This window comes from Chiloscyllium plagiosum, unplaced genomic scaffold, assembly GCF_037043375.1.
Source record: "Chiloscyllium plagiosum isolate Xiang-an unplaced genomic scaffold, Cpla_swu_hap1 HiC_scaffold_11, whole genome shotgun sequence".
NCBI classification, from domain to species: Eukaryota; Metazoa; Chordata; class Chondrichthyes; order Orectolobiformes; family Hemiscylliidae; genus Chiloscyllium; species Chiloscyllium plagiosum.
In genome coordinates this window covers 30446600-30514185 of record NW_028270149.1, presented here as the reverse complement: position 1 = coordinate 30514185, position 67586 = coordinate 30446600, and the positions used below count along the sequence as shown (strand labels likewise).

General features: G+C 41.2%; 1 protein-coding gene across 1 annotated transcript; it reads left to right on the top strand.

Moving 5' to 3' along the window:
• The first annotated feature begins 13812 nt into the window (after positions 1–13812).
• LOC122557331 (uncharacterized) lies at positions 13813–54484 on the top strand. Its single transcript, XM_043704925.2, has 10 exons — positions 13813–14841; positions 27272–27403; positions 29938–30070; positions 30857–31832; positions 39069–39205; positions 41340–41479; positions 42458–42612; positions 46320–46387; positions 47670–47762; positions 50458–54484. Exons 1-9 carry the CDS (start codon positions 14791–14793, stop codon positions 47756–47758), a joined length of 1881 nt encoding a protein of 626 aa, XP_043560860.1. The 5' UTR covers positions 13813–14790; the 3' UTR covers positions 47759–47762; positions 50458–54484.
• The last annotated feature ends 13102 nt before the right edge of the window (positions 54485–67586 follow it).

Sequence of the window (67586 nt, the reverse complement as noted above, 5' to 3'; positions counted from 1 at the left end):
AGTACTAAAAAATAGGTGCAGAGGGAAGTACATATCCACCGTTCACTGAATGGTCAATGAAGTTGGACAGGTCAAAATGATATTACCAACTTTACATTTTCTGTTTTAGCAATTAGCAATTGAGGTGTAAGGTTTTACATATTAAGGTTGTGATTTAGACCACATTCTCTACATGAATTTATTAAACTGGTCAAATAGGGTATTTTAAATCAAGGGTACCAATATTTTGTGCTTTTAGCACGCCTTTAAACGTTTTAGTCATGACATCGTACTAAGAAATTAAAACAAACACTTGTAACAGTATTATAAAAGAAAACGATTGTCAGATCGATAAGAGAAGGAAAATGGCACATGAACTTTAATTATGACGAGAGTTTGATCATACTTTTGCTTTTTGTGTGATTTCAGGGAAAAAAATTATTGTAATAGTATTTTTTGCATTTAGGTGTAGCCCATCAGGGTTTTCCACTATAAGCAGTTAAGCATAGATACACCACCCCCAGGCTTCACGCCGGGAATTGCCACGTCGGCAGTTAAGAAATATCCGTCAGTTTTCACATCTGCACTTAGTTATTTTACACTGACTCTTTAACTTCCAAAATGTAGATGTTCTTTACCTCGACCACGTGCCCTCTCAATCAACACAATACAATTCTAGATTACGTTTTAAGCGTATAATAGCATACTTTATTAAAATGAATGTACTGTTGGAAGTATGGACATCACAACAAAGAAAATTATGGCATTTCATTTAAAATAAATAACTTATCTGCAAAGGACTGAGGACTTCGAGCTTTCGAAATGTCAATGTGTGAATGTTCTATCTGGTTAAATTCTAGTGTAGTTTTGTGCCCACCAAAGTTACCACAGACATCAATACTCACCTCTGCACATGGCTCTTTTTTAACCTCACCCGAAAAATCCTTTGTCGCCTTCACGGATTATCTTCCTCAAATTTGACTGCTCACTCCATAGTGCCATATACCTGTCTGTAATCCTCACCTACAGCCAAGCTAGTCCTTAACGCAATGAAAGCTGGTGTCAAACAGGGTTGTATCATCGCACAAACCCTCTCCTCTATCTTTCTCAAAGCATCACCACACCTCATCTCCAGCAAATTACTTGTAGTCGTGCAGATAATTTACAAGACAGGAAACAGTTCCACCTAAACTGCCATCAATCCAGATCAAAATGACTTCAGTCATGAAGCTTGTGTGGGCATCCACTCAGAAACTAAGCTCCAACTATTTTTGACTCCTTCTCTGAAGATTACAAAATAGAACTTTTAACAAACCAGAAAACTGATTCTCTCCAAAACAGTTACAAAAAACTCCCCATCCACAAAGATCAATAGTGAGATCCAGAATTAGATAGGATGGTGAAGGCAGCATTTGGAATGCTTTCCTTTACTGGTCAGAGCTCTGAGTATAGGAGTTGGAAGGTCATGTTGCAGCTGTGTAGGACATTGGTTAGGCCACTTTTGGAATAATGTGAGCAATTCTGGTCTCCCTCCTATTGACAGGAAGTTGTGAAACTTGAAATGGTTCAGAAAAGATTTACAACAATGTTGCCAAGGTTGGAGAATTTGAGCTATAGGGAGAGGCTGATTAGGCTTGGGCTGTTTTTCCTGGAGCGTCAGAGACTGAGGGGAAACTTTATAGAGGTTTATAAAATCATGAGGGGTAAGGATAGGGTAAATAAACAAGGTGGGTGAGTCCAGAACTGGAGGGCATAGGTTTTGGGTGAGAGAGGAAAAGTTTTAAATGGACCTAAAGGGCAACTTTTTCATGCAGAGGGTGATGCTTGTATGGAATAAGCTGCCAGAGGAAGTGGTGGAGGCTGGTACAATTACAACATTTACAAGGCATCTGGATGGGTATATGAATAGGAAGGGTTGAGAGAGATATGGGCCAAGTGCTGACAAATGGGACTAGATTAGGTTGGGATATCTGGTCTGCATGGACGAGTTGGACCGAAGGATCTGTTTCCGTGTTGTACATCTCTATGACTTTGGATTATTTACCAGATCTTGGGAGCTTTCTTCTCTCAGTGAAGTCATACACAATTAAAATTATCATCATATCCAATAAGCTCACACAGCCTTTAACTGACTGAGGAAAAGAGTTTTTGAGGACCATAATCCTCAAACTCAAGGCTAAGGTCATGGGTAGCAATGATCCCTGTTCACTGGTATGCTTTTGAGGCATGCACAATTTATTTCTGCCACTCTAAAGGACTGGAGCATAACACTCATGCTATTTAAGAACAATGAACAATAAGCACAGGAACAGGCCCTTCGGCCCTCTCAGTCTGCACTGACACATATTGCCCTTCATACTAAAACTGTCTTCACTTACAGAATCCACGTCCTTCTATTCCCTTCCTATTCATGTATTCGTCCAGGTGCTTCTTGAATGCTGCTATTGTGTCTGCTTCCACCAACTCCTCTGGCAGTGTATTCCAGACACTCACCACTGTTCATGTGAAAAACTTTCCTTGCACATCTCTTTTAAACTTCCCTCCTCCCCCCACTCCACCTCCGCACCTTGAACCTGTGTCCTCTAATAATTGACCCCTCCAGTCTGGGAAAAAGCCTCATACCTTCCACTCTATCCATGCCATTCACAATCTTATAAACTCCTATCAGGTCAACCCTCAACCTCCTGCATTCCAGTGAAAACAAATCCAGCCCATCCAACCTTTCTTCATTGCTAAAGTTCCCTATACCAGGCAACATCCTGGTAAACCTTTTTCTGTACCCTATCCAAAGCATCCACATATTTCTGGTAATGTGGTGACCAGAACTGTATGTAATATTCTAAGTGTGGCCTAACTAAAGTTCTATAAAGCTGCAGCATAACATATCTATCCTTTTGGTCAATGCCCCTTCCAATGAAGGCAAGCATGCCATAGGCCTTTTTTACTACCTTATCTACCTGCACTGTTACCTTCAATGATATGTGGACCTGCACATCCTGATCTCTCTGCATATCATTACTCCTAAAGGTTCTGCCATTCACTGTAGAATTTCCATTTTACTTGCCCTTGCAAAATGTGTCACCTCACATTTGTCTGGATTAAACTCCATCTGCCATTTCTTAGCCCATGCTTCCAAGTGATTTATATCCTGCCGTATTTTCGGACAATCCTCCTCACTATCCGCAACACCACCATTTGTATTGTCTGCAAATTTACGAATTAGGCCAGCTACATTTTTCTCCAAATCATTTACGTAGGTCATGAAGAGCAGAGATACCAGCACTGATTCTGTGGAACACCACTATCCCAACCCTCCATTCTGAAAAGCATCCTTCCACTGCTACCCTCTGTCTTCTATGAATTCTGAATTCATCTTGCCAGCTCATCCCTGATACATGTTTCTTCAACTTTTGTACCAGTCTGCCATGAGGACCTAGTCAGGGGCTTTACTGAAGTGCATGTAGGCAACATCAATTGTTTTTTTCTCATCACCTCCTCAAAATACTCAATCATGTTAGTGAGGTATGACCACCTCCATGCAAAACTATGCAGTCTACCATTAAATCCATTTGCTTCTAAACATGTATAGATCTTGTCCACAAGAATCTTTTTCAATAATTTCCCTATCGCATGTGATTTTCAGGATTATTCCATTTATCTATCTAAAACAAAGAGAATAACCACTGGCTATTCTGCAGTCCCTTGGGACCTCACTTGTGGTCAAAGGGGACACAAAGATATCTGTCAATTTCATAGAATTGCATAGAATCCCTACAGTGTGGAAACAGGCCCTTTGGCCCAACAAGTCCACATTGACCCTCCGAAGAGTATCCCACCCACACGCATTCCCTATTACTCTACATTTCCCCCTGACTAATGCACCTAAACTATACATCGTTGAACACTATGAGCACTTCAGCATGACTAATCCACCCTAACCTGCATATCTTTGGACATGGTAGGAAACCAGAACATCTGGAGGAAAGCCACACAGATATGGGGAGAATGAGCAAATTCCACACAAGGAGTCACCAGAGGCTGGAACCGAACCCAGGTCCCTGGCTCTATGATGCAGCAGTGTTAACCACTGAGCCATTGTGCTCAGAAATTTGTTCTCTTCCCTCTGTGATGAAGCTGCTCCTTTAACAAGGTTATGCTGTCCTTGCCTTTTTTTCAGAGAGATCGTAAACAACTCAGTCTCTGAAAAGCCTGGGGTTGAAGGGTTTTAGGATCAATTTGATAATAGCTAATAGATACTGCCTCAGACAGAAGGCTTTCAAATTTTTCAAAAAGAACACTTGTACAATGAAAGGTGAGTGGCCAATTCTCCCAGCTCAGGTTTTCTCTGGCTTGATTTGGTATTAGCAGTGGTGTGGAAAAAAACTGCTGAACCCAAAGAGGCAGGTCATAGAGTCACAGAGTCATAGAGATGTACAGCACGGAAACAGACCCTTCAGTGCAACTCGTCCATGCTGACCAGATATCTCAACCCAATCTAGTCCCACCTGCCAGCACCTGGCCCATATCCCTCCAAACCCTTCCTATTAATATACCCATCCAGAGACCTTTTAAATGTCGCAATTGTATTAGCCTCCACCACTCCCTCTGGCAGCCCATTCCATACATGCACCACCCTCTGCATGAAAACATTGCCCCTTAGGGTCTCTTTTATATCTTTCCCTTCTCATCCTAAACCTATGTCCTCTAGTTCTGGGCTCACCCACCCCAGGAAAAAGATCTTATCCATGCCCCTTATGATTTTACAAACCTCAATGAAGTTATAAGGTTCATAACCTCAGCCTCCAACATTCCAGGGAAAACAGTCCTGGCATATTCAACCTTTCTCTAGAGCTCAAATCCTCCAATCCTGGCAACATCCTTGTAAATCTTTTCTGAACCCTTTCAAGTTTCACAACATCCTTCCGATAGGAAGGAGACTTGAATTGCACACAATATTTCCAAAAGTGGCCTAACCAATGTCCTGTACAGCCACAACATGACCTCTCAACTCCCATACTCAATACTCTGACCAATAAAGGAAAGCATACTAAACACCTTCTTCACTATCCTATCTACTGGCAACTCTACTTTCAAGGAGCTACCAACCTGCAGTCCAAGGTCTCTTTGTTTAGCAACACTCCCTAGGACCTTACCATTAAGTGTATAATTTCTGTTAAGATTTGCTTTCCCAAAATGCAGCATTTCGCACTTATCTAAATTAAACTCCACCTGCCACTCCTCAGTCCATTGGCTCATCTGATCAAGATCCTGTTGTAATCTGAGGTAACCTTCTTCGCTGTCCATTACACCTCCTCTGACTTCTCTCCTGTAAGTACCTATGTTAATTTTACCTTTTGTGCCAAGGTGTTTGTTGGGATTTTTGCAAGCATTTGGAACAGCATAATTAAATTGGGATGATTTGTTGGGTTTTCAGAGAGGTTGTTATTCAGTATTCGGTTTTCTGTTGGTTGCGTTTCATTCAGTAATCTTGTAAATAAATTGTTTTTTAAAAAACTAAATGGTTTGACCTGTGGCATTTCTCCTGGAATATCCACTTTACACCTGCTAAAACCAACCAGCAAAGTTAGGGTCTGGGCTAACTTCCTGAAATGTTTTGAGGGGTCTGGCCTGGTCCAGAACACCTCCCTCAATATTCTGGTATAGATCCCAACACGACCCAGGGACTTAGTTAGCTTAATATTTTTTAAGACACACCTCTACCTTTTTAATAGCAACTTGGCTTAGAGATTCAACACTCCCTTCCCTGAGATCATCCTTCATCAAATCCTTCTCTTTGGTGAATACCAATAGAAAGCATTTGTTTAGGACCTCACCTACTTCTTCTGGCTCCACACATTGATTCCTTCCTTTGTCCTTGAGTGGGCCAAGCCTTTCCCTGGCTACCTGTTTGCTTTTTAATATATGTATAAAAAGCCTTGGGATTCTCCTTAAAGCCATTTGCTAATGATTTTTCATGATCCCCATTAGCTCTTCTAATTTGTTGTTTAAGTTCTTTCCTACTTTCCTTACATACTTCAAGGGCTTCTTCAGTTCCCATCCTCTTGGACTTTACATATGCTTTCCTTTTCTTATTGACTAAGGTCCTGACATCCATAGTCATCCAAGACTCACATAATTTGCCATACCTATCCTTCATTCTCGCAGGAACATGCCACACCTCAACTCTTATCAACTGTTGTGTGAAGTACTCCCACATGTCCAGTGTGGATTTACCCTCAAACAGCTGCTCCAATCAAACCTCTCCAGTTCCTGCTTAATATTGTTGTAGTTCTCCTTCCTCCAATTTAACACCTTCACCCAAGGACTACTGTTATTCCTATCCATGGAGTATCTTAAAACTCACGGTATTATGATCACTACTCCCAAAATGCTTCCCCACTGAAACTTCACTCACCTGGCTGGGCTCATTTCCCAAAACCAGGTCCAATATAACCCCTTCCCTGGTTGAACTGTTATACTGTGTCAAGAAACTTCACGAATGGTCCTTACAAATTTTGCCCCTTCTAAGCCCCGAGCACAAAGTAAGTCCCAGTCAATGTGGGGAAGTTAAAATCACTCACAACAACCCTGCTGTTTTCATATATTTCAAAAAATCTGTCTATGCATTCTCTCCTCTATCTCCCGCTGGCTGTTGGGAGGCCTGTAGTATACTGCCAGCATCGTAATTTCACCTTTTCTATTCCTGATTTCTACCGATGTTGCCTCGCTGCACGAGTTTTCTGGTGTATCCTCCCATAGTACAGCTGAGAGATACTCCTTTACCAGTAATGTAACTCACCCAACCATTTTATACCCCTTTCTATCACATGTGAAACTGCTAGATCCTGGGACATTCAGCTGCCAGTCCTGTCCCTCTTTCAGCCAAGTGTCCGGAATCGCAATGATCTATAGCTCCAAGTACAGGTCGTTCTGCTATAACACGCATTTTGTCAATGTGAATGTACTGTAACACAACTGAGGAATTGGGAAGGCTGTTTCTAAAGCACAAACCTTTAAAATATGTGCTTGCTGTAACGCGATTATATCACCAACACTTTAAGTGCTGTTTCTAAAAGGCATTTTTTCTATAACACAGGGTTACACAAGAATGCAACTATGATATAGAAGAACTGACTGTACTAATCAACGCACTGAGTTCACTTACCTTGCCAATTATAGTTCTCGCATTGCAACACTTGCATTGCAGACCACCTCCCCACTCTTTTCAGCACTATTTCCATGCCTGTTCTTGTTCTTAGTCATGTTTGCCTTGACTTCTATTTCTCCCTCAATTTCGGCATCCACTGTCCTACTCCTTTGGTTCCCCTCCCCAACCACTCTACTACCAATAACCACATCAGTCCCAGTCCTGCTCAGGTGTAACCCTTCCAGTTTGTACAGCTCCCACCTTGCCAGAACTGGTCCCAGGCCCCCACAAATCGAAACCCTCCCCTTCACACCATTCTTTCAGCCACGTGGTCATTCCACATTCATCCTACTGTTTCCATCCACTACACTTTGGTAGTAGATGCAAAGTATCCAGCCTGGAGCTCGGTAACCAGTGGTGTTCCGCAGGGATCTGTTCAGGGACCTCTGCTCCTTGAGATTTTTAGAAATGACTTGGATGAGGAAGTGGAAAGGTGGGTTAGTGAGTTTGCCAATGACACGAAGGTTGGTGGAGTTATGGATAGTATGGAGGGCTCTTGTGGGTTGGAACGGGACATTGACAGGATGCAGGAAACGGGACATTGACAGGATGCAGAACTGGGCTGATAAGTGGCAGATGAATTTCAACCTGGAAAAGTGTGAAGTGATTCATTTTGGAAGGTCAAATTTAAATGCAGAATACAGGGTTAAAGGCAGGATTCTTGGTAGTATGGATGAATGTCCCACGTCCCATAGATCCCTCAAGGTGCCACCCAAGTTGAGAGGGTTGTCAAGAAGGCATATGGCTTGTTGGCTTTCATTAGCGGGAATTTGAGCATAAGAGCCGCAAGGTTATGCTGCAGCTCTATAGAGCCCTGGTTAGGCCACACTTGGAATATTGTGTTCAGTTCTGGTCGCCTCATTACAGGAAGGATGTGGAAGCTTTAGAGAGAGTGCAGAGGAGATTTGCCAGGATGCTGCCTTTACTAGAGGGAACATCATATGAAGAAAGGTTGAGGGAGCTGGGGCTTTTCTCATTGCAGCGAAGAAGGATGAGAAGTGACTTAATAGAAGTGTACAAGATGATGAGAGGTATAGAGAGTGGATAGTCAGAGACTTTTTCCCAGACAGAAATGGCTATCACGAGGGGGCATAATTTTAAAGTGATTGGAGGAAAATTTAGGGGAGATGTCAGAGGTAGGTTCTTTAAACAGAGTGGTGGGTATGTGGAATGCACTGCCAGTGATCGTAGTAGAGTCAGATACATTATGGACATTTAAGCTACTCTTGGATAGGCACATGGAAGATTGTACAATGAAAGGTATGTAGGTTAGTTTGATCTTAGAGTAGGATAAAAGGTTGGCACAACATCGAGGGCCGAAGGGCTTGTACTGTTCTATGTTCTATATTCTGACTAGCTCATGGCACTGCTAGTAATCCTGAGATAACTACCTTTGAGGTCTTACATTTCAACTTTCTTCCCAGTTCTCTATATTCTGCAATTTGTGATGCTTTCTGAAGAAAGCAAATCCAAATTCAATGGCAAAAACCATTCAAAAACAGCATCCTTGTCAATTCAACATGCCATCAAGTTAATCACTCAAATATGGCCAGGACACATCACTCCTAAGCCAGACACCAGATTTCTAAAGCAATTAATTTATTTGGAATTCAGTTGGGCAGGGAAATTCCAGAATAGTGGAATTGCTTTAGCAATGGTCACCAAGTATTGCTACAGAAGTCAAACATTCCTGTTGACTGATGGGAGATCCTGATTTGTGACAAACCAAAATGGAGAAAGTTCATTCAAGAAGGGACCATGAGACTTTGTTGAGGAATCTTGGAGAACATACGAAAATCCAAAGAATTCATCTGTGTGTGGTAGAATCTACAGGTTGCATACTGGACTTATCAGCCACTTCAGAACCTATTGAACTGAGAGAAAGCAAGTCATCCTCAAACCTGTGGGTCTGCTGAAGGATAAATGGTTAAGGAAGTTAGTTTCAGTGGAATAGGTTTTGGTAGCAGTTCCCTACACTTACATTTTAATGGCGGATTGTGCTTCCGCATTGCAAAGGACTTCATAAACTAGACATTAACTCAGGAGTCAGCAATGCAGAAGATGGTAATGGCACTTCCCAAACTAGGATATTTCCTGGTCTAATTTGGGGTTTTTTTTTTGGTGTTTGTGTAACACAATAAAAGACAGAATAGCAAGACATACACAAGCTTCAGTCTTGTTGCATTAAGTAGGCAGCAAGTTATCAACTAAAATTCAATTCTTCACTACTGATCAGTGTCTCCTGCTACAAAGTGCACACGTGTGGAGGAAATATGACTTAGCCATAATACTCTTTACCCAAGGTCTGCTTACACTTATTGTCCATGCTCAAATCTGAAAAAATGGCCACTTAATTGATGTTTTAAAAAATAACTGATGCCTGTAAGAAATGATGTGTTTGATTTTGGCCACTACTACTGAATGCCATAGTAGGAATGAAATATCGGCCAAGTTGTGCCTTCTGGCAATCACACCTGCTGGGGTCAAGAATAGAAGATGAAATGAAACGTCACTGGCTTCCAGTCTTCTGCTGCTGGGCAACCAATTCCTCTTTCAGTTACTTTCAGCTTAGGTGTGTGGCCCATATGCTACCTGAATGATTCTAATTAGCATCTGATGAACGTTCTCAGCAAGCACCTATAATCGGTCTAAATGACCATTTGTCTCTGACTGGAAGGGTGAACTTTCTGGCACACTCATCTTCGAAAGTCCATGGGGAAAGCTTTCCACTGGTGTCCTGCACATTGGAGGTTGGCTAATGAAATGCCATTATTCAAAAAGGACAGTAGAGAGAAAACAGAGAATTATATTGGCCATAGGATATGGAATAGGGATATGGGCCAAATGCTGTCAAATGGGTCTAAATTAACTTAGGATATCTGGTCAGCATGAACAACTAGGATCGAAGGGTGTGTTTCCATGCTGTACGATTCTATGACTCTATAGATCAGTGAATCTTACATCGGTAATGGGGAAGATACTAGAGCGCATTATCAAAGATTTTCTAGAAGAGGACTAGAAAACAGTGGTAGAATCAGATACAGCATGGATTTACTAAAGGGAAATCATACTTGACACATCTACTAGAAGTTTTCATCAATGTAAGTCATAGAGCTGTTCAGAGAGAGCCGGTGGATGTAGTTTATTTGGACTTTCAGAAGGTTTTTGACAAAGTCCCACAGAAGAGATTAATGTGTAAATTTAAAGCATGTGATGGAGAAGTAGTTTATTGAGATGGTCAGCAGACAAGAAACAAATAGTAGGAATAAATCGGTTATTTTCTGAATGGCAGGTAGCGAATAGTGGATACCACAGGGATCAGTACAAGACCCCAGCTGTTCCCAATATATGTTAATTATTTAGATGAGGGAACTAAATGTAATATCTCAAAATTTGCAAATAACATAAAGCTGGGAGGAAAATGCATTCTGATTTGGACAGGCTGAGTGAATGGGAAAACGCATGGTAGATGCAGTATAAATGGATAAGTATGAGATTATCCACCTTGGTAGCAAAAATAGGAATGCAGATTATTGCTAAATGGCTATAAATTGAGAGTTGGAATGTTTAATGAGACCTGGGTGACCTCATACATCAGTTGCTGAAAGTAAGTGTGCAGGTGCAACAGGCAGTGAAACTCAGCAAACCTGGCAATATCTGTGGAGAAAAAGCAGAGTTAATGTTTCAGATCTCCAGTTCTTTATTTTACTTTAGTATAAAAAGTCACACTGTATGTTGGCCTTCATAACAATAAGATTTGAGTACGAGAACAAGGATGTCTTGCTGCAGTTATACGGGGCTTGATGAGGTGGCATCTGGAATATTGAGAACAGTTTTGGTCTCCTATCTGAGGAAGGGTGTCCTTGCCATTCAGGGACTACAACAAGGGTTTACCAAATTGAATCCTAGCAAAGCAGGACGAACAGATGAGGAGAGATTGAGTTGGTTAAGATAGTATTCACTGGAGTTTAGAAAAATGGGGGGGGGGGGGATTTCACATAAACCTATAAAATTTCAACAGATCTAGACAGGTTAGATACAGGAAGGATGTTCCTGATCATGGGAAAGCCTGGAGTCAAAGGTCATATTTAAGGATAAGGGGTAAGCCTTTTGGAACTGTGATGAGGAGAGATTTCTGCACCCAGTGTGGTTAGCCTGTGGAATTCACTACCACAGGAAGGGTTTGAGGCCAAAACATTGTGTGTTCAAGAAGGAGGTCATGTGATTAAAGGAATCAAGGGGAGGAAGGCAGGATTAGGGTACTGAGCTCGATGATCAGCCATGATAATATTGAATGACACACCATGCTTAAGAGGTTGAATGGCCTAATCCTGTTCCTATCTTTTATGTTTCTAATAAATCAGAGGAAAAAAGACCATCAACAATTCTGGGGATAAAATGTATTCTAAACAGGGAGGACAGAATAATCTCCAACAGTGTTGATGGTGCGGAGGAGCATGTGGAGCCTGATAAAGGCACAATGCCCGAAACGTCGATTTTCCTGCTCCTTGGACGCAGCCTGACCTGCTGTTATTTTCCAGTGCCATACCTTTCGACTGGAGTCATGTGTAGGCCAGACCAGGTGAGGATGACAGTTTCCTTCCCGAAAAGACATTAGTGAACCAGGTAGTTCTTCTGACATTCAACAATGGATTTGTAGTCATTAGACGGTCAATTCCAGATTTTTATTGAATTCAAATTTCACCATCTGCCATAGCAGGATTTGAACCTGGGTCCCTAGAACATTATCTGGGGCTCTGAATTAACAGTCCAGAAATAATACCAATATTAGGGTTGAGGTGCTTTCTGCAAGGAAAGGAAAAAACTCCTTTTTCAGAGGTCTGATAGTTTTTCCCCCAATCATTCACACCCACAAGCTGTTCCGCTACCTGGAAGCCAATCACATAGTTGTCAGTAAGCAAAAGCCCTTTATTATCAAAAACCAATCACCATTCCACAGACCAATCAGCTAATAATGTTAGCTGAATTTCCATTTATATACACCACTTGACTGAAGTGGGAAGAGGACTATTTTAAAACACAACAATTGTACAAATGATTACTGCACTTTTTAAAAGCAAGTTACCTGACACTCATTGTTTACACTGCAGCTTGTTCAAGGAGTGGACATGCATACTTCAGTGATCCATTCTGCACTGGATTAGAAAAAATCCATCCTCTATCTGCAAAAAAAACCCAACTTGCTGGATATTTTCTGTTCAGAGATGCTATTACATACTTCTGTAAAAGGACTTGAACATAGGCCTCCTGGTTCAGAGGTAGAGATACTACCACTGTGCTACAAGAGCCCCAGTGATCCAGAGTCTTTTTAAAATTAACCTATTTTCTTAATCAACGTGTTCAGAAATATTACTATACCCCTCTGGAGCAGGTGGGACTTAAACCAGGCCTCCTGGCCCAGATAGGGACACTATCACACATGCCACAACAGCCCCAGTGATCCATTATGTTACAAACCTCCAGTAGCTGTGGGAAATGATCAGTTTGCTGACTGATGATCCACTGTGCACTGGGTTCCCAACCTCCAGCAGCTGTGGGAAATGATCAGTTTGCTGACAGATAACCCACTGTGCACTGGGTTCCCAACCTCCAGCAGCTGTGGGAAAAGATCAGTTTGCTGACTGATGATCCACTGTGCACTGGGTTACCACCCTCCAGCAGCTGTGGGAAAAGATCAGTTTGCTGACTGATGATCCACTGTGCACTGGGTTACCACCCTCCAGCAGCTGTGGGAAATGATCGGTTTGCTGACTGATGATCCAATGTGCACTGGGTTATCACCCGTCCAGCAGCTGTCTGCAGCCCGAGAACCCTCTTGTCAATCATTATTCCAGGGTCTGACGGTTGGAGGAAGGGGCGGTGCTTGCAGATGGCGGGAATGATGGAGGTAAAGTAGATGTTGTCGAAGTACGGGTGAGATCCACGAAGGGTGAAAGGGCGCCACAACTGCTCCGATTTAAATTAATAGAAACTGAGAGGTTGTAAGAAGCGCGATTCCCCTCAGAGGGTGGGGGATGATGAGTGTCTGCCATTTTTGAGCTGACGGTCCAGGAGGGAGGGAAGGCTCCCTAACTCCGAGGTGACGGCGACACTCGACATCTGTTGGCGGTGCTCATGCCTTGCCCTGCCTCCCATTGAGCTATCCTGACGGTTTGTGTAGCCCGCGTTTTGCCCGATAAGTCGGGAAGGGCCGAACGGCCTGCTGCTGCTGCTGTTGTTACTTGTTTTTTTTTGGTGTTTTCTCTCGGCGGCAGCTGTTCATCGAGAGGCGAAAAGCCACGCGTTTGGCCCAGAACCGTTAATTTTCAAAATGGTGCGCGCATGCCCTCCTGGTGAGAGTGTCTTTACCTAGCATGGACTGGACCAGGAGCTGCATTTACCTTCCACCATCTGCCATGGTGAGACTTGAACATTTTCTGGGGTTTCTGGATAATAGTCGAGCAGAAATATCATTATTCTGGATTAGTGGTGCTGGAAGAGCACAGCAGTTCAGGCAGCATCCGAGGAGCAGTTTCGGGCAAAAGCCCTTCATCAGGAATACAGTAATATCATTAGTCTACCATCTCTCGGAGCTACTTCCTGCAGCTTAAAAAGTCTGGCCAACCTGTACAGACTTGTTATACAACAGTTACACCCCTCACAGGGCGGGTGAGACATGATCCCTGACCTTCTGGGCCATAGATTATAAATCAAACTGCTCAGTCAAGTTATCGTACACTTCCTAGGGCAGGAGAGACCTGAACCCAGAGCTTCAAACTCCAAGATAGCAATGTTATCACTGTGCCACAAGACTCTTGGTTGTCAATGTTTTGGAACTCCAGACTCTCCCTTCAACACGTACAACTGAACTGTGTTCAACAGTAGGAAGGACACTCTTCTTCCCCCACCTGTTATTTAGATGGATCACCAACCGCTTGGAGATTAGTGGGTCATTGATTTCTAATGGCTAACACCCTGATTTTAGATGCTGGCTGAGTTCTTTAATGTTGCTAAAAACTACATGCATTTTGCCCAGACTTCAACAATTCTGCACACATGACTTGCTACCTAATGTGGGTGCAACAATCTACATCCACGTGGACTACATTACAAGGGTGAAAAGCAATGGTGACACAGGGCAAGAGAAGATGCGTGAAGGGTTGGGGGGTGGGTGAGAAGAATGCCTGTCAGAAGAGACAATATCCACGTAGCGTTCAGAAAGTCGTTGTCCCATTCAAAGCTTACAGAGAATCTTTGTGCCAGATTGTACTTCAGAAGGGACATTCTCATTGAAACCTGCCAACTGCTGCTGCTCAGTGTAGGGCTGTTAATAGTATTGTCAAGGGCTGGTGAGGATAGTTACGGCAATATTTACAACACCTTGCAGTTTTCAAATGTTGATTTGATTTATTACTGTCACGTACTGAGGTACAATGAAAAGTGTTGTCTTACGTGCATCACAAGTAGATCGTACTATGCATGTGCATCAGAGTAACAACACAATGCAGGATACAATGTTACAGTTGCCAAGAAGGTGCAGAAAGAGATTAACATTTGAGATCCATTCAAAAGCCTGATAACAGCAGGAAAGAAGCTGTTCGTATATGGGTATATTTTCTGCCCAAAGAAAGAAGGTGGAAGAGAGTATAACCAAGGTAAGAGGGCCCTTAGGTTATGTTGGCTGCTTTCCCAAAGCAGTGGGAAGTATAGTGGATGGGAGGCTGGTTTGCATAATGGACTCAACTCTATAATTTATTGCAGCCTTGGGAAGAGCAGTTGCCATACCACACCATGATGCATTCAGATAGGATGCTTTCTATGGTGCATTTATAAACATTTGTAAATCTTTATGGACATGCCAAATTTCCTTAAGTCTCTGAGGAAGTAGAGACATTGTTGTGCTTTCTTGACAATAATTTCAGTGTTGGTGGACAAATTGATTGTGACGATCATCTCCACCTCGGCACCGTTGATGCAGACAGGGGCATGCCCTCCATACCGCTTCCTGAAGTCAATGTCCAGCTCCTTCATTTTGCTGACTAAGCACTCTTATCTCCTTCCTGTACTGTTTCATTGTTGTTTGAAGTCTAATTTACGGTGTTGGTGTTGTCAGCAAACTTGTAAATGGAGTTGGTATGGAATTTGATCCCACAGTCTTGAATATATAAGGAGTGCAGTAGGGGGCTGAGGGCGTAGCCTTTTGGGGCACCGGTATTGAGGATTATCATCGAGGAGGCATTGTTGCCTATTCTTACTGGCTGGTCTGTTGGTCAGGAAGCCACAAATGCAATTACAGAGAAGGGGAGCAAAGAAATAGGTCCTGGAGTTTATGGAAGAGTTTGGTTGGAATTATGGTGTTGCAGATGAAGCTCTCATTAATAAATATGAGCCTGGTGTAGGTATTCTTGTTATCCAGATATTCTAGGGATGAGTGTAGGGCCAGGGAGATGTCTGCTGTGAACAGATTGCGCCAGGAGGTGAATTGCAAGGGATCAAGGCAGTCTGGAAGGCTGGACTTGATGTGAGCCAAGACCAACCTCTTGAAGCACTTCATAATTATGGATGTCAGAGCCACTGACCACCAGTCATTGAGGCATGCTGCATGATCTTTCTTTGGCACTGGGGTGTTGGTGGTCTTTTTCAAGCAGGTGGAAACTTCAGGTCACAGTAAGGAGAGGTTGAAGATGTCTGCATATAATCTCGTCAGCTGGTCTGTGTAGGATCTGAATGCACAGCCAGGGACTCCATTTGGGCTGGTTGCTTTCAGTGGTTTCACTCTTAAGGCTGATCTGTGGTGATGACCAAGGTTACAGTACATCTGAGGCTGTTGGGACAAGTGACCTCACTGTTTAAAGTGAGCATAGAATGCATTGAGCTCATCAGTTAGGGACGCACTTGCACATGATTCTGTTTGACTTCGCTCTGTATCATAAGCCTTGCTACAACATCACTAAAGTACCATATTTTGAGAGAGCAGATGGCAGAAGCACATGAATTCATGAAATTTGCAGGCTTCTCTTGTTTTTTTAGGGAATTATTGACTATTTTATGCATCATTTTATACAGGTGTTGTGTGTCAGTTCAGAAACTTACTGCAGCTGAAAGGGACTGTACTAGATACACGACTGACCATACACAGTCTTGGAGGTGAATGCCTGCCAACTGTCGTAATGTCTTCTGTGGGAGTCTATCGTGCCATCTACAATTTAAACTACCACTGCAAAGCAGATTGTGCCTCCTTAGCAGTAATGACAATATAGCTCACGAATCCAGTTCACCCTTCGACTTAATGCCAGCTTGCATGCAATTAAACTATTTCAGTGCAATAGAGCAGACTTTTGTGGTGTTAAGACAAACTTTCTGTTGCATGGCCTTGCATGATTTCAGCCTGAACTGTTGCTTGTGGTACAATGGTAGCTGTGACATTGACCAGCGGATGCTCAGTTTTGACTGGGTCTCGTGTTATTGAAATTGGTCACAAGTTCTCCATAGCCTCCAAACTTTGTGCATAGACCCATGCTAAATCAGGGCTGAACTCCTCCACACTCCTAAATGTTGTACATAAACCAAATGCACAAAATATTTATTTGTGCTTATCCATAAGTTTTCTTACGTAACTTGTCCTCATCTGAGTTCTCTGCAGGAGTACTCTCCCTTTAGCAGGATGGCTATCCTTTTCCCTGAGCTGTGGTTGTAAACTGTGCTTACACCCTGATGTCTCGCCACATAAACTCTTGCCTATAAGGTATTGTCATACAAAGCATGCACTGTCAAAGGGGTCAAAACATCCAAACCCACTGCCTCCATACACCATCCACCCACCTACCTTCACAGCCCCTCCCTACATTTTCATTTTCACTATTTTATTGGTATATGCTGTGTCTAGGAGAAAGTGAGGACTGCAGATGCTGGAGATCAGAGCTTAAAAATGTGTTGCTGGAAAAGCGCAGCAGGTCAGGCAGCATCCAAGGAGAAGGAGAATCGACATTTCGGGCATAAGCCCTTCAGGAATTGTAACCACATCCACCATGTCCTCTGGAAGTTCATTCCACACATGCACCATTCTGTTTATAAAAAGAAATTGCTCCTCATGTCTTTTTTAAATCTTTCTACTCTCCCCTTAAAAATATGCTCCCTAGTTCTGAAATCCCCCACGCTAGGGGAAAGACACCTGTCATTCACCTTATCTATACCCCTCATTATTTTATAAACCTCTAAGTTCTCCTGTCAACCTGTTACGTTCCAGTGGAAAAAAAATCAGCCTATCCAGCCTTTCCTTTATAACTCCAACCCTCCATTCCTAGCAACATCCTGGTAAATCTCTTCTGAACCTTCTCCAGCTTAATAATATCCTTCCTAAAATAGGATGACCAGAATGGGACACACTACTCCAGAAGAGGCCTCACCAACATCCTGTACAACCTCAACATGGCATCCCAACTCCTATAGTCAAAGGTCTGAATGATGAAGGCATGTGTGCTAAATGCATTCTTAACCACCTATGTGATGCAAACTTCAAAGAATTATGTACCTGAATCCCTAGGTTTCTCTGTTCTACAACACTACCCAGGGCCCAACTGTTATTAAGTCCTGCCTTTGTTCATCTTAACAAAATGCAATACCTTGCATTTATCTAAGTTAAACTCCATCTGTCAGTCTTCAGCCTATTGACCCAATTGATCAAGATCTGTTTGTAATCTTAAATATCCTCAATTATCCACTATACTGCCAATCTTGGTGTCATCTGCAAGCTTATTAACTATAGCTTCTATACTCTCATCTAAATTGCTTATATAAATGACTAAAAAATGTGGACCCAGCACCGATCCCTGTGGAGCACTGCTGGTCAAAGACCTCCAGTCTGAAAAACAATCCCTCCGCCATCACTTGTCTCCAGTTAAGCCAATTTTATATCCAATTGGCAACCTCACCCTGAATCCTATGTGGTCTAACTTAACTAATTAGTTTACCATGCGGAACCTTGTCAAAGGCTTTACTAAAGTTGGGAAATATTTCTGGCTGTAACAGCTGCTCTTTGAGGTATTTTAGGTGCTGGAGGTGATTTCCTCGAATTGCAGGAGCAGCAATTACTGTTTCACATGCTGTTGCATTGTTTTGGAACTTTTGGGAAAAAAAGTCAAAACAACAGTAGTTTTAAAAGGGAGAAGAATAGGTAAAGGAAGCACATGGTGAGGTCATTGCAGGAGAGAGAGACAACCTGCATAGTTACTGCCTTTGGTGTTTGAATTCGTGTATCGCTGGACATCAGAGTGCATCTGGGAAAATTATCAAACAGTGAAATTCACAACTCATCTTGGAGGAACTGTTGGGTGAAGTTCACAGCACAGAATCAGATAAGTTAATTGTTGTTTTAAGTGTGGTCTACAGAGAATCTGCAGGAGTGAGTAGAGTAGGTTCTTTCTTGATTATATGTTTTTGGAGATATATTTTAAGTTTAATCAAGAGACATAAGCCATAACTCAGTTTAACCTGGGGCAGTGTTTGTAGAGGAGTAAGACGGTGTTATTTTCTGGGTCTGTAGATTGTGAAGGAGCAAAAATGGACTTTAATAGAGTGATATGTACTTCTTGTCAGATGTGTGAGTTTAAAGAGAGTTTTAAGGGTTACTGTGGATTATATCTGCCATAAATACAGCTGGCTGCAAATCTTATCAGATCGAATGGATCAGTTGGAGAGATGGTTGAAAGCAATGAGGAATTTGCAACAGTATGTGATGGATGGCAGTTATAGGAAGGTGGGGGTGGGGGACAGTCTCAGATGCAGTCACATCGATGGGTTAACTCCAGGAAGCGTAAGAGAGGTAGGCAGCTAGTGCAGGAGTCTTTTGTGGATATACCCATTTCAAACAGGTATGCTGTTGTGGAAAACGTAGGGGGTGATGGATCCTCAGGGGAACGTAGCATGAACAGCCAAGTTTCTGGTATTGAGACTGGCTCTAATGCAACGAGGGGTATGTTGGGTTCCAAGAGATCAATTGTGTTAGGGGATTCTCTAGTTCGAGGTACAGACAGACGTTTCTGTGGCCAGCAGCAAAAAAGCAGAATGGTGTGTTGTTTCCCTGGTGCCAGGATCAAGGATGTCTCGGAGAGGATGCAGAATGTTCTCTCGGGGGAAGAGGGGGCAGCAAGCGGTCATTGTCCACATTGGAACCAATGACATAGGAAGGGAAAAGGTTGAGATTCTGAAGGGGGATTAGAGAGTTAAGCAATTTAAAAAGGAGGTCCTCGAGAGTAGTAATATCTGGATTACTCCTGGTGCTACGAACTGTTGAAGGCAGGAATAGAGCAGATGAATGCATGGCTGAGATGCTGGTGTATGGGGAAAGGATTCATATTTTTGGATCATTGGAATCTCTCTTGGGGTAGAAGTGACCTGTACAAGAAGGATGGATTGCACCTAAATTGGAAGGGGACTAATATACTGGCAGGGAGATTTGCTAGAGCTGCTCGGGAGGATTTAAACTAGTAAGGTGGCGGGGTGGGTAGGACCCAGGGAGATAGTGAGGAAAGAGATCAATCTGAGACTGGTATAGTTGAGAACAGAAGCGAGTCAAACAGTCAGGGCAGGCAGGGACAAGGTAGGACTAATAAATTAAACTGCATTTATTTCAATGCAGGGGGCCTAACAGGGAAGGTAGATGAACTCCGGGCATGGTTAGGAACATGGGACTGGGATATCACAGCAATTACAGAAACATGGCTCAGGGATGGGCAGGACTGGCAGCTTAATGTTCCAGGATACAAATGTTACAGGAAGGATAGAAAGGGAGGCAAAGGAGGGGTGGAATTTTTGATAAGGGATAACATTACATCTGTGCTGAGGGAGGATATTCCCGGAAATACATCCAGGGAAGTTACTTTGGTAGAACTGAGAAATAAGAAAGGGATGATAACCTTATTGGGATTGTGTTATAGAACCCCTAATAGTCGGAGGGAAATTGAGAAACAAGCTTGTAAGGAGATTTCCGTTATCTGTAAGAATAATAGGGTGGTTACGGTAGGGGCTTTTAACTTTCCAAACATAGTCTGGGACTGTCATAGTGTTAAGGGTTTAGATGGAGAGGAATTTAAGTGTGTACAAGACAATTTTCTGATTCAGTATGTGGATGTACCTATGAGAAAGGGTGAAAAACTTGACCTACTCATGGGAAATAAGGCAGGGCAGGTGACTGAGGTGTCAATGGGAGAGCACTTTGGGCCAGCGACCATAATTTTATTAGATTTAAAATAGTGATGGAAAAGGATAGACCAGATCTAAAAGTTGAAGTTCTATATTGGAGAAAGGCTAATTTTGATGGTATTAGGCAAGAACTTTCGAAAGCTGTTTGGGGGCAGATGTTTGCAGGTAAAGGGACGGCTGGAAAGTGGGAAGCCTTCAGAAATGAGGTAACGAGAATCCAGACAAAATATATTCCTGTTAAGGTGAAAGGAAAGGCTGGTAGGTAAAGGGAATGCTGGATGACTAAAGAAATTGAGGGTTTGGTTAAGAAAAAGAAGGAAGCATATGTAAGGTATAGACAGGATAGATTGAGTGAATCCTTAGAGTATAAAGCAAGTAGGAGTATACTTAAGAGGGAAATCAGGAGGGCAAAAAGGACACAAGATAGTTTTGGCAAATAGAATTAAGGAGAATCCAAAGAGTTTTTACAAATACATTAAGGACAAAAGGGTAACTAGGTAGAAAATAGGGCTCCTCAAAGATCAGCAAGGCGGCCTTTGTGTGGAGCCACAGAAAATGGGGGAGATACTGAGTATTTTGCATCAGTATTTACTGTGGAAAAGGATATGGAAGATATAGTCTGTGGGGAAATAGATGTTGACATCTTGCAAAATGTCCATATTACAGAGGAGGAAGTGCTGGATGTCTTGAAATGCATAAAAGTGGATAAATCCCCAGGACCTGATCAGGTGTACCCTAGAACTCTGTGGGAAGCTAGAGAAGTGATTGCTGGGCCTTTTGCTGAGATTTGTATCATCACTAGCCACATGTGAGATACCGGAACACTGAAGGTTGGCAAACGTGGTGCCACTGTTTAAGAAGGGTGGTGAGGACAAGCCAGGGAACTATAGACCAGTGAGCCTGACATCGGTGGTGGGCAAGTTGTTGGAGGGAATCCAGAGGGAGAGGATGTACATGTATTTGGAAAGGCAAGGATTGATTAGGGATAGTCAACATGGCTTTGTGCGTGGGAAATCATGTCTCACAAACTTGATTGAGTTTTTTGAGGAAGTAACAGAGGATTGATGAGGCAGAGAGGTAGATGTGATCTATATGGACTTCAGTAAGGCGTTCGACAAGGTTCCCATGGGAGACTGATTAGCAAGGTTAGATCTCATGGAATACAGGGAGAAGTAGCCACTTGGATACAGAACTGGCTCAAAGGTAAAAGACAGAGGGTGGTGGTGGAGGGTTGTTTTTCAGACTGGAGGCCTGTGACCAGTGGAGTGCCACAAGGATTGGTGCTGGGTCCTCTACTTTTTGTCATTTACATAAATGATTTTGATGTGAGCATAAGAGGTACAGTTAGTAAGTTTGCAGATGACACCAAAATTGGAGGTGTAGTGGATAGCGAAGAAGGATACCTCAGATTACAAAAGGATCTTGATCAGATGGGCCAACAACTGAGAAGTGGCAGGTGGAGTTTAATTCAGATAAATGCGAGGTGCTGCATTTTGGGAAAACAAATCTTAGCAGGACTTATACACTTAATGGTAAGGTCCTAAGGAGTGTTGCTGAACAAAGAGACCTTTGGGGTGCAGGTTCATAGCTCCTTGAAAGTGGAGTTGCAGGTAGATAAGATAGTGAAGAAGGTGTTTGGTGTGCTTTCTTTCATTGGTCAGAGTACTGAGTACAGGAGTTGGGAGGTCATGTTGCAGCTGTACAGGACATTAGTTAGCCCACTGTTGGAATATTGCATGCAATTCTGGTCTCCTTCCTATTGGAAAGGTGTTGTGAAACTTGAAAGGGTTCATAAAAGATTTACAAGGATGTTGCCAGGGTTGGAGGATTTGAGCTATAGGGAGAGGTTGAACAGGCTGGGTTGTTTTCCCTGGAGCATCGGTGCCTGAGGGGTGACTTTATAGAGGTTTACAAAACTATGTGGGGCATGGATAGGGTAAATAGGCAAAGTCTTTTCCCTGGGATTGGGGAGTCCAGAACTAGAAGGCATAGGTTTAGGGTGAGAGGGGAAAGATATAAAAGAGACGTAAGGGGCAACGTTTTCTCACAGATGGTGGTACGTATATGGAATAAGCTGCCAGAGGAAGTGGTGGAGTCTGGCACAATTGCAACATTTGAGGCATTTGGATGGGTATATGAATTGGAAGGGTTGGAGGGATATGGGCCGGGTGCTGGCAGGTGGGACTAAATTGGGTTGGGATATCCGGTCGGCATGGACGAGTTGGATGGCGGGTCTGTTTCTATGCTGTACATCTCTCTGACTCTCAGTCCATGTAAGCAATATCTACCACTCTTCCCTCTTCACCCTTCCTGGTAGCTTCCTCAAAAAACTCGCTAACACATGTTTTCTCTTGCACAAAACCATACTGACCATCCATAGTCATTCCTCGCCTCTCCAAATGCATATGAATCTTTCAAGATAACCTCCTATAACGTACCTGCCGTCAAAGTCAGATTCTCAGGTCTTTACTTTCTAGGCTTCTCCTCTTAAACAGTGGCACAACGTTACCCACTCTTTTGTCCTCCAGAACCTCACCTGTAATTATAGATGATACAGATATTTTTGCAAGAGGCCCTGCAATTACCTCCCTAATTTCTTACAATGTCCGGGGATACATTAGATCAAATCCCAGAGATTTACCCACATTTATATTTTCTAAGACCTCCAGCACTTTCTCTTCTAAAATGTGAACTGTTTTCAAAACATCAATATTTCCCTGAGTTCTCAAGTCTCCATATTTTTCTCCACCGTAAAACATGCAAAATATTCATCTATTATCTCTCCCATCTCCTGAGGTTCAACACAAAGATGACTTCTTTGATCTTTAAAGGTTTCTACTTTCCCTTGTTCTTTTGCTCTTAATGTACTTGTAGAATCTCTGGATTATCCTTAACTTTATTTGCTAAAGCTATCTCGCATCCTATCTTTGCCTTCCTGATCTCCCTCTTAAAAATTCTCGTCCACTCTTTATACTGTTCCAGAGATTCATTTGAACACCGTTGTATATAACTAACATGATTCTTGACTAAAATCTTTAATCATTCATTGTTCTCTAATCGTACAAGTCTCGCCTTTCTCTATAACAGGAACATAATGACTCTGGAATCTCGTTATCACACTTTTGAATGCCTCCAGTCCCTTTACATGTAATACTTTACTCCAGTCAATTTTTGAAAGTTCTTGTCTTATGCCATTAAAATTTGTCTTACTCCAATTAAAAGCTTCAATTTTATGGAAGGCTTATCCTTTCTCATAACTATTTTAAAACAAATAAAATTATGATCACTGGATCCAAAGTGTTTTGCTAGCTCTTTCTCTCCAGTAGGAATGTTTATGTCGAGTCATAGAGATGTACAGTGGCCTAACCAATGTCCTGTACAGCCGCAGCATGACCTCCCAACTTCTGTACACAATACTCTGACCAATAAAAGAAAGCATACCAAATGCCGCCTTCACTATCTTATCTTCCTGCAACTCCACTTTCAAGGAGCTACAAACCTGCACTGCAAGGTCTCTTTGTTCAGCAACACTCCCGAGGACCTTACCATTAAGTGTATAAGTCCTGCTAAGATTTACTTTCCCAAAATGCAGCACCTCGCATATATCTGAATTAAACTCCATGTGCCACTTCTCAGCCATTGGCCCATCTGGTCAAGATCCTTTTGTAATCTGAGGTATCGCTCTTCGTCACCTCCAATTCTGGTGTCATCTGCAAACTTACTAACTGTACCTCTTATGCTCGCATCCAAATCATTTATGTAAATGACAAAAGGTAGAGGACCCAGCACTGATCTTTGTGGCATTCCACTGGTCATAGGCCTCCAGTCTGATAAAAAACCCTCCATCACCACCCTCTGTCTTCTACATTTGAGCCAGTTCTGTATCCAAGTGGCTAGTTCTCCCTGTATTCCGTGAGATCTAACCTTGCTAATCAGTCTCCCATGGGGAACCTTGTCGAACGCCTTACTGAAGTCCAAATAGATCACATCTACTGCTCTGCCCTCATCAATCCTCTTTGTTACTTCCTCAGAAAACTCAATTAAGTTTGTGAGACATGATTTCCCCCGCACAAAGCCATGTTGACTCTCCCTAATCAGTCCTTGCCTTTCCAAATACATGTACATCCTGTCCCTCAGGATTCCCTCCAACAACTTGCCCACCACCGACATCAGTCTCACTGGTCTGTAGTTCCTTGGCTTATCCTTACCACCCTTCTTAAGCAGTGGCACCTCATTAGCCAACATCCAGTGTTCCGGAACCTCATCCGTGAATATCGATGATACAAATATCTCAGCAAGAGGCCCAGCAATCACTTCTCTAGCTTCCCACAGAGTTCTAGGGTACTCCTGATCAGATATATTGATAATGAAAATTTTCTTGAACACATTTTAACAAATTCTTCACCGTCCAAACTTTTAATACTGTTGTAGTCCCAGTCGACATTTGGAAAATTAAAATCACCTACTATTAGAACCTTCTTATTTTTACGTATATATGAGATCTTTCTACTTATTTGTTCCTCGATTTCCCTCTGATTAATGGGGCAAATGGGGGGCGGGGGGGGGGGTGCAGTCTATGGAACAATCCCATTAAGGTGATCATTCCTTTTTTATTAATAATTTCAACCCATATATTTTCCCTAGATGACATTTCAGAAATATCATCTTCAGTTGCAGTTTATTGAAGATTAAAAGAAGGCAATTTTGCCTTCTGCAACCCCTTTTAATTCATTGCTGCCACAGGTTCTTTTTCCAATGTATTACAGCTTGAGACCATTACATTCCTGTGAAAGGTCTTGCAGGACGACTTGAACTATGAAAACACTCTCAACTACCTCAGGTATGCTTGAATTGTGTCTCTGGAAAAAAGGAGGGAGATAAGAAAGTTTCTGCGAAACATCCATATTAGGTGGAAAGTGAAGTACCTCCTCTCCATTGCTTATCAGTGTTTGTTACCTATGATCAAGCTAATGAGTCCCCGAGTACCCTCTACCCATGTTGATCTGAAGATGGTTTCATTTCGCAAGCCAGCCATTTTTGCAGTGTTTCCTAAGACTGTTCTGTAGAATGATGCATATGAGGTTAAGAAGCCCTCCCCTCTTTGGTCAAGTGGATGTCTCGTACACATCTTTGGCAGGTAATTTCTTACCACAATGCCATACAGGATGACTTTCGTGCTAACAGCAGAACATGACCTTGCTGGAATATGTATACCATAAGACCATAAGACATAGGAGTGGAAGTAAGGCCATTCGGCCCATCAAGTCCACTCCGCCATTCAATCATGGCTGATGCGCATTTCAGCTCCACTTACCAGCGTTCTCCCCGTAGCCCTTAATTCCTCGAGACAACAAGAATCTATCAATCTCGGCCTTGAAGACATTTAGCGTCCCAGCTTCCACTGCACTCCGTGGCAATGAATTCCACAGGCCCACCACTCTCTGGCTGAAGAAATGCCTCCGCATTTCTGTTCTGAAATGACCCCCTCTAATTCTAAGGCTGTGTCCACGGGTCCTAGTCTCCTCGTTTAACTGAAACAATTTCCTAGCTTCCACCTTTTCCAAGCCATGTATTATTTTGTACGTCTCTATTAAGTCTCCCCTTAATCTTCTAAACTCCAACGAATACAATCCCAGTATCCTCAGCCGTTCCTCATATGTTAGACCTGTCATTCCAGGGATCATCCGTGTGAATCTCCGCTGGACACGTTCCAGTGCCAGTATGTCCTTCCTGAGGTGTGGGGACCAAAACTGGATACAGTACTCCAAATGGGGCCTAACCAGAGCTTTATAAAGTCACCATGCTTCAGTGAATGAAGATAAAATTTCACCACCAAGATAAAGTTGTCTGTCCTGCCATCTGAAAAGTCTTTGTTCATTTTTTAAACCGCAGTTCCAAATTTAAAATAAGAAACTAGGATCAAATTATTCAATCTTTGTAATGAAACATTAGGCACAAATATTTTGAATAATAGGCCAAATTTAAAGCACATGGTTATTGTAGTTTCTCATTGCTTCTCCATTCCCTTTCCTTTCCTACTTACGTTACATAACTTCTCTTGTGTTTGCCCTTCCTTAGCTCATTGGTTACTGAAACCCTCGTCCCCTCTAAAATTGACAGACAAAATGCTGTCCTGACCAACTTCCAATCCTCCATAAACTTAAGTTTCTGCCACAGCCTCATTTACCCATCATCCTTGTACTTGCTCGCCTACGTTGACTTTAGATTGGCAATACCTTGATTATAAAAGCCTCTGCTTTTGTTCAAATTTTAATAGCCTGATCTTTCCCTAATGTTGTAGGACTGCAGGAGGTTACAACATTTGGGGTTCTTTTGGCTTCCACCAATTCTGGATACTTTGATATTTCTGATTTTTGTTCCCTCTAACATGATTGTGCCTTCAACTGCCTGAAAAATGTGTTGCTGGAAAAGCGCAGCAGGTCAGGCAGCATCAAAGGAGCAGGAGAATCGACGTTTCGGGCATAAGCCCTTCTTCAGGAAGAAGGGCTTATGCCCGAAACATCGATTCTCCTGTTCCTTTGCCTGACCTGCTGCGCTTTTCCAGCAACACATTTTTCAGCTCTGATCTCCAGCATCTGCAGTCCTCACTTTCTCCTCCTTCAACTGCCTGGACCTACAGCACTGAAATTCCTTTGCTAGGCCTCTCTGCCTCTTTAAATCTTACCTCTGACCACGCTGTTGGTCATTTGGTGTAATGTTTCTTTGTGAAGTTCAATGTCTAATTTAGTCAGCATTCCTGTGAAACTTGGGATGTTATGCTACATGGAAGGTGGTATGTGCAGGCAGGTTTTTAGATTTTTGAATGTGTGCACAGTTTTAAAAGTATGCATAATGCCATGTATTTTCAACACTTTATTTTACTAGCAAAATGTGCATATGGAACAGAAGCATGCTCCTACAATAGAAAAAATGAAACGGTATCTGTACTACCAGCTGATGATAATTGAAAATTACCAGAAGGCCATTAGCAAAGAGCTGAGGCCACTCGTTGAATGGGTATGTTACTGTAATGTTTAATCAAGCATGTATTCCCAAGGAATGGAATGTTTTGATTTTTTACAGCAGTAAATCTTTTTATTTGTTTGTAACATTAATATTCTTTATATTTTCAAGATACCGCATTGCAGTAATTCCTTTACATTCAAATGAAAATGGACAAACATGATTTTGAGTTTGTTTTGCATCAGGTTTATGTTCCCAGTTAATAGGTTCCAAGTCTTCCCATTTAAAGACAGGCACAATCATCAGTAAAGATAATTTACTTTTCTTCATAGTGGTTTTAAATCTCAACACAAAGTAGCACAAATAAATTCTCACTGTCTATTTGCATGACTTATATTATTTGATTAATGAAAATAGAAAAATGTAAACTTGCACACTTAGCCTGGTTCGTAAGCTTGTTTTATTTGCCCTGCAAATTCTATTTATGTGCTTGATGCTCAACTCTTCTAAAAACAGATAAACTGTAATATCAGGAGCTTGCTGATAATTTCTCTTGATATTATGTAGTTTAGTTGACATCTGCACCATGATCTTCTCTGTTAGGATGTTGTCAAGGCTTACCACTTATTGGTTTCATGGTAGATCTCTCCCCTGTCCTGTATCTACAATGATATTTTTGTGTAAGTACTCCCAGAGTATCAAAGAAACCTTTCTTTGTAATCCACTACATGTCATAGAGAAAAAGCGCAGATAGGAACATACTGTCTTTACTACTTAGTCCTAGATTCTTGTAGTCTTTAATCGGTGCCTGACGAAGATTAATAGTGCATAGATTTTATATAGTTTGAGTGCAGTTTTGGCATACTTCCACAGACTCAATCAAGTTAATGCCCTGGTAATAATATGGTCAATATGCTGTGTATAAGCCATACTCCTCTTAATTGTTATATGCAAAATCTTCCATTCTCTGCTGGTTTTGTTTTATTTTGAAAGCAGCTCCGTCTTACCATCCCAGTAGTTCAGAATATTATAGGATAGAAATAGTTACATGTTCCCTAGGATACAAATATAATTCTCTGCTAGGGAAGATATTTGAGGCCACAAGTGGCACAGTGGTTAGCACTGCTGCCTCGCAGCACCAGGGTCCCAGGTTCAATTCCAGCCTTGGGCAACTGTCTATGTGGAGTTTGCACATTCTCCCCATGTCTGCTCCTCGTGCTCTGGTTTCGTCCCACAATCCAAAGATGTGCAGGTCAGGTGAATTGGTCATGCTAAATTGCCCATAATATTAGGTGCATTAGTCAGAGGGAAATGGGTCTGGGTGGGTTACTCTTTGGAGGGTCGGTGTGGACTTGTTGGGCCGAAGGGCCTGTTTCCACACTGTAGGTAATCTAATCAATACTGTTTTCAAAGAGTTAGATATTCTGGTTTTGGGGGCTAAATGAATCAAAGGGTATGAGGAGAAAGTGGGAACAGAGTATTGAGTAGAATGATCAATCATGATCGTATTGAACAGTGGAGCAGATTTGAAAGATTGAATAAGAAATATTCCTTTTTTCTAGGTCTACATATTTGTGATTTTAGCAGTTGTGCAGCGTATCCAGTCAAAGTTAAACACTGATGTAGATGCTTAATTGTACTTAATTATCTTTTGAAACTTAAAATGTGAATACATAGAAATGGCTGTAAACAGGTGACATGGAGTTTATGATCAGGCATTAGAATATAATGAAAACATAAGCATAATGAGAAGGAAGCTATTATGCTCATTCCATGTTTCTTTGACTTTAGGGAATTGCAAAATATATTTTTACTTTCCAGATTATACAGTGATCTTCACAGGGAACATTTCCTAAGAACTACAATAGCTTATCTAATGAAGGATCTGCGTACCGTAGAGAGGGAGGGCAGTGTCAGTGCACTAGAATAAATGATGGGACTGAGCTCTGAGGAGAGATTGAGAAGATTTGTCCTTAATTTCTACAATTTTTAGGTGAAATAGATTCAGAGAAAACAATCTCAGAATAAAGGACAATAGTTCTATATAACAAAAAAATTGTTTAGTCTACAGGCAGTGAATCTTTGGAATTTTCTCCTCCAGAGTACTGAGGAAGGTCAGACATAAAATATGTTCTGAAAGAAATCAATAAACCGAGAATTATGAGATAGTGTAGGAAAATGTTAAGCTAAATGATCAATCATGATCTCTAAAATGGTGGAAGAGGCTTGAGAGATTGAATGGGGTCAAGATTGGCCTACTCCTGCTGCAATGTTTTAGCAACATTCTGCAAGCTTGGCATTTTGTGCATCTTTGATTCCTTTACCACCTCGGTGATCATGCTTTCAACTGTCCAGACCCTAAGTCCTGAAATTCTTAAACCTGTCTGAGTCTCTACATATATCATGCTTAAGATTTCTAATGGTTAAAACTAACCTCTTTGGCTTGTTCTCTTATCTCCTTATGTGACTCTCTATCACTTTTGTTTGACAGTGTTGCCAAGAAGCACCTTAGGATGCTTTATATGTAGAAGTACAATGGGAATGTGAATTGTTGGTAAAAATTGACTGGTAAAAATATATTTTCACAGGTCAGATTGAATATTCAGAACATTACTTTTAAAGAAGATCTCTGCAAAATTTATGAAGTTGTCTTTGGTCAACTAAGTCAACTATACAATTTAAGTAAAGAATTATACAAAATGTTTCAAGAAACTAAAGCAGGTAAATCCTCATCTGGAACTAAATCTGTAAAATCTCAAATAGTAATCTGCATCAAAAAAAATCTTGCTTTTTCCTAAACTTGTAGGAGGTACACACGAGAAATGTGAATATAAAATCTAGAGACTAGTAATTGATTTTTCATACATTTAAACAAAATAAATAAATTTTATGTTGCATATTGTATTTCTAACTGAGCAAAGATAAAATCTGTACTTGAAAAAAGTTGTTCATTGGTTTGTCAACATTAGCTTTGAAAATTCTTTAACTGTCTGCTTCTTTTTCACTGTCTCACCTTTTTAGTGCTTTCCGATTTAGTTGTTAATGATTTAACAAATTGGTTATTATTTGGTTACTCTTAACTTGCCTTAATGTGTTGTACCTCTAAAATCTTTGAGAGGTGTGACACTACAGAAAGTTTTCAAATTAAGACATTCATTTATCTGATATACTAAAATTGGAAATTCAACTTCAAAGCACATTCTAGTCTAATTATTCTTCATACTTGATTACTGGTTTTGGTTGATAGCTGTAGGTTGTCATTTCACATTCTGCAGGGTAATTAGAAGAGTTTAAGTTTGAGATCAGTTATACCAAGTTACTATGTAAACAATTTTTTTCAGAAGCCCTCATAGAAAATTAAAGGAAATTACTTTCCAGTACTTTAAATTGTCAAAGCATATTGATGTGGCATAAATATTTAAAGATCATGCCTGAATTTAACAAAGATTAGATGTTTCTTTGAAGTTACTTTTCTGCTCCTCACTAAGGCCTTATCTACCATCACAGGCATCTTGTTTCAAGTAGGAATTGTGGCAACTGGACAACAGACTGCAACAGAGAAACCTCTTCCTTTTGGAGTTCCTGCTTTTGGTTCTACAAATTATGTTAACGGTTTAGCTCCAGAAGATTTTCCAACAGGTGTTAAACAAAATGTATGTGTACATATTCATGAAGGACCTGGCATCTGTAGTCCAAAGCTTGACATTTCCAAAACAAATACTTCCCGAGTAGTTGGTGCATTTTGTGAGGACATAATATCAGAATCTGAATTGCAAAAATTGCAAAAGAAAGAGCAATCACTAAGGCATTCTAGTGATTGTTCCCCTTTTCTCAACAGTCAGTTTTCAGAAGTGGACCAACCTCCAGAAGAAATTGAATCATCAAATCTATGCAATGAACTCATTGTGGAAACAGTAGCGGACATATTAACTACTGAAAACTCAAGTTGCACAAGCCTGCACTCGAAACGAGAAGGTCCACATATCCTTTCCAACAAAAGCAAGTCTCTGAATGTTAATCAAACATACATTGTTAGATCGGAATGGGAAGTTTGGGACACTTTTGAATTCCCTACATCGGACAGTGATACTAATTGCTGGGTTAGCCCTGAAAAAGAAAAGACATGTAATGGAAAAGTGCTGATCTCAACTCTTGATGCCATTTCACCTCAAGAACCCTTGAATCCGCATGATATTTTCTGCCTCCCAAATGCAATTGAACAAGTGGCAACCTCAAGAAATTGTGTAGTTTCGCCAGAACAATATGAGAGTTCAAACTGTATGTTGGAACCATTAAATCGGAGTCATTTTTCAAATTCACCATTTGGAAGGGCTATGGAACCACCTGTAGCCAGTGAGATCTCAGAATTCCAGTTTTGTCGGTGGCAGGAGATGGAGATAAGGGTCAGTTATGCAATCGATCCACACTGTTTCTACATTCAGCACGTTGGTAAGGATCTACCAGAACTGATGAGAAAATTCAAGTAAGTACATGAAAGGATTTTCCTACTTTGTGCCGTAAAAGAATCATCCCTTTCGAAAGGGGAGCAAAGTACCACAAGAACAAATTGCCAAGATGCTGAGAGATTAATGAGGCAACAGCAACTCTTAGTTGGTAACACAACACATACGTGGGGTATAGACATAATAGTATTGTTTTTTCTTGCCTCTGACATCAAGGACTGCATCTTGGACTGTCTTTTGATTTAAAATTTACTATATCTCTAAATCCTCTAATATTGCACAAATGGAGTCAACACTGAGTGTTGGATGAAGACAGCAAGAGGCAGGAAATTAATTGGGTCAGGGGACCAGGCATAATTCAGTCCCCATTTTAAAATTATACTTCTGTCCTTTTGATATTATTATAAATACAACCATCTGAATTTATAATAAAAGCTACTAATAAGAGTTTAGCATAATGACATCCTTTTCCATGATACGTCAATGCTTCAATTGGTAAAATAGTGTAATTGCAACATGACAGGGTTTTATGAAAGGGATGTTCATTATAAATTTGGGCAATAAAATTTGTTATATGTAAAGTTGATAAGGAATATGTACAGATTTTATATCTGATTGGTTGATGTGGTAAGTCCAGACCAAACCTATTCAAAGAGCATTCAAGGTGTGGTCTGACCAGTGCCTTGTATAGTTTTAGCAAGATTACTCTAACATTCCATTCCCTTTGATATAAAGGCCAGTAACCTATTTGCCTTTCTTGTTATTTGCTGAACTGTTATGCACTTATTGACAGATAACACTCAGGCTTTGTTAATTTTAAACTTGGTCGTTTTTTTTAAATTATTCATTCATGGGATGTGGGCATTGCTGGCTGGGTCAGCATTCCTAATTGCCCAGAGGGCAGTTAAGAGTCAACCACGTTGCAATGAGTCTAGAGTCATATGTAGGCCAAACCTGGATTTCTGTCCCTAAAAAGACATCAGTGAGCTAGATGGTTCTTTATAGCAGATGATAATGGTTACGTGATCATCTTCAGACTAGATTTTTAAAAATTGAGTTTATATCTTAAAATCTGCATGGTGCGATTTGAACATATGTTTTCAGAACATTCTGGATTACTACACTAGTGACGTTGCCATTACACCACTGCCTCCCCATCGCGAGGAAAAGTTGACTAATCCAGGCATTGTTGAAAAATGAACAACTGAATGGCTGTCACTTACTATGTTGAGTTGAAATAGACACCATGCATGTACATGTTCTTTTCATCTGCAAAGAACTGAGCCCTTTGTATATGTGGCTTCCAATACACACAAGTGCATTACATTGTAAGCCCAACTAATAATCTTAGTTTGATTTTTAGAATACTCCATAGCAACTTGAAGATTAGTCTACAGATAGAGCCACAGTCATACAGCAGGGAAACAAACCCTTTTGCCCAACTTATCTGCATCAACCAAACATCCCTCTCATGATTTTATAAACTTCAATACAGTCACCCTTCAGCATCTGACCCTCTGGGGCATAAAAACCCACCTTCTCCCTATAACTCAAAACCTCCAGTCCCAGCACATTCTTGTAAATCTTTTCTCCATCCTCTCAGTTAAACAACATCCTTCCTATAGAAGGGTGACCAGAATTGTATGCCGTATTCTAAAAGGACCCTGACCAGTGTCCTGTACAGCCACAATATGACATCCCAACTCTTATACTCAATGCACTGAATGATAAAGGCTCACGTGTCAAAAGCTGCTTTCACCCTGCCAGAACCTTACCATTAAGTGTATAAGTCCTACTCTGCTTTGGCTAACCAAAATGCAACACCTCACATTTATCTAAGTTAAACTCCATCTGTCACTCCTCGGCCCATGGCCCAACTAATCAAGATCCAATTGTACTCTGAGGTAACCACCTTCACTGTCCACTACACCTCCTATTTTACTGTCATCTGGAAACTTCCTAACCATACGTCCTGTGTTCACTCCAAATCATTTATCCAAAGGAAAAATGGCAGCGTACCTAGCACTGATCCTTGTGGTACGCTGCTGGTCACAGGCCTCAAGTCTGAAAAGCAACCCTCTACCACCATCCTTTGTCTTCTACCTTTGAGCTAGTTCTATATCCAAATAGCCAGTTCTCCACGTATTCTTTGTGATCTAATCTTGCTAAGCAGTCTTTAATGTGGAACCTTGTCAAACGCCTTACTGGAGTCCACATGGATCACACCCACCACTCTGCCCTCATCAATCCTCTGTTATTTCTTCAAAAAACTCAACCAAGTTAGTAAGACACAATTTCCCAAGCACAACACTATGTTGACTGTTCCTAATCAGTCCTTGCCTTTCCAAATACATGTAAATCCTGATCCTCAAGATTCCCTCCAACAACTTGCCCACCACCGATGTCAGGCTCACTGGTTTATAGTTCCCTGGGGTTTCCTCAATACCTTTCGTAAATTTCCTTATAATTGCTTCTCAATTTCCCACTTACAATTGGGGGGCCTGTAATATATATAATATGACCATCCCTCTTTTATTCTTGAATTCCACCCATATATCTTCCAGGAGTATTCTCCCTAAGTACAACTGTAATGTTATCCCTTACCAGAAACGTCACTAGCCCTCCTCTCTTGCCTCCCTTTCTATCCTTCCTTTAGCATCTGTACCCTGGAGCATTAATGTGCCAGTCCTGTCCATCCCTGAGTCATGTTTCTGTAATAGTTATTGTATCCCAATCCCTTGTTCGCAAAGTTCATATGCCTTACTTCAATGCAAGAGGCCTGACAGGTAAGTTCAGTTTAATTTATCAGATTTACCTTGTTCTCTGCCAAGACCATGTCTGTTTTTACTATTCGACTTGCTCCTCTTATGTACTGCACTAGTCTCCAGCCTTTTCTCTTTTCTCTCTATTGCTTTTGTTTCTCTCCTCCTCCCCTGCCCCAACACCGCAAAAGTAGTTTAAAGGCTCCTGAGTAGCACTGGCAAATCTCCCTGCAAGGATATTGGTCCCTTCCAATTCAGGTGGAACCCATTCCTCATATCCAAGTCATTTCTATCCCTGAGGTGATCCCAATAGTTCAAAAATGTGTATCCTTTCCCCTTGCACCAGCTTCTCTAGCCATGCATTCATTTGCTGTATCATCTTATTCCTACTCTCACTCGCATATGGCATCGCTAGTAGTCCAGATATTACTACCCTCGAGGACCTCTCTTTAATCTCCTGCCTAGTTTCCTATGTTCTCTCTCTCATCTCTTTTCCTATCTATGTTGTTGGTACAAGCATGCACAACGTCCTGCTGGTCACTCTTCTCATTCAGAATATTTTGCACCCTTTCGGACATTTTTGACCCTGGCTGGTACCAGGGAGGCAACACACCATCCTGATGTCTCGCTGACGGCCGCAGCAACATCTGTCTGTGATCCAGCCTAGAGAGTCCCTATTACAATTGATCACGTGGAACCTGTCATAGCCTTATTACAGTAGAGGCCCAGTACTGGCAGGCCTCAGTTTTGTATCTGGACCCATTTTGCTTACAGTAAGTCTATTCTTCAGAAAGATTTTTAAACTTCATCAAACTGCCACTTATTCTGAAATTTGAAAAATTCTGAATTCTGAAAACCAGCTGGTCCCGAGCATTTCAGGTAAAGGATTGTGCTCCTGTAACAGCATCTGTTGCTCAAAACTTGCAAATACGGCATAATGACATGGTGATCTAGATTTGCCAATATTGTGTGAATCAGTATTTGTTGAACTTATGAAGTCAGCAACTCACATAGTTGAATTCAGTTTCCAACATGTATGCCCAAATAGATAGTGTTTTTGTGGGATCCCCACTAGACCCAGTGATCTAAAAAAAATCCATGTTGGGTTCCATGAGAGATGTGATGTGACCTTCTATCTCTTGCACATTTCTGATAAATTGAATTTGCAATTGCCTGTAAGAATTTATTTGTCTTAATGGGCTCCATCATGCACTTAAGTTCACATTTGAAATGAGCTCTCTTACCCAGACATTGTTGTTGAACAGTTGTTTAGGGAATTCTGTAATAGTGTCTACCACAAATGTACCTTCACGAGTAAGTATACATGTTAGGATTCCAAAGACCTATGCACTGTAGGGCTGACCTTATCAGTAACCTCATAGGGCTTAAGCTGTTTGTTCATGCTGCTGAAATGGGGTACTTCAAAGCTATCCTTAGAGATAATGGCTATCCTCATCAGATAATTTCTCATTATATATCAAAAAAGCTCATGGAATCTCAGGGTTGGTCTTGAAAAGTGTTCAATCTAGATTAGATTAGAATAGATTACTTAGTGTGGAAACATGCCCTTCGGCCCAACAAGTCAATACCGACCCGCCGAAGAGCAACCCACCCATACCCCTACACCTAATACTATGGGCAATTTAGCATGGCCAATTCACCTGAACTGCACATCTTTGGACTGTGGGAGGAAACCGGAGCACCCTGAGAAAACCCACGGGGAGAATGTGCAAACTCCACACAGTCAGTTGCCTGAGGTGGGAATTGAACCCAGGTCTCTGACACTGTGAGGCAGCACAGTGGAATACCTTGGAATACCCTGGTGGGGTAATCTCCACAGTTTGAGCAAAGGTGAATCTAGTTGTTTCACGCTACTACGATGCAGGTGCCATACAGATGGAGGGTTGCTTTTCAGATTGGAGGCCTGTGACCACTGGAGTGCCAAAGGATGGGTGCTAGGTCCACTACTTTTCGTCACTTATATGGATGATTTGGATGTGAGCTTAAGAGGTATAGTTAGTAAGTTTGCAGATGACACCAAAATTGGAGGTGTAGTGGACAGCAAAGAAAGTTACCTCGGATTACAACGGGATCTTGATCAGATGAGCCAATGGGCTGAGAAGTGGCAGATGGAGTTTAATTTAGGTAAATGCGAGGTGCTGCATTTTGGGAAAGCAAATCTTAGCAGGACTTATACACTGAATGGTAAGGTCCTAGGGAGCATTGCTGAACAAAGAGATCTTGGAATGCAAGTTCATAGCTCCTTGAAAGTGGAGAAGGCGTTTGGTATGCTTTCCTTTATTGGTCAGAGTATTGAGTACAGGAGTTGGGAGGTCATGTTGTGGATGTACAGGACCCAACTAGTCCTTGTTTGCAAAACATGCAACATAGTGCCTAAATTAAATGTGATTCTGACTTGAACAAAATTTACAAGATAATCCTGAATATGCCAGGACGTATGATGGCAAACAAATTATGATTGTTAATCAGGCTCTCAATATAACACACTTGTCTGTAATGGTAGCTATATATTAAATCACAATACCCTGTTATTTGCTGACAGAACATGTCCACACACTGCACCTGTAACAAAACAGGTGACAGCCACTCACTGTTCCATTTTTACAGGTCACTGCCCGAACTAATCAAAGTCAACCTGTCTGCTTTAAAATCTAACAAGTCTAACTGTTATCTGTCAATCAGCATCAATGGGTACATTGTCCATGAAAACTCATCTACCTATCAAAGGTCCACTTGCCAACTAATCAGCATTCTCCTCTTACAGTATAAATGCTTGTTTTCTCCTTTAATTTATATTGTTGCAAAATGTCCAGCTGAGTGCAAGAATAGATGCTTTGATACAATGTATTTTTTTTCAACAATACTGAAGTTCAGTTAGAACCAAATAACCATGGACAAAAAAGCTAAACTCAAGAAGTGAGGGTGACTGCCCTTGAGGTCAAAACAGCAATTGACCACATAATACATCAAGGAGACCCCAGCAAAACTGATTTTGACAGCAAATTTGGCAAAATACTCCACTGGTTGCAGTCATAGCTAGTGGAAGATCGTTGTGGTTGTTGAAAGTCAGCCATAAGACATTTCCCCAAGTAGCCTATAGTAGTGTCAGCTGCTTCTGTATCCCTTTCCTCCATCATAAGTTCAGAGCTTGGGATACTAGCTTTTGATTACATAATGTTTTGTACCAGTTGAGACTCCTTAGTTACTGATGCAGTCAATATCCAAATACAAGATGTAGAGGACTTTCGGGTTTGGGCTGATGAGTTTCAAATAGCATTCAGGACACACAAGTGCCAGGCAATGGCAGTCTCTAATAAGAGAATCTAACTGTTACTCTTTGACATTCAGTGGCTGAATCATTGCTGAGTCGCCCACTATCAACTTCCTGGTGGTTACCATTGACAAGAAACTGATCTGGGCCAGCCATGTACAAATGGTAGTAACAAGAGCAGATAAGAGGCTGGTAATTTTGCAATGAGTAATCCACCTGACTCCTCAAAGCTTGTCCATCATCTACAAGATGCAAGTCAGGAGTGTGATGGAATGATTCCTACTTGTCTAGATGAGTGCAGCTCCAACAGCATTCAAAGAAGCTTAGTACTATCCAGGATAAAATAGCCTGCTTAATTGGCACTATAGCCATCACATTCAACAGTCACTCTCTATCATCAACACTGCAGTGTCAGTACCATGTACAACTTGCATCACATCAACTCCCCAAAGCTTGTCGACAGCATTTTGCAAACTTGTGACCTGTGCCACCTAGAAATATAAGCTGATATGTGAGGACATCACAGCTGCAGGTTCTCTCCAAACCACACACCATCCTGACTTGGAACCATATTGCTCATCCCTTCACTGTTATTGAATCAATCCTGGAACTCCTTAATATCACACACAGTATGCCAATAGCCCAAGGACTACAGTGTTTTAAGGAGGCTGCTCTACACCATCATCTCAAGCAGTTAGGGATGGACAATAAATACTGGCTTAGCCAGTGATGCCCACATCTTTTTTAAATTAATTTTAAAGAAAATTATTGGCTCCCAACCCAAATGAAATTTTGTATATGTTTGCAAGCAAATGTGCTAAGTTAGAGGTTGCATGGTCTGCAGGAAAACACAAATGAGTCTTTGGTTTGGATTTCAGGCCATGGATATGACCAGAATTCCTGAGGTTTTTAGTAGACTTATTATACTGGATGAAAAAATAGGTAAATAAGTTATTTCTCCAGCATGGACTAAGCCACCTGCCTCAATTCAAAGATAGCATTTTACCATCCAACAAAGTGAGAATGAAAAATGCTGAAGTATGCTTAGATTCTGTCACTTGCAAAATCCCAATATCTATAACTATGGCTTTTTTTGAGACCACAATTATTCTGTTCTGTGGATTCACCATGCTATCCATTTCCTCCTCACCAGCTGAGCCAATTACCAAAACTAACATTTGGGTTGTATTTTTTTATTGCAGCATTGAGTGCTCAAGGAATTCTGCTACATTGAGTTCCATCCCTATGATCAACTCCTACGTGTGTGCTTGGCTCCCTGAAAACAAGCAGTGGTATCGGTCTCGTGTGATCAGAATTGTGGGGGATGTAGCAACACATGGTATGCACATAGGCTGTATGCCAATTGAGCTAGAAAACGTATTACAAATTGGAATGAAATAAGTGGACATTGAAGACAAGAAAGTACAAATCTTATGGTTTCAAGTAATTTTTTTGTCAACGTGCAATTCATACTTTTTGATGGGGTAAAAGGATAGCATAAGTGGTCTTTCTTTCAAAAACAAAAAGAGAAATTGCTGGTAAACTGAGCAGGCAATATCTGTGGAGAGTAGGTAGAGGTAACATCTTGGGTCTGCTAGCCCCTCAGGACAGTCTTTCTTCATGTGAGAATCTAACTGGCCAGTCATTAACATTTATATATATTCACTTTTCAGAGGTCCTAACCCATGCAATTATAGCATAAAACAATCCCAGCTGAAATTGGCCAAATCGTTCAATGTGTTGTTACATAGTTTCATAGTAATAGAATATGAGCAGGCCAGTTGGTCCGTCAAGCCTGCTCCGCCACTCCTTAAGATCATGGCTGAACAATCCATCATCTCAGCTCCTCCTACCTGCATTATCCCCATAACCCTTAATTTCCCTACCATGCAACTGTGTCTTGAATATTTTTAATGAAGCTGCCTGCTTCCTTGGACAGAGAATTCCATAGATTCAGCACTCTCTGGGAAAAGCAGTTCCTCCTCATCTCTGTCCTAAATGTACTCTCCCTAATCTTGAGGCCATGTCCCCTAGTCCTAGTCTGACCCACCAGTGGAAACAACTTGCCTATCCATTTCATAATTTTATATGTTTCTATAAGATCCCTTCTCATTCTTCTGAATTCTAGCGAGTACAGTCCCGAGGGCTCAACCTCTCCTTATAGGGTAACTCCCTCATCTCTGGAATCAACCTGGTGAGCCTTCTCTGCACCGCATCCAAGCCAGTATATCTTCCCTCAAGTAAGGAGACCAGAACTGTGTACAGTACTCCAGTTGCAACCTCACTAATACCTTGGTGAAAGTGGGTACTACACATGCTGGAGATTAGAGTCAAGAGATGAGAGATATTGACTCACCAATACCTTGCACAATTGCAGCAGAACCTCCCTGCTATTAAATTCAATTCCTCTAGCAATGAAAGCCAATATTCCATTTGCCCTCCTGATTACCTGTTACGCCTGCAAGTCAACTTCTAGCAATTAATGTATGAGCACTCATACGTCCTTCTGCACAACAGCATTCTGCAATCTTGTACCATTTAAATAATACTCTGACTTAATACTTCTACTTCCAAAATGGATAACCTCACATTTACAGCATTGTACTCCATCTGCCAGACCCTTGCCCACTCACTTAACCTATCTAAATCTCTCTGCAGATCCTCCACATCCTCTGCACAGTTTGCCTTAGCACTCAGTTTGGTCCTCATCAGCAAACCTGGATATGTTACACTCTGTCTCCTCTACCAAATCATTTATATGTATCATGAACAGCTGTGGGCCCAATATCGACCCCTGTGGTGCCCCGCTCACCATTGGTCTCCAACTAGAGAAACACCTATTTATCCCAACTCTCTGCGTTCTATTGGTTAACAATTCCTCTATCCATGCTAGTACATTCCCCACAACTCCATGCATTCTTATCTTATGGATGATTCTTTTATGCGGCACCTTATCCAACGCTGTCTGGAAATTCAAGTATACAACATCTACCTGTTCCCCACCATCAACCGTGCTTGTTACATCCTCAAAGAGCACCCATAAGTTTGTCACCCATAACACTTCCCTCCTTGAATCCATGCTGCATCTGCCTGATGGAACCCTTTCCATCCAGAAGTCTCACTATTTCTTCTTTAATGATCACCTCCCACATTACATGCTGAGTCAGTAGCAGGTAGTAAAGTTTTAGTAAAGTTTTAGGAATGTGAAACATTGGGTTAGCTTGACATACCAATTGTGTTCCTGAAGCTCTAATACAACCTATTAAAAGCTTTGATTATCCACTTGGGTAAAATTTACATAAATCGTAAATGAGCTTAGTCATTTACGATACACCAACTTTAAGACCAATATATTTTCAGCAACTTATTGAAAAGCTGTTTCCCTCTGAATCGAGCAGTCTGTTTGCATTCATTTTTTGAAAGATAGATTCACATCAAAGAGATCAATTCTTAACTTTGACATTGTTTTGCAGGTGATCATCAACACCTTCTACTGGAAGTGTTATGTGTAGATTATGGATTTTCTGCTTGCCTTTCATTAAGTTATTTAAAACCTCTTCCTCCAGCATATTGTGTCCTTCCCCAGCAAGCATTGTGTGTGTCTTTAGCAAACGTAAGTATATAGGGATGTGAAGTTTACTAAAATTCTTAACATAGAGGGTTTTATTATACCTAATAAAACCAAGACCAATGATGCTGTTTAAGCCCTTTTTTAGCTTTAATGTATACCAGATGAACTAAAACTTATTAAATGCTAAATTTAGAAGCTTGGGTGTTGCAAGTGTGCTGCACCAGTGCTCAGTGCCTTGGGCATGATAGAATATAACTTGATTGATATTGACTGCTGCTTCTTCCCACAAACAAGTTCTCCCTACTCATTATCTTTGAGACACTTATTCTCAGTAACAAAAAGAGCATTTTAAAAATTGAAACAGAACATGGCATAAATAGTGTAGTTTCTATAATGAAATAAGTTTTCATAATTAGACCATGAGAAGATCTTGTGGTGCAATGGTAAAAGCCCTCCATTAAAATCCTACTTCTGTACTGGAAGGAAGGTATATTCATGATGTAGCTAAACAGGTTGATTATTAGCCTGCAAATCCTTCCAATATATATGATGGCATTAAGGGCATAGATGGCAAAGACGAAGCACTACAGTATTTTGCCAAACATAATCATAAACCATTCTGATGGGAGTCTGTGGTCACCTGTGTCCTTTTATGACATGGTACCTGAAGAGAGGGACTATGGCAGTCCATAGACATCCATAATGTGTAGTGCTTTTTTAACTCAACTGTTAAGCTTATCAGGTGCTGACAATGATATACCAATTTGTCCACATTGCACTGTAAAATATAAGTTTAACAATGAGCATATGTTAGATTTAAAAGATGAAACAGACACATTTTTGGTCTCTCAAGGGATGTGTGAAATTGGAGTTGAGGAAGAAGACCAGCAATTATTGTTCTGAATGGTTTGGTGTGCTTCGGAGACCACAGGAGTTCCTATGGTCTTATGTTGAGCTTAGTTGGGAATTGAGGTGGTGGGTACAGAATGCAAACAAAACAATATCTTCTCAAATTTGCAGGTTTCTCCAATGCATGGTGTGACCTGGTCCAGATCAGAGATAAACTGGTTCAAGAAGTCTGTGAAAAACAAAACATTTTTTGCAAGACTTTATCAAAAAGCGAACATTATGACGGTGGCACTTTTCAGTGAAAGAGGGAAAATAGGGATCATGAGGTATGCTGGCAAGGCATCCATATATGCTTTTTGACTTGTGATGTTCTTATCTTAATTAAATATATGTTTTATTTTAAGTCGTACTAATGAGACCAGGTAAAAGTGTGTTTCTTTATGCATGAACCACTTATGCCCAATGTGTCTCTTTATCCAGACTAACTGAACCTGCATGATAATCTTAAAACAAATCTGAATTAGGACTTCCAAGTCCCTTTGTCCTTCAGATTTCTGAAACCTTTCCATGTTTAGAAAATAGTTAGCACCTCTATTCTTCCTACCAAAGTACATAACCTCACACTTACCCACACTGTATCCCATCACTTTGTATACTTGTTCTTGAAACTTAAACTGAAAGCTCTCCCCATGCTTAAGCTTTTCCATACTTTTCCATGCAATTGAATCCCCCCTATCTTCACTAATCAGTTTTAAACTCTATCCACAACCTGAGTTATGCGATTGGCAACCTATTCAACCTCTCCTCAATCTGAAGACAATCCTTCCATAACTGGAATCAACTTAGTGCATCTTCTCTGGACTGCCTCCAGTTCTGCTATTACCTTTGATAAGGGGATCAAAATTGCTCACAGTATTATTGGTGTGCTCTAATTTTAGTAGATCCTTTCTATGTTTGTATTCCACTTCTTTTGAAATAAAAGCCATCATTCTATTTGCCTTGCTTATTACCTGCTGCCTTGTATGCTACCTTTTTGTGAATTTTGCATGAGGACTCCAAAGTCCTCCTTTCACTCACGTCAACTCAGCTTTTCACGCATACTAATATACTGCCCCCAAAATTCTGTCTAATCTCTTATTTTATTAAGTAGCCTAATGTGTAACACCTTATCAAACGACTTCTGGAAATCCAAATATATTATATCCAATTTATCAATCATGTTTGTTGCTTCCTCAATTGTAATAAACGTAACTTCCCCTTCATGAAACCAGATGATGTCACTTGATATTACTACCTATGTTTTAAATGCTCTGCTTTTGCATCCTTTATAATAGACTCTAACATTTTCCCAGTAACAGATGTTAAGCTAACTGGGCTATAGTTACCTGTTTTTAGTCTCCTTCCCAGTTTGAATGAGGATATTACATTGACAGTTTTCCAATCCTTCAATATCTTTCAAGAACCTCTTGATTCTTGAAAGATTCTTAACCAGCGCATCCACTATCTCTGTAGCTACTTCTTTTGGTGTCCTAGGATGCATACCATTGGTCATGACGACTCATCAACCCTCAACCCATGAGTTTCCTTAACATACTTTCTCTAGTGATAGGACATAAATCCAACAACTTTCTCCTTTTACCCTTTGATTATTGAATATTTCTGGAATACTGTTACTGTCTTCTACCACGAATACAGGTGCAAAAGTATTTATTCAGCTTCTCTACCATTTCCTTATTCTGTGATTTCACTGCCTCATTCTATTAGGAGTTATCGTTATCGTTGACCTCTCCTTTTTACAGATTCAAATAAGCTCTTACTATCTGTCTAATTATTACTTGCAAGCTTACCCCAAAGTTTATTTTCTCCCTCTTTATTATGTTAGTCATTTTTTATTAGTTTTTAAAACTTTCCCAGTTCTCTAGCGTAGCACTAATCTTTGCCACATTGTATGATTTTCTTTCTTAAAACTTGATGCTATTCTTCTCTTCCAAGGTTAACCATTGTTGTTTTTTCCCCTTCCTAGAATTCTTCTCACTGGTACATATCTTTGTTTTGAGCAATAACCTATTTTCTCAAAAGTCTGCCATTGTTCTTTGACCATCTTTGCTGGTAATCTCCTTTTCCTATCCATGCCAACTTGTTCTCCTTTAACACAGTTAGTTCTGACTGAACTTTCTTACACTCAAACTGCATGCTATATTCTATAATGTTATGGACACTGTTTTATAGATGATCTTTTAGTCTAAAGTAATTTATTGAAGTTCATTTCACATTACCAGGTCTAAAATATTTTCATCCCTGGTTGGATCCAAAACACATTATTCCAAAAAACTGTTCTGAATATACCAAGAATTCCTACTCATGGCTACTGTCAATTTTATTTTCCCAGTCTACATAAGTGTTAAAATCACCCTTGATTGCCTGTTCTACATGTATTCTCTGTCCTATAGTATAGCTGTCACTAGGGGGGCTATAGACTACTTTCACCATTGTTTTCACCCCTTGTTATTTCTTATCTCGATCCATATGGATTATACATATTTTAATTCTTGCTCTTGTAACCTATCCTATATTAACAAAGCTACCCCTTCAGACTTTCCTTCCTGCCTGTCCTTTCAAAAAGTCACATACCCCTGGATATTTTGTTCCCAACTTTGATCAGCTTGTAACCCTGTCTATAAGATCATACCCTTTAGCCTCATTTGCGCCTTTAGCTTCTTTATTTATTTTGCTCCACATCCTACATGTATTGAAATAAAGAGCCAATAAAATGTTGTCCATTAACTGCTGTTTTTGTGTGTATATATACTCAATCCCCTCCTGTCCCATTCAGAGTATCATTATCCAAATAGCTCCCAAACTAATATATCCTTTTGATTTGTAAACTGACATTTCTACTTTGCACACATCTCCATTCCAGCCCCTCTAATTATTTTAAAGCCCTTGCTATGGCTATAGTTATTCGATTTGTCAGGACACTGGTCTCAGTAGGTGCAGTGATTGTAACAAGGTCGTAGAGCCGTAAGCAATGAAACAGGCCCTTCGGTCCAACTTGTCTATGCCATCCAGATATCCTAACCGAATCTAGTCCCATTTGCCAGCACTTGGCCCATATCCCTCTAAACCCCTTCTATTCATATACCTATCCAGATGCTTTTTAAATGCTGTAGTTGTACCAGCTCCCACCACTTCCGCTGGCAGCTCATTCCATACATGCACAACCCTTTGTGTAAAAAAGTTGCCTCTTGGGTCCTTTTTATATCTTACCCCTCCTCACCCTGAAACTCAAGTTCTGGACTTACCCACCCGAGGGAAAAGACCTTGTCTATTTATCCTATCCATGCCCTCATGACTTTATAAACCTTTATAAAGTCACTCCTCAGCCTCTGACACTCCAGGGAAAACAGCCCCTGCCTATTCAGCCCCTCCCTCTGGTTTCACACTCTAACCTTAGCAAGATCCTTTTAAATCTTTTCTGAACCCTTTCAGTTGAAACTCATGGGATATGAGTTTCCTGATTGGGGCTGTTAATCTTGTCCAATTAGGGAACCCTGACTGATATGTGAAAAGGATAAGTGTCAGATACTGACACTCTGATGTCTGACACTATGAGGCAGTACCATAGTCACAGATTGTTTGTGAATAAATAAACGGTGACTTGACGATGAGATAGTGGCCTCTTTGGAGTTACTTCAGTATGGGTCAAGTGAAACCCTTTGGAACCGCTCTTTTCTACCCCAATAACAATGCCATTATCCCATGAACTGAAACATTCTATCCACATCAATCTTTGAGCTACACATTTAACTCATTGATTTTTAACCCTATGCCAGTTTACCTGAAGAACGGAGTATGTGGTGAATAAAGAGCCATTATCTCAGGTATAATCTCTCTCTTTTTCACAGTGCTGTATAATTTTAGTCCAGTTTCATTTAACAGTCAAAAGTTACAAAGCCTATACAGCATAAGTTCTCTTTCTTTAACTTTGTTAGTTTAGTTTGTTGTTCTTGTTTAAACATTTTATTTCCTGTAGGAGAGGATCTAAGCTTTCCCAAAGGATGGTAGCGGCTGGGCTTGCAAGATATTCAGAAGGTAATTGTGGTAAGTGTTACAGCCCGTGGGTTAAATAACGTCAAAAATGCTTCCTGTATGAAATTTCAAAAGAATAACAATTCCATTTGCGGAAGTGAACTTTAACTTCGACAGTTTTCGCTTTTGTAAAAAATGCCACGTGTATTCTTGCCTCACCATCACATGCTGTAAATCAGTATTGGTTACCCATATAACATTTTTAGTGTATAATACCATTATTCATCTGACCACCCATTTTTGCTCCTTTCACAAAGGCCACTGTTAATGTAGGTAAAGTGCACTTCCCATCAGAGGTTTTTATAAAGTGGCAGCATTTTACTATTCCTAATTACAAGAGTACTAATATACATTGGCGCACATCTGCTATTGCTCCAGCTAAGATCAGCTAACTGCAAAGATTATGGTTTGAACAAGAGATCTTATTGTTCAGTATGGCCTTATTATTTTCTGTATCAACAACAATTTGGATTTATACAAATATATACTATATAAATTAGTAAAACATCCCTGATGCTTCACACAGATTTATTAAATAGTATTTGACACAGAGCAAAGTAAAGGGGTGGTTAAAGGACAGTTGAGCAGTAGCTTGCTGAGAGGTGTGTTTAAGGAGTATAATAAAGAAGGAAAAGGAAGGAAAGATATGAAAGAAAATTCTAGTCCTTAGAAGTTGTTGGTTGAAAGAATGGAGCAATTAAAATTAGGGGAAACACATGATGCCATAATTGCAAAGGTTCAGATATCTTGGAGGCTAGTGGAGCTGGCGCAGGGAAGATCTTGGCCATGGATGGATTTGAAAACAAGATTAAAAATTGCAGAATTGAGGCAGTGTCAGACTACGTCAACAAGCAAAGGGGTAATAAGTGAACAAGAGATGTGACTTTGGATATAGATAGCAATATTTTAGTGAGTTCAGTTTTGTGGAGTTTGGAATTTGTGGGTCTAATTAGAAGAGCATAGATAACCTACAGATAACAAAGATATTGATGCAAATTTCAACAGCAGATGAGCAAAGTCAGGTGATGTTACAAGGGTAAAATAAGGCAGTCTTGTTTATAGAGTGGACTGTGTGGTTGCAAGATTATCTCTGGTCAACTTCAACATTAAGGTGTGAATGTACTGGTTCAGCAATCAACCACTCGGATACAAGGGTAAACTGTTATTCAAATCTACACTACATTGCATTAATTTTTTTTTCCTGAATATTAATACTATTATTGTTTTCATGGTTCCATAGCATAGTGGAAAAACAACTTAAGGGTGACTTTTTTGTTTTTGATTTGTCTTAAAGCTTCACCCAAAACTGGAGCAAGTATTCCGCTGTACTGGAAACAACGTCTCGTACAGTTACTGTCACAACCAACTAACTTGAGAAAATGACTAGGTATGTTCCAATGTGCAGTGATTGTATAGATAATCAGAAGCTGGAGATGTTACTGCTAGTAAAATGTCAGGTAGTTCAGATAGTGTTCTAGGACAACATTTGTCCCTAATGAGTGGCACTAGAATCCAGTGCCCTAATTTTAGCTTTCAGTGCACTCTTCAAAATTTTACCTATAAATGAAATATGAAATGTATTTTTTAAAAAGATGCAGCAACAAATTCTGGGATTATAAACCTCATGAATGATTATTCTCAGTGTAAGAGTATTGTACTAAATTTACGGTGGAAGATAATTTGAACTTGCCATTAGTATTAAGACTAAGGAATACAGAGAAAGAATTAATTACCATCAACATCCCTAGAGAAGTGATATTAAACAAACTAATGCAGCTAAAATAAATCCCCTGGCCCTAATGGTTTACATCCAAGAATCCTAAAAGAAGTAGCTATAGAGTTGGTGGATGCATTGGTTGTAGTTTTCCAAAATTCCTTGGATTCTGGCAAAGTGCCAGAAGATTGAAAACCTACCATTGTGGTATCTCTATTCAAAACAGGAGGGAGGCAAAACTATTTAAACCAATTCGCCTAACGTCTATTGTTGGAAAAGTATTGGAATCAGTCATTAAGGAAGTAATAGCAGAGCATTTGGAAAATCAAATCTAATCAAGCACAGTCAACATGGTTCCTGAAAGGGAAATCATGCCTGACCAATTTATTAAAATTTTTTGAGGAACTCAACCAGAGAAAATCGAGGGGAACCAGTAGGTGTGTTGTATTTGGACTTCCAGAAGGTGTTCTACAAGGTTTTTAGAGGTAGTCTATTGGCATGGATAGTGAATTCACTAGTGAATAGGAAATAGCGAGTGCAAATAAGGGGTTCTTTTTCAAGTTAGTGAGGTGTGACCAGTGCAGTTCCACAGGGATCAGTAACAAAAATAGTGATTTATGGAAAAGCTCAGCAGATCTAGCAGCATCTGAGGAGATAAATCAGGGTTGACGTTTCAGGTTGATTGACCCTTCCTCTGAACGGAAGTGATAGTACTGATACCATAGTTGTTTACTATATATATATATAATGACTTGGAGGAAGTGTAGCACAGTGGTGCCAGGGACCCAAATTCGATTCCAACCTCTGGTGACTGGCTATGTGGAGGTTGCATGTCTGCGTGGTTTCTGGCGTGTGCTCAGGTTTCCTCCCACAGTCCAAAGATGTGCAAGTTAGATGGCTCGGCTATAATAAATTGCCCATAGTGGTCAGGAATGTGTAGGTTAGGTGCATTAGCCACAAGGAAATGCAAGGATGGGCATGGGTTTGGGTGGAATGCTTTTCCAAGGGTTGGTGTGGACTTGTTGGGCCCAATAGCTTGTTTTCACATTGTGGGAATTCTATGAATGTATTGTCACCAGATTTGTACAGGTCACAAAAATAGGTGGAAAGGTAGGTTGTGAGAGGGATGTAAACAGTTTACAAGAGATATTGTTAGGTTGAGTAAGTGGGTAAAATATTGACAAACTGAGTATTTGGGAAAATATGAAGCTGTTTATTTGGAAGGAGCAATAAAAGAACAAAATATTATTTAATGGAGAAAAACTGCAACACAAAGTGACTTGAGGGTACTTGTGCACAAAACACAAAGCTAGGGTACAGCAGGTAATTGGGAAAGTTAATGGAACGTTGGCCTTGAATTCAAGGGGTTCGGGGCATGAGAGTGAGGAAGTGTTACTGTAACTGTACAAAGTATTGCCGATGCTATACCTCAACTACTTTGAGCAGTTCTGGTCAGTTTTTAAGGAAAAACATTATTTCATTGGAGGCAGTTCAGAGAATATCCACTAGGATTGATGATCCCTGGTATGGAGGGATTGTCTTGTGAGCAAAGGCTAAACAGGTTGGGACTCTACTCACTGGAGTTCAGAAGAATGTAAGGTGATCGCATTGAAATATACAGGATTAATAAGGGCCTTTACAGGGTAAATGTAGAGTATGTTTCCCCTCATAACAGAATCTAGTACCAGAGGGCATGGTATCAAAATTAAGGAATGGCAATTAAAGATTGAGATGGGGAAGAATTTTTTCTGAGATGTGAGTCTTTGGAATTTCTAACAAAATTATGAGGGGCATGGATAGGATAAATAGACAAAGTCTTTTCCCTGGGGTGGGGGAGTCCAGAAATAGAGGGCATAGCTTTAGAGTGACAGGGAAAAGATATAAAAGAGAACTAAGGGGCCACGTTTTCACACAGAGGGTGGTACGTGTATGGAATGAGCTGCCAAAGGAAGTGGTGGAGGCTGGTACAATTGCAACATTTGAAAGGTAGTTGGATGGGTAAATGAATAGGAAGGGTTTGGAGGGATATGGGCTGTGTGCTGGCATGTGGGACTAGATTGGGTTGGGATATCTGGTCGACATGGACAGGTTGGACCAAAGGGTCTGTTTCCATATCGTACATCTCGATGACTCTGTGACTCTACATATGTAAGGCTGAGAGATTCTTGATGCAGTAAGGGAATCAAAGGTTTTGGGGAAAGAGCAGGAAAGTTGATGTGAGGAATGTCATAATGGCCTACTCCTGCTTCAATTTCGAGCAGTCTTAAATAACAGTTGTAATATAAAACTGTACAACTAAATATTTAATGTATTAGTAGAGAAATTTGAACTTTTTAAAAAATTATCTTTTTTCCTTTGCATGGTCTAGACATTGTTGAATTTGAGTTTGGCATCAAGAAAGGCTCAAGAAGAGAACCTGAATTGCTCGGCATTTCTTCATTTCCAGCTTGGAATTTGGATTCAGTTGGCAGTATACCAGTCAATGGATTGCCATAAGATTCTTTTGAGTATTACATGAACACATTATACAATCTATTTATTGGCAAAACTTGATCAAAATTTTAGAATAGAATGCAGAGATGGAAAACACATTGAACTGTAACTGTTTTCTCAAAGACAGTTAGAAATGAGCAACAAATGGCTCACATGATAAAAGTAAAAAATGTTACTGAAGAATAATAGTTAGATTTATGCTTTAGAGTACTTGATGCCATCGACTATTTCACTGTCAATACAAATATTGATTTGGTGTAGTTATGATGATTGGTTTGATGTTACCTTAATTTTTTAATGCCAGTTGGGTCATTTTTGGTAGCAGCAGCTTGTTCTTGAACACATTAATGTGTTAATTTTGTGCTGCAAAGTCACATAGAATTATGCAGCAACTCAACTATGACATGACTTTGTTGGTATTTATCCTCCAGACATTAGTCTTTCCAGATACTCTGCTTGCTCTGTTCTTCTAGCTATTTTATTTTTCAGCTTCACAACACTGACTTTAAAAAAAAAACTTTCCCTGTGAATTTACTCATTTATCAACTGAAACCATTTGTTTCTGTCTACTCTGTCCTATCAAACTGTCCTCTTGTTTTCTTTTAAAACAAAAAGGCCTGAATTTTTAAGTCTTAAGAATTATATTCCTTGTAATAGGCAGAATCCTAGTAATAACAATGCACGTTTTATTTGTCCCATGTTTACCATAATCTGGAGTTCAATACTACTCTTGAATACAAAATTCTAGAATCCCTACAGTGTGGAGTAGGCCATTTGGCCCATCGAGTCCACACCGACCCTCCGAAGAGCATACCATACCACCCCCACCCCACTTACCCTATCACTCTGCAATTCTCATGGCTAATCCAGCTAGCTTACACATCTCTGGACACTATGGGCAATTCAGCATGACCAATCTAGCTAACCTGCATATTTTTGGATGGTCTTACTATTGAGGTGCACAGGTACATCTCAATTTTAACATTCTGTATCTCTCAGTATAAAACTCAGTATTCCATTAACTTTATTATGGCCTTGAGCTGTTTTCTTTGTTGCTGTAAGTACTCAAATCTTCCTAATTGATCCCAATTTTTAACATTCTCCCAATAACCAACCAGTGCTGTAAAGAATCAAACAGGCCCTTTAGCCCACCATGATTTTACCAACCAACAAACACAACAATACACTCATCCCATTTACCTGCACTTGGTCCATAGCCTACAGTGCAATGACATTTTAAGTACTCATCCAGATGCTTAAATGTTGCTAGAATATTTGTCTCCAGTTCCCTTTCAGACACCAGGTTCCATACATCTACCAACCTCTGGGTGAAAAAGCTTTATCCTCAGACATCCTCTAAACCACTTGCTCTTCCCCTTAAACTTCTGCCCACTGGTCTTACATGTTTGCCATGGGGAAATTCCATTGATCTGTTTACTATACCTGTCGTAATTCTATATACCTCAATCAGATAACTGTTCAGCCTTCTCTGCTCCTAGGAAAACAAACACAGCCTATTCAGTCTTTCCTCATGCCAGGTAACAACCTGATGAACCTTCTGTGCACCCTCGCCAATGCAATCATGTCCTTCCAAGAGGAAATACACACAGTATTCCATGTGTGACCTAACCAATGTTTTAAAAAGCTGAAACAAGACTTCCTTGCTCCTATATTCTGTACCCATCTAATGAAGGCAAGTATCCCTTTTGCCTCCTTCACAATCCTGACTCTGTGCTGACACCTTCAAGGATCTATGGACTTCTATGCCACTTTTGCTCCTCAGTGCTCCATAGGGACCTACCATTTATTGGTGTATATCCTTCCCTCATTAGACCTCACAAAATGCATCAGCTTGCACTTATCAGGATAAAGTTCCATCTACCATTGCGTTTCCCAATTTACCAGCTGAGCAATATCAAGCTAGCCTGGCACCGAGGTCTTCACTATCAACAATACCCTCAATTTTCATGCTAGTTGCAACCTTACTAATTAACTTGGATGTGAATGCAGAGGTTTATTAATGTACGTAACAAGCTGCGAGGGTCCCAGCACCAATTCCTGTGGTATGCTGATGATCACAGGCTTGCAATTACACAAACAACTCTACATCATCACCCTCTGCCTCATATTTATAAGCCAATTTTAGATCCAGTTTTCCAGTTTGCCGTGATACCATGGGCTGTTGCCTTTTGGACCAGCCTTCCATGTGGGATTTTGTCAAAGGCCTTGCTGAAGTCCATGTAAACCACACCAACGGAATACCCTCACCAATGTGTTTAGTCAACCTTTCAAAAAACTCAATTAAATTAGTCAGACAGGATCTCGCTCTACAAAGATTCATGCTGACTATCCTTGAACAATCCTTGTCTTCCTAAATATTGTTTAATCTTGTCCTTTCAGAATTTTTTTCCAGTAATTTCCATACCAATGATGTCAAACTAACAGGTCTGTAATTACCTGGCCTATCATTGCTGCCCTTAGTAAACAAAAGAAGTATATTAACTATCCTCCAGTCATCTGGTACTCACCTGTGTCCAGCAAAGTATTAAATATATCTGCCAGGGTCCCAGCAAACTCCTCCTTTGCCACCCATAGCAACCTGGGTTACATCTCATCAGGCCCTGGAAATTTATTTATCTTATACCTCCTCTGTATTAATCTTTAACATGTTTTACAACTTCACCATCCCAACTGAAATCCCCAGCTACAATGTTTTTTTCTGTGAATATATATGAGAAGTATTCATTTCAGACCTCACTCACATTCACTGGCTCCATGCATAAATTGCTGCTTTTATCTCTAATCAGTCCCACTCTTTCATTGATAATCCTCTTACATCTACTCATAAAATGCCTTGAACCTGCTGCCTTGCCATCACTCTTAGAGAAGCACACTGGCCCTGAATTCTCACTGTAATCATGAAGGGGTTTGGAGCAAGAGAATAAGGAAGTCTTATTGCAAGGTATTGGTGCAGCTGCAACTAGAGTACTCTGAGCAGCATTCCAGACCTCCCATGTGCCTTATACTGCCCTTGTGTTCTCTGCTGACTGTATTGTCGTAGTTTTCCTTCTATTTCTGAATGGAACTTGCTCCTGACTTTACATCTACTCTCTCCAGTACTACTCTTTTGGCCCCTAAAGCTGGTTCCTAAGCAACCAATCCTCTTGTCATACATCACTTTTTAAACTCTGACATCACCTCAAGAGCTCTGCCTTTGGGTTAAGTGAATATTCTACACACTCATTTCTTCTCCCACTGCTGCTGCGACTGAGCTTGATCTGGGCCCTGTTCCTCCGGTTTTTATCCAGAAGTTCCGCTGCTACCATTCGCTCCCAGGTTCCACCCACTCCTCTCCTGCTGCTGCTCCAAATAAGCTAAAATTATTATGTAATACTTGTCTTTTTTCAGTCATGTACTGCATTTTTACTGTTCACTGCTTATAATGTTCCTCATTATACTATGATCTGAAAATCTGGACATCAGTTCTAAAGATTGCCACTTGTCAATCTCTAACCACCTCTGAAAATACATTAATGGATACCTGAATGAGGGAAATCAGTCAGATGGCCATTAGCCATATGCCAGAATAGAGAAGAACAGAGAAATTAAAGAGATGGTGTCAGGATTCCCTTCTTGTCAATTCGTAAACCAATTTGTTACCTTTCTGCTAATCTTGTATTTGTTAATCTCCCCCCATTACTCTCTCATTATTTATCAAAAGTTTTCTGAAAGTCTCTATATACTACATTCACTAAATTTCAAAGGAGTTCAGAGAATGTGTCAGTCTTTTTTGTCTGAAGGTGAGAGATGCTGAAGCTAATTGTGAAATTAGCTGAGTGAATCTAGAAGATTCATGGTGTAATCTCATGCATGATATATTTATCAACTGAGGTAATTATTAATAAACTTATTTGAGAAGAGGAATGTATGAGAGTCTGTTTCATGTGCGTTGCTGATGTAAAGCATATAATCAATATATGTACACCAGTTCATAGTCCCTTCTTGGATTTATTTCGTCACTTGTTTCTCTTCCCTCTCCCATACCAAGTATTCCTGTCTCCTTCATTCATCAATCCTTGTTCCCTTCCTGTTTTTCAATCTACATGTTATGCCTTGACCAGATCATTTGTTTTTACTCGTGCATTGATGGTACTCTCGTGCAGCTCACCACTGATTCATGATCCTTTCACTGTTAGTAAATTATTCATCTGCTTATTTGATATTTATGATTCGATGAGGAACATTTTGTCCAATTAAATAGTTGGAATACTAATGCTATTGTCTTTGGTGCTAACTCCAAAGTCTACTCCCTAGCTATAATCATGGGCGGCACGGTAGCACAGTGGTTAGCACTGCTGCTTCACAGCGCCAGAGACCCGGGTTCAATTCCCGCCTCAGGCGACTCTCTGTGTGGAGTTTGCACATTCTCCCCGTGTCTGCGTGGGTTTCCTCCGGGTGCTCCGGTTTCCTCCCACAATCCAAAAATGTGCAGGGGTTAGGTGAATTGGCCATGCTAAATTGCCCGTAGTGTTAGGTGAAGGGGTAAATGTAGGAGAATGGGTCTGGGTGGGTTACGCTTCGGCGGGTCGGTGTAGACTTGTTGGGCCGAAGGGCCTGTTTCCACACTGTAAGTAATCTAATCTAATCTAATCTAAACCATTTGCTTGAGACTAAACCAGCCTGTCACTCATTAAGTCGTCCTTTGCTGTTGGTGCAGGATGATTTCTACTGATGCGTTGTTTGCAGGATTAGCATCTGCTTTGGAGATTCTGAAACCATATGATGATGTGTGGCAATCTGCTTGTTCCTTTTCCAGATTTTGCACACATACGAGCAAGTAAGTTAGGAGCATTTAAAGGCCAATTGGCCCTTTGAACATGCTCTGCCATTCAGTAAGATCATGGCCAGTCTGATTGTATCCTCCACTCTATATTACTGCAGCATCATTTGAAGATTAACTGCAGTGATTTTCACACCTTTGTCAGCCTACCTAGTGAACAATAGAGTTTAAGGGGTTCTTGAAGAGCTGAAAAGTTCTGATGTTTGTCATTATGCATGGCATTCTTTGTACATGTGTGAACAGCGCTGGACAGATGAAGACTTCTGGTGATTATCAGATCAAGTTGATAGTAGTGTTGAAATCCTAGATGGTGTGATGACACATTGGAAGAAGGCAAAGTTCACACTATGCACAAATATCTAGTAGCCATTGTCCATTGTGTTATCTTTAAACTTGGCTACTCCAACAGAGTTGAAAATGTGTTTGTTGCTGGAAAAGCGCAGTAAGTCAGGCAGCATCCAAGGAGCAGGAGAATCGACGTTTCGGGCATAAGCCCTTCTTCAGGAATCCTGTCCTGAAGAAGGGCTTATGCCCGAAACGTCGATTCTCCTGCTCCTTGGATGCTGCTTGACCTGCTGCGCTTTTCCAGCAACACATTTTCAGCTCTGATCTCCAGCATTTGCAGTCCTCACTTTCTACTCCAACAGAGTCCTGACTGGTTTCCCGTGTTCAGTCCTCTGTAAATTTGAGGTCATCGAAAACTCTCATCCATGTTCACGTGCATATCAGGGCATATCTATCGTCTGTTTTCAATTAACTAGATTGGCTTCCAATCATGTGATGACATGATTCAAAACTTATCCTTCTTTTCAAATGTCTTGCATCACTTACTCTTCCTTATCCCTGTAATCCCTCCCATCTCTCAAACCTGTGAAATATGTGCTCATCTAATTGCCTTTTGAGCTTTATTAATTCCATTATTGGAAGCCACACTGTCAACTGTTAAGGCCTTATGTCCTGGAATTCCTCCCCTAAATCTTATCTGATTTTCTACTTCTCTTTCTTCCTTTAAAGTTACATCTTTAATCTTTTGGTCATCTGTCCTACTATCACCTTATGTTACAGTGTCTAACTTTGCTTTATGATAATCCACAAAAGCATTTTGTTACACTAAAGATACCATATAGATGTGTTGTTTCAATACGCATTTTTAACGTTTTAAGATACCTTAAATTAAAAAAAATTTAAGTCTTAAGGCTGAACAGCTGAAATCAACCCAGAATGCCTAGTGAGTTTTAGAAACAAAAATTGGCTTAAGCTACTTGGTGGAATCATGATCTTAATATGTAGTCAGCAATGAAGGCAAGGATATATTTTTGGAAAAGGTAATAGCCACTTATGGATTATACTGTTTAAGGCTGAAAACCAACATTAGCTGTTTCTTGTGAACATATCTGCTATGTTGTCTCACTGCTGATGCAGAGATGATAGTAAGAATTGTCAAATGTCCACAGCTAATTGGTGGATTCAGTTTTAAGGAATGAAAGACAGTTTTAATTGTGTGTGTGCTTTTCCAGATGTTTTCAATTGAGGCCTTTGCCAAATTTATATAACTCTTGTTTGCACTAACAAGTATAGTCTGAACGAAGTATTACACTAAAAAGTCACCATTTTTTACTAGAAAACACCAGCTAATTGACTTGTCTTTGATCATTTCTATAATTTGCATAATTTAATTCCTCATTTAGCAAACAGTTTTGGAATTGGAACCAGAATGAAAATTTTGTCATTGTATTTTTATTCCTAATTTGTTCAAAATTTTGATAAAGGTTTCCTATCAATACAGCAGCAATACAAATGATCACATACTTGGTTATGACAATATTGTTGTCGAGAGAGCAAACTTATTTCTCCATTCATGGGCCGTGGGCATTACTGGTAAGGCCAGCATGTATTGCTGATCCTTAAATGTCCCGCTGTTGCAAAACCATGCTAAATCCTTGATATTATGTTTACAATATTTGTTGAGAACAAATTCACATTGGTACCAAAATCTTATACCCAATATTCTATTGAATGTGTTAATTAAACACTAGTAAATACCTTTGTTAAATATTAGACCAAAGAATTTTATATGAATTTACCAGCATATGCTTTACTAATATCATGAGCAAATTCAATGCAATTACATCATCTTACTGTCTGTCTAGGGTGTTCCGGTTAGCTCTTCTAATGTGTGCCTGGTTTACAATGCAGAATGATGTCAACAGTGAGAGTTCAATTCCCACACAGGGAATGTTAAAAATCTCACAACACCAGCTTATAGTCCAACAGGTTTATTTGCAAGCACTAGCTTTCGGAGTACTGCTCCGTCATCAGGTGAACAAAATTCCAACTTGATGTTATTTTAATTCTCCAGTGAATTCCAAGTGATTTCTTTTAAGAAAAACTTAACTGTTTATGTGGAAGCACAAACAACTGATGCAATTTCATTCAGCGCTCCAAAAGCTAGTACTTCCAAATAAATCTGTTGGACAATAACTTGATGTTGTGATTTTTTTTTAACTTTGTCCATCCCAGTCCAACACCGGCACCTCCGAATCTCACAGGCTAAGGTTGTTATCTCAACCTCACCCCTTGTCTGAGGCATGTGACCTTACAGGCTAAACCATTATTAGTTGTCTAATATGAGAGCAGCTCTATGGTTCTGTAGGACTACGATGTCTTTACCTGTATTAGTCTGAAGAGAGACCAGGGAGAGTTGTTTTTCACTAATTAATTCTAGGGGTGTATTTTTATTTGTTCACTTATTTTTGAAAAATTTATAGCACGATAGCTGTCTTAACTCTAAGTCACTTAGTTTTTATATTCCAATATTTAACCTCTAAATGATCACTTTGATTACTTGCACTATTTGACTTGAAGTAATAGATAATTTGTTCAAAAGATAATTCATATGGGATCGACTATGTCAGCATCATGCCCAAATTAGGGAATGCAGCTATTTCTGACATGCCTAGAGTATATTAACTGGTAACACTTGCAAATTAGAGGAGAGTTCACGAAATACTGACAGCCTAAGAATTTGAAGAACAACCTGCCAAAGGTGCGCATTAAAACTAAATAAAGTTTCATCAGCAAGAACATTTTTAGGCTACTGAGGTGTATGATAGTAGCTTCCAAAATGTTACCAAGTCACCACCAACAACTTTGTTACCATAAAATAGTTATTTTCATTTCATTTCACAGTAATTTTGTTTTTGTTTCATTGGGCAGTTTGAATGAAATATTTTTAGCACACTGTCCCAGTATCAACTTACATTCCTTCTCCCTTCTGTGGTGGCTACAGCACTGAGGAAATCTCAGACAGCATTGCATCAGCTTCTGTACAAAATTCCAACTTAATGTTATTTTAATCCTCCAGTGGATTCCAAGTGAGTTTTTTTTAAAAAAAAACTTAACTGTTCATACATACGCACACACGACTGATGCAATTTCATACATTACTACACTGCTACAAAAAGTATTTTGTAACAAGATATTATTTGCTCTAATTCAGCCTAACCTGACAGGAGGATGTTTTAACTAGTTCGAACCAGGGAGACAATCTCAGGATACAGGTAAACTGTTTAAGATTGAGATAAAGAAATCTTTTTCAGTCAAAGGATTGTAAATCTGTCAAATTCTCTGCTACAGAAGGCAATGGGCAGCCACATCACTGAATGTACACTGTCTAGGAAAGAGAGAAAAAAATTTTAAAGGCATCTTTGCTGAACAAAGAGAACTTGGAGTGCAGGTTCATAGCTCCTTGAAAGTGGAGTCGCAGGTAGATAGGATAGTGAAGAAGGCGTCTAGTGTGCTTTCCTTTATTGGTCAGAGTATTGAGTACAGGGGTTGGGAGGTCATGGTGCGGCTGTACAGGACACCAGTTAGGCCACTGTTGGAATGTTGCATGCAATTCTGGTCTCCTTCCTATCGGAAAGATATTGTGAAACCTGAAAGGGTTCAGAAAAGATTTACAAGGATGTTGCCAAGGTTGGAGGATTTGAGCTATTGGGAGAAGCTGAACAGGCTGGAGCTGTTTTCCCTGGAGCATCGGAGGCTGAGGAGTGACCTTATAGAGGTTTACAAAATTGAGGGGCAAAGGTAGGGTAAATAGGCAAAGTCTTTTCCCTGGGGTCAGGGAGTCCAGAAATAGAGAGCATAGGTTTAGCGTGAGAGGTGAAAGATATAAAAGAGCAACTTTTTCACACAGAGGGTGGTTCATGTATGGAATGAGCTACCAGAGGAAATGGTGGAGGCTGGTACAATTGCAACATTTAAGAGGCATTTGGATGGGTTTGGAGGGATATTGGCCGGGTGCTGGCAGGTGGGACTAGATTGGGTTGGAATAGTTGACCGGCATGGGCGGGCTGGACTGAAAGGTCTGTTTCCATGCTGTACATCTCTATGACTCTATGAATCTATCAAGCAGACTGGGGAGAAAGGAGGTGGCAGTGATTTAGCAAGCCAGCCATTATGCTTTTGAATGACCAGGCTCAAAGGGCTGAATGGCCTATTCCAACTCCTAATTTCAATGCTTCCAATGGGTGTGAAACTCAGACTTGTAATATTGCTGGAGTCAATGTTATGCCAACTGGTGTATCTGCCTGTCAGCTGCTTCTAATATGGCATATCATGCTCTGAAGGACCTTTGCTAGCATGCTATCCATGTGCTGGTATGTTGTCATGTAACTTACAAACTTGAACTATACACGTTCAGTCAACGTATTTGTATGTCACTCACCAAAAACATGAATAAAGCTGGAAGATGGGCCTACTATTAATGTCATTTAAAGGGTCAGGTAACCAATTTAATGAAAGTTGATAATTTTTCTCCATTCTTTGATGGGATGTGGTGTCAGTGGCAAGGTAGCATTTGTTGCCTGTCTCGAATTGCTCAAATGGAGTGGCTTCCTAGGCTATTTCAGATTCAAGCAGTTGAGAGTCAACTTTATTGCTGAAGATCTGGAATCACATAAGCCAGACCAGGTAAGAATGGCAGATTTCCTTCACAAAATGTAATTAGTGAACCATTTAATTTTTAAAGCAATTGATTGGTGCGTCCTTGCCAATATTCTAGCATTTAATTCCAGATTACATAAATTGAATTAAAATTTCACCATTTGGCATAGTGAGATTAAAATTTATGTCCTGGGTCTCTGGATTACTAGTCTAGTGACAATGCGACTCTGCTACTGCCTCCCCAGTTTACACTGATGTCTGCTATTGTGATCATCGTAAATACTGTGGAATGTTTTTGAGGTGTTGGGGTGATTTGCTGGGTTGGGGGAAGAAGTGTTGTTGCATCCTCAGAAAGAAGGTGAATGTCCTGTCTACACAAATTCTGTAATAGGCACAGTGGCTGAAGTTGCAGTGTATTTGGATGTACAATGTGACATGGACATGGACCTGAGTCTGGGAGAGCCCTGTTTGATGCCATCTGTCAAGTTGGACCTCCATTTTCCTTGTCTGCATCAAGAGGCTGTTTAGATTAGGGAGTCAGTGCATTCCAATGTGGTTTGCACCTTCATCGAAATTCTCGTGTATGTAGCCCCACGAGCTAGCACACAAGGTATTCCCCCAACCTTTTATCTTGCCATAGCTCATGCATGCCCAGTGACTCATCTTGTGCAAATCCCCATTCTCTATTAACCTTTAAAGGATGTGTAGTGCCAATGTCTGAGTTTCAGACCAAGTGATGGGGCCCTTTAACTGTTCTAGGGTGCCTGAAAGCAGAAAATTAGGAAATTTGGTTTGAGTAAATGGGATGCAAGATAATAGCAAGATACCCATGGTGATGCTATTAGCAGTTGCAAGTAATGACAGGTGATGGCAAGATGAGGGTAAACTGGGGCAAAAAGTAGGAGCATTCCATCGTGCTCCAAAAGTTTTTAGTGACACCAGATAGCAAAGGCATTGTCCAGCATTGCTGTGAACCATTCTGTAGCCATCCTGAGATTCAGGTGTCTTTACTCCCCCCATCAGTTCTGCTCTGCTCTGTTTTGTTTTTGGTGACCTCTTTAGTCAAGAGACAGGGCTTAATATTGGTACTGGAGTGACGCTGACATGTCTGCCACAGCTGAAAATATAGAGAGAGCAACAGTTAAGTTTGGTTTGTTAGAATATGAGAGTTTTAGTGAGGTGGGTTACCTAGATGTTAGTCTCAAGTCCTGTATGCCAGAAGTATATGCTGGTGCATTGAACACAGAGAGGTAGCGGCTGTGTGCTGTTGTATAAAGACACTTCCACTGATCTTGACCAACCGTTTGAGGACAATAGGTTTCTTGTATTCCTGCTAGGTCCTCAGGATCAGGTGCCAGGATAGAATGGCAAGCATAGAAACCAGTTATGAAACATACAGCATTTACAGTCCTATACAAAAATCAAGCACGGGTGGAAGGGGAAAGGTTTTTTTTTAAATATAATCCTTAGATTTTAAAATCTATCAAGGGGTATGGGAAGAAAATGCGAATACAGCATTAAATGCAGGGTAAGCGTCACTGGAAAAGCACAGCAAGTCAGGCAGCATCCAAGCAGGAGAGTTGACGTTTCGGGCATAAGCCCTTCATCAGGAATGTGTCGGGGTGGGAGAGTGGGGAAGGGGCTGAGAAATAAATAGGAGGGTGGGGTGGAGGGAAGGTAGCTGGGAAGGCGATAGGTAGATACAGGTGGGGGGGGTGATTGTGATAGGTTGGTGGATAGGTAGGAAGGAAGATAGATAGTTCAAGAAGGTGGTGCCAAGTTGGAGATTGGATCTGGAATGAGGTGGAGTAGGGGAGTTTTGGAAACTGGTGAAGTTGATGTTGATGCCATATAGTTGAAGGGTCTCAAGGCGGAAGATGAAGCATTCTTCCTCCAGTCATCAGGTGGCTTGGATTTGGCGGTGGAGGCGGCCCAGGACTTGCATGGCCTTGGTGGAGTGGGAGGGATCACAGGGCAGTGGGGTTGTTTGGTGCATGTGTCCCAGAGACGTCACCTCTAAACAAGGCCCCAAAGGATCTTTTCATATTTGGCAGAGATCGTCCTGCACATCCTAACACCTCATCTATTGTGTCCGTTGCTCTCGATGTGGTCTCCTGTACATAAGGGAGACAGGATGCCAAATCACAGAGCATTTCAGGGAACATTTCTTGGTAACCTTACTTTGGCGACCAAATCTGTGGTTTACTTGTTCCTATTTTTCTAGAATATAGCTGTCCCAAAATGGAATAATCTTTTAAATCTCATAATTGTAAAACATATAACATTTCCCTTCCTACCCATTAACCAGCAAAAGACATCTTCTCCATTGCTTTGCCCCTTTAATTTATAGATTTATAATAGTTGACTGCTAAAATAACTTATGTAACTGTGGGCTGCTGATAATTGTGTAATCAAAATTGATACTTAATGCCATCATGTGGCATTGCCTTGGTACTGCATACTTGGTACTGTTTGAATATCTTTAAATCATTCACAGGATGAGGGTGTCACTGGCTCAGCCAGCAGTTATCACTCATCCATAATTCCCCACAGGGTGGTTTAACAGCTAGCAACGTTGCTGTGGATCTGGAGTCACATGTAGGCCTGACCAGGTAAGGTTGTCAGTTTCCTTCCCTAAAGGACATTAATGAACCAGATGGGTTTTTCCAACAATTGACAATGGATTTGTGGTCATTAGACTCTTCATTCCAGATTTTTTTTTAAACTGATTTCACATTCCACTATCTGCTGTGGTGGGAATCAAACCCAGGTCCCCAGGACATTACCTAGGTCTCTGGATTATTAGACTAGTGACAATACCACTGGCCATCACTTCCTTTTGCTGAAATCCTAGCCACTTTCTGGATTAGAATGGAAAAACTCACAAACAAACCCAATAGAAAACATTCCTGAAGAAGGGCCTGTGCCCGAAACGTCGAATCTCCTGTTCCCTGGATGCTGCCTGACCTGCTGTGCTGTTCCAGCAATAAAGTTTCAACTTTGATCTCCAGCATCTGCAGACCTCACTTTCTCCTCAATAGAAAACATTGCAAAATAATTAGTTTGATATAAGTGAATAATGTAAGTTCTCCCTTGATGGCTCATTGATTCATTGGATAGATCAGTATCATTGATTATAAAGGTTTGGGTTATTTTTCTTCCCCATCTGTGTTGAGTTAGCTAATGTCTGTTTGATGCAATAGTTGGGGGCCACCACAGTTAACCTCAGTACTCCTGGTCTTGGGAAGAAAAAGTACTTTGGGTAAAAATGTTTGTTTCTTGGTATATATTGGATTGGAGGTGAGCACAATAATGACAACACCCACCACGATATCTAAACCAATTTAGTTAGGCTTAGTTTATATTCAGTTGAAAGAAAGACTTTATAAAACATGACTTGGAGATGCCGGTGTTGGACTGGAGTGTACAATCACACAACACCAGGTTATAGTCCAACAGGTTTATTTGGAAGCACTAGCTTTCGGAACGCTGCTCCTTCAGGTGGTTGTGCAGTACACAACTGAAAGACACAGAATTTATAGCCAAAGTTTACGGTGTGATGTAACTGAAATTATACATTGAAAAATATCTTGATTGTTTGTTACGTCTCTCATCTGTTAGAATGACCATGTTAGTTTCACTTCTTACATATGTAAATAGGAAAACTTTTTTTAAAAGTTACATTCTCAAGTGAACTTTAACAATTGGTGTTAGCCCAGATAATGTATTGAAGGTTTTAGTCCCCTGTGTGCTGTTGTCTGTGCCATACTGTTTAGACTGATTCCAATCTAAAAAATGAGTTAAGAATCTCACATGGATTCATGCAGTTTTTGAGCAAAGTACAATCTAACTCTGTAAGTACAAATTCATCCCACAAACGTACATGTGTATGTGGGTTTGGGGGGCATTGTGAGTGTCTGTGAGACAGACTATATGTATATATGTGTGTGTGAGAGAGTGTAAAGAAGTCTAAGTCTGTGAGAGGGTGCATGTGTGTGTCTGTTGGGTGGGTGTGTCTGTGCGTGTGTGGGTGGGTGTGTGTGTATAGTGCAATGGTGGTCACCTGTAGTGTGATATGAGACCAAGGTCCCGGTTGAGGCCATCCCTATGGGTACCAAACTTAGCTATCAGCCTCTGCTCGGCCACTTTTTGCTGCTACCTGTCCCAAAGTCCGCTTTGGAGGATGGTCACCCAAAGGTCCGAGGTCGAATGTCCCGGACTGATGAAGTGTTCTCCAACTGGGAGGGAACACTCCTGACTGTTGATTCGTGTGTGATACCCATTCATCTGTAGCCATAGCCTCTGCTCAGTTTCACCAATGTACCATGCCTCAGGCCTCAGTCCGCACTCAGATTTCAGGACAACTCCATACCACCCTGACATGGTAGATGCTGCAGAGTGTGGACATGGATACCACCACTTTGCGTGGGGACATGTCCCACTCTGTATGTGGCAGGTACTCCTGCGACTCAGCCAACATTGTCTATCTCATACGCTGCAAGCAAGAATGACCTGAGGCATGGTACATTGGTGAAACCAAGCAGAGGCTATGGCAACAGGTGAATGGGCACTGAACAACAATCAACTAACAGGAGTGTTCTCTCCCAGTTGGAGAACACTTCAGTGGTCCAGAACATTCGACCTCGGACCTTCGGGTGACCATCCTCCAAGGGGTACTTCAGGACAGGCAGCAGCAAAAAGTCTGTGACATCGAACACTTCTTCCGCCACCTCCGCCTCCGTGCTTACTTTTACAATCAGGACTCCTGTCCACCTTCAGAGGACCCCTTTGCCCACCTCCAACACACTCCATCCACCTGGATACCCTGTGCTGGCCTATTACCTGCCCTCAATCTCTTCATTTCCAATTGCCGCTGAGACATTAACCACCTCAATCTGTCTACTCCCCTCCCCCACTCCAACCTCTCCCCCTCACAATGCGCAGCCTTCCACTCCCTCTGCTCCAATCCCAACTTCACCATCAAATCAGCAGATAAAGGGGGTGCAGTGGTAGTTTGGCACACTGACCTCTATACCTCTGAAGCCAGATGCCAACTCGAAGACACCTCCTACCACCCCCTCGACCATGACCCCACCCCCCATCACCAAACCATCATCTCCCAGACCATACAGAACCTCATCACCTCAGGAGATGGTCCAGGTGAATTTAAGGTCGGGGTGGAATGTGTTGGTGAAGTTGATGAATTGCGCAACCTCCTCGCGGAAGCACGAGGTGGCACCAATGTACCACAGCTTCCAATCTCATAGTCCAGGAACCCTACATCGCCCGATTCTACCTCCTTCCCAAGATCCACAAGCCTGACCACCCTGGCTGACCCATTGTCTCAGCATACTCCTGCCCCACCAAACTCATCTCCACCTACCTTGACACTGTCCTATTCCCCCCTAGTCCAGGAACTCCCCACATACGTTTGAGACACCACCCATGCCCTCCACCTCCTCCAAGACTTCTGTTTGCCCAGCCCCCAACGCCTCCTCTTCACCATGGATATCCAAACCCTCTACACCTCCATCCGCCATGACCAGGGCCTCCAAGTCCTCCGTTTCTTCCTCTCCTGATGTCACCAATAGTAGCCTTCCACCGACACACTCATTCGTTTGGCTGAACTGGTCCTCACCCTTAACAATTTCTCCTTCGAATCCTCCCACTTCCTCCAGACCAAAGAGGTAGCCATGGGCACCCATATGGGCACCAGCTATGCCTGTCTCTTTGTTGGCTACATAGAACAATCCATCCTCCGTAGCTACACTGGCACCATTCCCCACCTCTTCCTCCACTACATTGATGACTGCACTGGCGCCACCTCGTGCTCCCGCGAGGAGGTTGAGCAATTCATCAACTTCACCAACACATTCCACCCCGACCTTAAATTCACCTGGATTATCTCTGACACCTCCCTCCTCTTCCTGGACCTCTCCGCCTCTATTAATGATGAGTGACTTGACACTGCCATTTTTTACAAACTCACCAACTCCCACAGCTACCTGGATTACACCTCTTCCCACCCTACCTCCTGCAAAAATGCCATCCCGTATTCCCAATTCCTCTGCCGTATCTGCTCCCAGGAGGACCAGTTCCACCACAGAACACACCAATGGTTTCCTTCCTTAGGGACAGCAATTTCCCTTCCCACATGGTTAAAGATGCCCTCCAACCCATCTTGTCCAAATCCCGCCCGTCTGCCCTCAAACCCCACCCTCCAACTGTAACAAGGACAGAACGCCCCGGTGCTCACTTTCCACCCTACCAACCTTCGCATAAACCACATCATCCGACGACATTTTCACCACCTCCAAACAGACCCCACCAGAAATATATTTCCCTCCCCACCCATTTCCATTTTCCGCAAAGACCGTTCCCTCCGTGACTACCTGGTCAGGTCCACACCCCCCCGAACAACCCACCCTCCCTTGCTGGCAACTTCCCCTGCCACTGCAGGAATTGCAAAACCTTCACCCACACCTCCCCCCTTACCACCATCCAAGGCCCCAAAGGAGCCTTCCACATCCATCAAAGTTTTACCTGCACATCCATCATTATCATTTATTGTATCCGTTCCTCCCAATGTGGTCTCCTCTACATTGGAGAGACAGGGTGCCTCCTAGCAGAGCGCTTTAGGGAACATCTCTGGGACACCCACACCAATCAACCCCACTACCCTGTGGCCCAACATTTCAACTCCTCTTCCCACTCTGCCGAGGACATGGAGTTCTTGGGCCTCCTCCACCGCCGCTCCCTCACCACCCAACGCCTGGAGGAAAAACACCTCATCTTCCGCCTCGGAACACTTCAACCCCATGGCATCAATGTGGATTTCACCAGTTTCCTCATTTTCCCTTCCCCCACCTCACCCCAGCTCCAACCTTCCAGCTCAGCACCGCCCTCATGACCTGTCCTACCTGCCTATCTTCCCTTCCATCTATCCACTCCACCCTCCTCTCTGACCTATACCTTCATCCCCACCCCCATTCACCCATTGTACTCTATGCTAACTTCCCCCACCCCTACCCCCCTCTCATTTATCTCTCCACTCTGCAGGCACCCTGTCTCTATCCCTGATGAAGGGCTTTTGCCCGAAATGTCGATTTTCCTGCTCCTCGGATGCTGCCTGACCTGCTGTGCTTTTCCAGCACCATTCTAATCTAGACTCTGGTTTCCAGCATCTGCAGTCCTTGTTTTTACCTAGCAGCAAATGGTGG

Coding starts and splice junctions, on each gene's coding strand:
- LOC122557331 (XM_043704925.2), top strand. CDS start 14,791: ATGGGTATATTTTCTGCCCAAAGAAAGAAGGTGGAAGAGAGTATAACC. Junction 30,071..30,856: donor GTTTCAAGAAACTAAAGCAG/GTAAATCCTCAT, acceptor CTACCATCACAG/GCATCTTGTTTCAAGTAGGA. Junction 41,480..42,457: donor TGTGTGTGTCTTTAGCAAAC/GTAAGTATATAG, acceptor TCAAATTTGCAG/GTTTCTCCAATGCATGGTGT.